The 60,543-nt window shown below is 48.7% G+C and overlaps 4 protein-coding genes across 4 annotated transcripts; 3 read left to right on the top strand and 1 right to left on the bottom strand.

The window, feature by feature from the left end:
- Positions 1–1,869: 1,869 nt before the first annotated feature.
- On the top strand, positions 1,870–4,511 carry LOC132003437 (C-C motif chemokine 2-like). The gene is made up of 3 exons (XM_059378903.1): positions 1,870–2,008; positions 2,745–2,862; positions 4,008–4,511. The coding sequence occupies exons 1-3, from the start codon at positions 1,933–1,935 to the stop codon at positions 4,111–4,113; spliced, it is 300 nt and encodes a 99-aa protein (XP_059234886.1). The 5' UTR covers positions 1,870–1,932; the 3' UTR covers positions 4,114–4,511.
- A 27,652-nt stretch (positions 4,512–32,163) lies between these two features.
- LOC132003284 (C-C motif chemokine 8-like) lies at positions 32,164–34,195 on the top strand. Its single transcript, XM_059378613.1, has 3 exons — positions 32,164–32,309; positions 33,095–33,212; positions 33,605–34,195. Exons 1-3 carry the CDS (start codon positions 32,234–32,236, stop codon positions 33,708–33,710), a joined length of 300 nt encoding a protein of 99 aa, XP_059234596.1. The 5' UTR covers positions 32,164–32,233; the 3' UTR covers positions 33,711–34,195.
- A 7,915-nt stretch (positions 34,196–42,110) lies between these two features.
- Positions 42,111–43,990, top strand: LOC132003331 (C-C motif chemokine 13-like). The gene is made up of 3 exons (XM_059378700.1): positions 42,111–42,340; positions 42,897–43,011; positions 43,398–43,990. Exons 1-3 carry the CDS (start codon positions 42,124–42,126, stop codon positions 43,501–43,503), a joined length of 438 nt encoding a protein of 145 aa, XP_059234683.1. The 5' UTR covers positions 42,111–42,123; the 3' UTR covers positions 43,504–43,990.
- A 1,808-nt stretch (positions 43,991–45,798) lies between these two features.
- CCL1 (C-C motif chemokine ligand 1) lies at positions 45,799–48,556 on the bottom strand. Its single transcript, XM_059380989.1, has 3 exons — positions 48,446–48,556; positions 47,116–47,227; positions 45,799–45,957 (listed from the first exon to the last, which is right to left on the bottom strand). Exons 1-3 carry the CDS (start codon positions 48,519–48,521, stop codon positions 45,855–45,857), a joined length of 291 nt encoding a protein of 96 aa, XP_059236972.1. The 5' UTR covers positions 48,522–48,556; the 3' UTR covers positions 45,799–45,854.
- Between the last annotated feature and the right edge of the window lie 11,987 nt (positions 48,557–60,543).

Here is a 60,543-nt window from a genome sequence, read left to right as displayed (position 1 = left end):
TATGCTTCCTATAGGAGACTCACTTCAACTTGAAGGACACATATAGGCTCAAAGTGAAGGGATGGAAAAGATATTCCATGGAAATGAAAACCAGAACAGAACAGGAGTGGGGCACCAGGGTGACTGAGTCATTTAAGCATCTGCCTTTGGCTCAGGTCAAGATCCCAGGGTCCTGGAATAGAGCCCCGCATTGGGCTCTCTGCTCAGCAGGGAGCCTGCTTCCCCCTCTCCCTCTGCCCCATAACCCCCAACCCCATCTCGTGCTCTCTCTTACACTCTCTCTCTCAAATAAATAAATAAAATCTTTTTAAAAAATAATACAAAACAAAACAAAAGAGAACAGGAGTAGCCGTACTTACAGTGGACAAAAGAGACTTTAAGCCAAAAGCTGTAAGAGACAAAGAAGAAAAAAGAAAGATCTCAAATAAAAAACCTAACTTTATACTTCAAAAAACCAGGGAAAGGGTAACCTTAGCCCAAAGTTAGCAGAGGGGAGGAAATAATGAAGATCAGAGCAGAAATAAAGACTAAAAAACAGTAGAAAAGATGGACAAAGCTAAGAGCTTCCCATCAAGCCCCTTCTTCATTGATATCATAAGCAATTGGCTGATGAGCTTGTAGTGTGTGTGTTTAGAGAGGGGCAGCTTGAGATGGGCAGTCAGACTACTGGTTTTCAAAATCCAGTCTTTGGATCCTTAAAATACATGTGGGGGAAAGGATGTGAAGACTCCTGTCTCTGCTTCAAACTGAGTAGGTATACTTTGATTGTGTTCATAAATTTGGCTTTCCCTCCCTTGCTTTACTTGGAAAGATATTTTCCTAGCTAATCACATATTTTAAAAACCAGGGCGTTCCATGATCTTATTATGTGCCTTGTAGCCTATGGAACAGGTAGTGGTTTAAAAACCTGCCTGCAAATTCTTGTATGTTCATTGAATTAAGAGATGTGGTCTGTGTTCTCTAACTCTGAACTTGGGAGACTTAAACCATCATGTAAAATATCCACATCCAGCTATGGAGAGGGGCCCCCGGAGAGATGGGGGTTGGAAGGGAGAGAAGATTCCTTTGGATTCAACCCTCAGCTGTTTAAGACCTGCCAGCTCAGACACCTGACATTGAGTGAAGGTCTTGAGACGACCCCAATCCCAGCCATCACCCAGCTGCAAAGATGTAAAAACAAAAAAAACAAAAAACAAAAAAAAAAAAAAAAAAAAAAAAAAAAAAAAAAAAAAAAAAAAAAAACAAAAAGGAGGAAGAACTGCCTTGGCTTATTCAAGAACAAAATCAATGATTGCTCTTGCTTTCAGTCACTGTTTTCTGATGGGTGGTTAGAGGGAAGTTGATTATGACAATAGATGCTACAATTTTAGGTATTATTCTAAGAATACTGAAACCTGCTTTTCTGCTTATGTTCTATTATTGTGTTTTTTGGATTTAAGAAAAGCCCGCAGGGTTTAAAGCAGGAAAGGATTTCTGGAACCAGGTGTCCTAGAGATGCTATCTGAAAAGGAAAATTTGGGGAAATCCCTTACATCTCTTTGATTTGGTAACCCTACTTCCTTTCATTTTCTACATGAAGTGTTTTATTTCAAAAAAGCAGAACCCTTAGTGAGAGTCATAGATCACACGCCGCCTGGGCATAGCCCACACCTTGCATACCAGCCCTGAATTCAGTGGAAGTCAGGCCAACATCAATCATGCCTTCTCTCTCGTTTTCTAGCATCTTTCCCAGGGCGGGGCAATGGGTCAGCACATGTACCATTCCATCTTATGATTCATTCCAAAATGAAATCCTGCCTATCACCCACTCACTTTCTTTCTATTCCTGTCTGCTCCTATAAAAGGAGAGCAGAACCACCAGAGGAGCAGAGAGGCTAAGACCAACCCAGAAACCTCCAGCTCTCACGCCCACGCTCCCTGCTCCCCGCCGACATGAAGGTCTCCGCCACACTTCTCTGCCTGCTGCTCATAGCTGCTGCCTTCTGCCTCCAGGTGCTTACCCAGCCAGGTAAGGCCCTCTCGCTTTCCCCCTGAAGCCCATCACCACACCTCTGGGTTCTCATGGGCCACCAGAGCAGGAGGACCACCCACCATCTCCCATCCATGACTGCTTTCCAAGATCAGGAGAGTCAGAGAAGGACAAGGAGTGAAACTGATCACTCGGTTGCTCCCGGGAATTCCAGCCGTGGACCCCAAATCCAGTCCTTCCAGGTCTCTAGCTCTACCATCATCCCCTCAGTGCCCCTGCTCCTTGTAGCCATGTTTGGGGGAACTGGGGTGATCAAAAAGAGGGGGACTCTAGTGGAGGGTGCGCAAGGTATTTCCAGAGGTGGTAGAGGGGAAAGGAGGAGACCCAGAATCTGGACTGTGCTTTGTTCAGTCCAGCATCCAGAGATAGGGCTCCACAGAGGCATCGGGGATCAGGGAAACTCACAACCAGGCCTAGATTGCTCAGAGACCAGAGGGGGACCCACAGCTGCGGTCCCCCATCCTAAGGAATTGGGCTTTCCTATGAGTCCCGCTAACAACACCCAGAGTTGTCGCCACTTCCTCTTCCCCTCTCAGTTTGCGATGGTATCCTTCCATTTCACAGTCCGTGCCGATGAGACTGAGAGGTTCAGACCAGAGACACAGCACTTAGAGTGGCCAGGATCCCTTTCCTTCAACTCTCCTCCTTACTGTTCCCTACCTTACAAATAGGAAGTCCCAGCACACACCCTAAATAACCCTTGTTGTTTCAACAGACGGGATTAATAGCTCAGCCACCTGTTGCTATAGATTTGCCACTAAGAAGATCCACATCCAGAAGCTGAAGAGCTACAGAAGAATCACCAGCAGCTACTGTCCCCGGGAAGCTGTGATGTGAGTGACCCCATGATCACCAGTGCTCAACCCTTGACCTTGAGTTCTGCTCCCAGACAGTGGATAGAGTTATTATAAGACGAGTTGGAATTTAACCCCCAGATGCTTAGATCAGCTCTAATCTAATCCCAGAAATTTTTTGTGGGAAAAGGGAATTGGAGAACATAGAGACTTATCATTCCCAGCTCCCTGTCTAGCTGTTAGTTCAGATGTTGGTTCCTTCATCCAGGACACAGGCTGGTTTCTCCCCTGGCAAGCAAAAGTAGCTGCTTCCCCTGAGTTCCTTCCATCATCCTGAAGGAGCAGGAGGCTGGCTGAGGACAAAGCAAAAGCTGGCGCCTTGCACCCCCCCCCTTCACCCACTCCCCTCCATATGTGTAGCATTCCTCAGGCACCCCTGACTGCCATAAAACTGCCATAGTTAACTTGCAGAGATCACCGTCCTGCAAGGTAGGAGTCTCCCTTGGTTTGCAAATATCCTTGAGATTTACAACAAAGAAGTTACCTTATCAATAGCCCTAATGTCACCCTCCCCTCCATAAAACACCGAGGGAGGCGGAGGTAGAAGAAAAAGTAAATAAAGTTAAATTTCTTCTAAACCTAAATCTCATTAACAAGGATGCTTTATAGCAGGAACGTAAGATTCCACCAGGAGACTCCCAATTGTCTTTACTTGATAAGTAACCAGGCCTTCAATATCCTGGTAGTGCTTTTTTCGCATGCGTGGGCTAACCGGCCAGTTCTGCTTCTGTAAGATTGCTTTGTCTGCTTTCGCACACGGGTCCCCTGACCCAATCCACTGACGCCAAGTATGCCTGTTCAAACTATCAATCAATCAGCTCAACCCCACCCAAAACTTGTTTGTATCTGTCTATAAAAATCCTGCACCGACCCAGCTCCGGACCTCTCGGCCTTATCGGCAACGAGCGGCGCAGAGGTCCAGGTTCGAACCTGCAATAAATGACCCTTGCTGATTGGCTTTGACTCATGTCTCTGGTGGTCTTTTAAGGTGGGGGTAATACTCTATTGGCATTTCAATCCTTCTGCATCACCCCAGGCTAATGGGACAGGCCAATTTCCCACAGAGTGAGTTACACTCCCAGGTTGAATCTTCAGTGCACTCTAACGGCCCTCTCTTCCCACAGCTTCAAGACCAAACTGGCCAGGGAGGTCTGTGCCGACCCCAAGCAGAAGTGGGTCCGGGATCTCATGGAGTACCTGGACAAGAAAACCCAAACCCGAAAGCCGTGAACATTCATGCCCACAGTGAAGCCAAGGCAGTACCCACGAAATGATTCGTTTATGTTCCTTATCTTTTCCAACATACCTTCTGAGATTGTTCTATTATAATTCTAAGGAATATGAGATTTGTGTAATAATGTGAATCATAGTTTTTCTTAAGTAATTCTTTATGTCTTCTAAGTTGTTAATATTTTAATTTAATGTGCTCTGGAATTGAATGTAATTTAAATGTAAGCCCTCGGACATATCCCATGACTTCAGCCCCCTAAAAACGGCCGGATGCTCCCTTCCTCTCTACCTCATTGTAACGTTGTGAAGATCTTTGCATGAATCAAAGCAAATACACATATACTTAATTTTTAAGAGGAGATGTCCCTATGAAACCATAAGATTATTCTAGAAATGAGTATTTTTATATGTATAACTCTTGAACTTTTACATAAAATATATTTTTGGATAAAACTTGACTTTAATGACTTTTTAAAGGACAAGATAAATCTGGTGGGAGTACCAGGGAGAGGAGGGCTGGTTTCAGAAGGTGGGACTAGTGTCCTGGGGGAATGAGCATAGGATGGACTCTGGGCTTATCCCCAGGCTGGGCTAACCTGCACAGAAAGGAGTCAGGTTGCCTAGGGCCAGATTTGGCCAACTCCACAGCTCTAACTGACAACAGCTTCAGCCATTCATTCAAATACCTTCTTCCTTTCTGAAATTATTTCCTTTCTCACCATCCCACATCCTTCCCAAGAGCCTCTCCCCTCAGCTGTTGCATTAGTCTTACAGCTGGCTGGTATTCTTTCTTCTAACCCTTGAATCTAGAATAATACAAGTATCACCTGCATTGAGGAACCAAGGAAGGACTCAACAGAGGGCCTCAGATGTTCCCTTCCACATCTGGGAACCACATGTCATAGAAAGATCTCTAACTCTATATGTTGAGGAAGAGCAAGGAGGGTCAGAGGGGTATGAGCAAGGAGGGCATGACTAGGCAACATGCTGAAAAACCCTTGATAACTTTAAGCTGAGCTTCTTGGAGAAAGAGGGTTGCTCAAATGTCCCATAGAAAGTTCAAGGTACCAGGAGAAATTGGACACTTTGGTGGCAAGCAGACAATTCATAGATGACTCGTGGATGCTCAGGCCAGGTCCAACAGCCCTTTCCTCCCTACCTTCCAATTGTCCTCAACCCCAAACATCTCAAATGCCAGTGGGGGACAACAGTAGCCCGACCAGGCAAAAGAAGGATACTCTAGTGCGATGAAACACAGCAAGCCCCGTGGTCCAGGCAAATATCAAGTAGTGTCAGGTTGTAGAATGAGCAAGAAGAGATGGGTTCCATGTGCCCAGGGCCTAAAGGAATCTGATTACACTCTCCCTGCCAAGACTGTCTTTTCATTTTCAAGGAATTCTGAACTCATTGTCCTCATTGGGCCTCTTTGGACACAGAGCGTTAAAGTGAAATTCCAAACCACAACCAGGAACAGAAGCTGATCCATAACTGGGCATGGAGTTTAATGGGACTCAAAAATCAGTCTGGGTGTAAAACCAATGTGCCTAGTAAATTAGGGCAAGTTATTTTTCGTGACAGGCCCCCCATCTGTGGAGATTTATGGCTCTCATATTGGCATCAACATCTCTTAGACATTAATGAAAACTCAGAATTCCAAGTACCATCACCAAAGATTCTAATACAGAGTGTTGGGTGGACAAAGTGCCCCTTCCAACTTTTTAACTGGTTTCCAGCCCTGTCTCCAGAAGAGTGAAGGGTACACCCTGATGTCCTCTTTCAGGTCAGTGCAGTCTCTGGGCCTGATCTGTGCCTCTGGCTTAGACATGAAGAGTGACTTTGGTCTGAACTTTCCTACCTCCTAGACTTGGCTATTGGACATGCACCAGCTTTGAAAGAGCTGAAATTGTAAATGCCCACCTAATGCTCATGTGCTCTTCAGCATTTTCCAGCCTACCTTGCATTTATTTAGGGCCATATGACTGGATTCCAACCAACCAAGTGAGGACCAAAATGATGTAAGCCACTTCCCCATAACAGCTCATACTTCTGGGCTTCTCTTCCTCTGTCATGCTGATCTTGGAGTCAATGTACTCCAAATTATCTCGGCCTTTGGATGGAGGCATCCCATGCCCTTAAGCCACTGGAGGAGAGCCACTTGGCCTACCCTATTCTGTGACAGACAAAATAAATAATCCTTTGTTATATTAAGTCATGAAGTTGGGAGCTTAGCTTAACCCCAATTAATAGAGGAATTGGTGTCATGACCGTGTGTAGCCAGTAGAAACCTAAAATGTGTAGCATTGACTTGACATTTGGCAGCCAACAGTGAGGAAACTATCTCAGGTTGAAACGATGGAGAATCTTATTACAAAGTGTCAGAGCTGTCGGGTCCTCTCTGCTGAAATTACAGCTCCAAGGAGAGAGTTTTTAAAATATACATTAGTAATGCATTGGTTGACTTTGTTTGTATTGGTCAGGGTGTTGAGAGAAAGAGATGAACTCAAGAAAGCATTGACTTGTTTTAAAGCAACAATGAAACAGAATCTTACATTGTTGGAAAAGCCATCTGTATTCATTTGTAGGTCCCAAACATTAAGAAAAGGCTTAATTTAAGGAGAAAAAAGTAAAAAGATTTCAGTAACAAAAATCCAGGAAAAAAAAACCTGAGTTGGATGAAGTAAATAAAGGCAAAAATCAGATTAAAGTTGTCACCCTGACATTTCAAGCCTCATTAAGAGGAAGGAGGAGAGAGGAAAAGGCAGAAAAATAATTTGAGAAATGTATCTAGAAATAAATGGGCTGTGACTACTGGCAGATAGATTTGGCTGGGTGGAAAGAGATCAGAAGCCTGCTAAGTTCTCAAGAGAACTAGACTATATTGCCAATAAAACCATGAAATCCTGCACTAAAAACACATAGCCATTGACCATTCAAAAGGAAAACAAACTTCAAGCAAGCCATCTTCCAAGGCTGCAGAGTCCTGTAGGAGAATATGCTCCTTCCATGCCCACTTCAGAGGTGGCCAGGAGAAATAATGTAGAAGGAAAAGACCTCACGAAAGCAATCAGGACCCAGGATCAAAAAGACAAAAGAGCTTCCCCAGATTGCAGAATCAAGACTAACCTAAGGTAAGGGACTTAGACAACATCTGCCTAAAGGACTGCAGGGTCTCTACAGAGCATTGGCCACTGATGTGCCATCTTGCCCTCCACCAATGAAGGTGTTGGTTGCAAGTACCTGTCCTCCTCAAACTTGATATATTATGTCAGGGGCAAATTCAGAGGTCACTGAACAAAGTAGATCCATGCCCTCACCTGACAGAGAGGACCACTTGCCATCCAGAGATCCCAGGCATTTATTTTGGTGCAATGACTTTATAGGACTTTGGGTTGGTCTCTCTTCTGGATTGGTTAATTTCATTAAGCTATTTTAAGAAGCAGTGAGCAAAGGACAGACTGCACAGAAACTATTAGTTCTTAGCAAGTCTTCATGTGTTCCTCTTCATTTCTCAGCCTTCCTTGCACTTGGAGCCATAGGATGACTTAGGACCACAAGGTGGAGACACATGTGGTAGAAGTTGCTTCCATGCCTGGTTCTTTAAAGCCCCCTGTACATTCTATCAGCCTTCTCTCCCTTGCCTCAGTGAACATGGGGCAACCCAGCTACTTGTAAATCACAGACAGCATCTGGAACATGAGCTTCCATGTCCCAGATGCTGGCTATCATTTATAAGAAGCTGGATCGTTGAGTTACTTCTTTGAAAAGAGTGCCTTGGGTAAGCTGCCTGACCAATGTCATGCGGTGAAATGAACAACAGAGAAATACCTTTTGCAGTGAGATGCTGAGATTTCCATGCTTGTTGTGGAAGCATAGGCTGGTGTTGTTGTGACTAACTGATGCCTGGAAGTACTTCCACCAACCTGTCCCATTTTAATCGTCGGGCAAAGGACTCAAGTTGGTTGCCCCAAGAGTATCATACAAGGTAATGTGATAAACAGTAAGAAAATTTTTAAAAAGAGAACTTTGGTTTTTCTCAGGGCAGCTCTGAAAAACAGGCTTCACTTTTATAAATGAGTTCATGAAAGAGGTAGTTGCTTACCTTCCCTAAGCCTTGCTGTCTCATCTTTAAAATGAACCTAATTAGAATTCCTACTTTGTAGGTTTGTTGGAGTATTTAAATAAGTGAACCCGCAGGAAATGAAGCAATGTACTGCTTGTGTACGTTGAGTAAGTTGGCATCATTACTGAGAACTTGCTAATTGCTAGACACATGGTTAGAATTTTTTTATTAACGTATAATGTACTAATTGTTTCAGGGGTACGGGTCTGTGAATCATCAGTCTTACACAATTCACAGAGCTCACCATAGCACATACCCTCCCCAGTGTCCATCACCCAGTCACCCCATCCCTCCTACCCCTCCCCTCCAACAACGCGCAGTTTGTTTCCCGAGATTTAGAGTCTCTTATGGCTTGTCTCCCTCTCTGGTTTCATCTTGTTTCATTCTTCCCTCCCTTCCCCTATGATCCTCTGCCTTGTTTCTCAAATTCCTCACATCAGTGAAAGCATATAATAATTGTCTTTCTCTGATTGACTTATTTCGCTCAGCATAATACCGTCTAGTTCCGTCCATGTCATTGCAAATGGCAAGATTTCTGGCGGGGGGCGGGTGTTGATGGCTACATAGTATTCCATTGTATATATATACACTACATCTTCATCTATTCATCTGTCGATGGACATCTAGGTTCTTTCCATATTTTGGGTATCGTGGACATTGCTGCTGTAAACATTGGGGTGCCTGTGCCCCTTCGGATCACTACATTTGTATCTTTAGGGTAAATACCCAGTAGTGCGATTGCTGGGTCATAGGGGAGCTCTAGTTTCAACTTTTTGAGGAACCTCCATACTGTTTTCCAGAGTGGCTGCACCAGCTTGCATTCCCACCAACAGTGTAGGAGGGCTCCTTTCTCCGCATCCTCTCCAAAATCTGTCGTTTCATGACTCATTGATTTTAGCCATTCTGACTGGTGTCAAGTGGTTTCTCACTGTGGTTTTGATTTGTATCTCCCTGATGCCGAGTGATGTGGAGCACTTTTTCAGGTGTCTATTGGCCATCTGGATGTCTTCTTTGCAGAAATGTCTGTTCAGACACAGGGTTAGAATTTTTATGCTAACATATATTTGGGGTAATCTTCCTCCCAAAGTAATAAGAAACTGCAGACGTGGTCTCAGTGACCCTTGAGAGGAAGAGAGGTAGCGCACCCTACTTGGTTCCGTTTTGCACAAGGGAAAAGGGGTCCAGGGGCTATGATGTGGTAAAAGTTTCACAACATGGGGAGTCACAAGACAGAGGTTCTAGAATCAGGCTCAGCACACCATGTTGCCTTAGGGATTATGTTGCTGGTCCCCAGGTCTCTCTCTTTTTTTTTTTTTTTTTTAGCATCGGGCTAAGTGGTACCTGGGTGGCTCAGTTAGTTGAGTTCCCTACTTCTGATTTCGACTCAGGCTGGGATCTCAGGATCCTAGGATCAAGCCCCATATTGGGCTCCATGCTCAGCTCAGTGTGTTTGAGATTCCCTGTGCTCACCCCTCTGCTGCTCTCTCTCTAAAAATAAATAAAAACTTTAAAAAATCAGATAGGGTTAGAATAAAGTTAAAATTAATATTTCTTCAATTCTGTGTGTAACTTCACATTATTAGAGGAAATCTAGAACACAGCTGCCAAAAAAAAAAAAAAGCCCGCTTCCTGGGATCCTTTTCCACTGATCATTCATCCTTCTTTGGAAAACACTCAGAAAGCTAAGATTCTGTTTTCACAATGAGGAACTCATTTCCTTCCCATCACTCAGTCATTCCCCCACCAACGCCCTACATATTTCAGACACCAGACCAGAGAAAGTAGTGGATCCAGCCTAGGTCACTTCTGGGTAAGAAGCCGCCCCCACTTATGGAGACAGCCAGGCAGCTGGACGGGGCAGTTACTGAACTTGGACATCTAAGTTTCAGTTTGTTTATTCCCGCTGAGGTATCTGTGGTCCATGTCAAATCCAAAGTTCAGGAAGGAAAACACAAAAATGGAAAGTCACTTGCTGATAAGGCCCTCTAATCACCCAGCAGTTGTGAAATTACATCTACCAAGGAAACATACTTGCTCAACCACAGCAGCCAAAAACCTGGAGACCCCGCATCTCCCACAAGTGCAACCCAGGCATTTCTGGAAACCCTCAGGAGCAGGGGTGAGATGAGGGGAATGAGGTCTCAGTAGAATCTCAGGGTGACATGTTTGATTCCGCTCAGGAATGTGGTCTAGGTATTTGTATCATGACTCATTTCTCCATCCTCTGATGACTTAGGTTTATTACACGTGTCAATCCAAGTGAGATAATGCATGTTGTGCTAGCAAACAATCTTAAATTACCAGTGGCTTAGAACAACAAAGGTTAGTACCAAATATCACTGTACCAAATATCTATCATGTATGGGCTAGAGCTTTAACCTCATAGACTCGGGATTCCTTTTTTTTTTTTTTTTAATTATTTTTAAAGATTTTTAGTTATTTGACAGACAGAGATCACAAGTAGGCAGAGAGGTAGGCAGAGAGAAAGAGTGTGTGTGGTAAGCAGGCTTACCACTGAGCAGAGAGTCCGGTGCAGGGCTCGATATGGGGCTTTAATCCACTGAGCCACCCAGGCGCCCCTAGACTTGGGATTCTTGATTGAGGAGCAGCTGTTCTTGGGAATAAAACTGCTTATTGTGATAAAGGAAAAGAATGTTCTTGGGAGGGGCGCCTGGGTGGCTCAGTGGGTTAAGCCGCTGCCTTCGGCTCAGGTCATGATCTCAGGGTCCTGGGATCGAGTCCCACATCGGGCTCTCCGTTCAGCAGGGAGCCTGCTTCCCTTCCTCACTCTCTGCCTGCCTCTCCGTCTACTTGTGATTTCTCTCTGTCAAATAAATAAATAAATCTTTAAAAAAATAATAATGTTCTTGGGATTTTTGCATGGGCAATTTCAAACTCTGGCTCAGAAATGAGGCTTGCCACTTTATCTCCTCACTTACTGGTCAAAACTAGTTAATGGTCCCAATCAACCAAAAGCGACCAAGAAATGAAAATCTACCAACTATCCAGAAAGCAGAGAATGGAGACTATTTGGTGAACAGTACTGGGACTATCACACAGCCACATAGCTCCTCATAGTGACAGAAATAGAGCTTGTTGCATTGACCAAGATCTTCCCATACCCTTGCTGGTGGGGATGGATCCCAGCTGGGGACATTGAGTCGAAGGCAGAGACACAGGACCTCAGAACAGATGGGTTTACCTGCACCTCTTACATTTCCTTACCGTCTCTGAAATACCCTTCTTTTCTTACAAGGTCATGCTTTTAAGTATTTACATATCATTAGTGGCTCATCCTTTCTATTAAGTTCTCCCCCAGATTCAGCTTCTAGCCCAACAATCTGCTGCTTTAAGGTGGCCAGTAGGAAGTCTTTCACTCATACAGAACTACAGAAGAATCACCAGCAGCAGAAAACTGTGATATAAGTCGAAAAAAACTCACCCTCTCTCAGTCCCAAATTTCGTCTCCCAGGGGCAGAGTCAGACATAGGATTGTGTCAGAGTTACTTGGGACCATGAACTCTGAGAGTTCGACGTCTGTAATCCAATCTATGAATTTCCACAACAGGAAATCTTCACTCCTAGTTCCTTGCCTGGAGACTTGTTCAGTTTACGCTAGTTTCTTTGAGTCATGAGCAAGGATGGTTTTACTGGGCCATCAGGAGGGACAGCTAACCCCCAGTTTTCCCTCCTTCCTCTGTCCCCTTCCTCCTCTCCCATGGCAACCCATTTACCCCATGGCAGGTGGTCCTGGAATTTTTAGGGTTAGATGGACACAACTTTTGAAGAGGATCCGACTCATTGTTTTCCCTCTTTCCCACCAAACAGGCCAAGGGAAATGGTCCCAGGGAGAAGTGTTTCTAGGATGCCATGAGGTACTTGGCCCAAGACCCCAATCAAAGTCATAAACATTTACCTTCTTGAAACCAAACCAGAGCCTGAGAAATGCCTGACTCATTTTCCCTGGTCTTCCTAAGATTCATTCTGAGATCATCTCATCATCATTCCAAGAGGAAAAGCTTTTGTTTAATCATTTTAATAAAATATACTGCATTTAAGTTACTGACATCTTAAAACTTCTTTGCCATGAGTATCAGTCATTTTTAAAATATCAAGCTTGGGTCAGGTCCCTTTTGCTCTGTGAGCCCCACCTCAACCCTTGCAAAGTATGAGTAATGTGACTTCTCATCTCCCTATCTCCCTAGAATTTTGCAGAAGTCCCGGCAAGGATCATCCCCATGAAGATGTTTTGTTTTTTTAAGAAAACACTGCTCTTATAAACCAAGGATATGATTCATAAAATTAAATGAAAGTAAATGTTATTTTAAGAATATATAAGAATAGATATTTTTCATCACGGTTCACACTTGTAATGTTTGTGGGGAATCTATATTGAGCTGGTGGGGGGAGAAAGACGGAAGGAGGGGTGAGTGGTATGGTTGTGGGGTGAGTGGAAGGGACTGTGTTCCTGATAAATGGCCTTTGGCCCTACTGGTCTTCAATGTGATTCAGGGTAAGTCTGAGAGGAGCAGACACACCTTTTCCATCCTTCTGATTGTGGCCCCCAAGAATGGTCTTCCAGACCCCAAGTACTTGAGCCACTCAACTCAGAAGGACCCCCATCACAAAGCCTTTCTTAGTCAACCTCATGCTTGTCCCAAGCCTCTCCACCAGCCTATTGCTACAACCTGCGGTGTTCTCCCTACGCCTGACCTTCCGCCCTGATTGCTCTCCAGTCGCAAATACTCAGACAATACAAACATTGGGAAATCAGAGGAAGTCTAGATGGCCCTTGACCAGAGGTTTACAGAGACTAAGGCTTTACAGGCACTGAGAGAGGCTACATCCTGGGATTCAGCCAGGTTTTGATGGATGGACAAGTGCAGGGGTTTTTTTAAAGGTATTTCTGGCTTGGTAGAAAGGACACAGATACAGCTTGAGCAAAGGCCTAGAATATGATGTGTTCATCAAATTGGGTGGAAGCCCACTGGGAAGGTGTTAGGGTCAGGGTCAAAGTGCGGCAGTGGGGGAATCTGGGAAGGAAGGCTGAGGTCAGTCAGTCTAGGAAGGTGAGGAGTTTGTGCTCCACTCTTATAGTAATAAGATGAACGTGTCATAGCAACATGTCATTTTAATCACCCCCAATTAAGACAGTTTTGATAATAAAATTAGTTATTTTTAATAATAAATTATAATTAATTTTATATAATATATAAATATTTAATGTATATTATATAACATATAGTCAAAATTATATTAATTAATTAATTAATTAATTAAAATTAATTAATAATTATGCTGGAACAAAATATGTAAATTAACACCTTCCCAAAGCATCTGGTCATCCTAGCAGGAAAGGGTCACAGGTGCCCTATTGGTGTAACCTCATATGGTCTGAGGCTACCAGTCTGGAGGCCCGATGGCCCCCTCCCTGCATTCCATCCAGCAGGCTCACTGCTTTCCATAGCTCCAAGGGCCACCACTCACACCGAAACCAACCTTGGATCACTATGTGTAGTGGCTGTGACACGAGGCGATGTAAATGGCGGCATGAGACACTCGGAAGAACACTGACCAGGGGGACAGGTGAATTCCATTTTATCCCTAGAGCCTGTGTCTCTCACTATGTTACCCTGGGCCTCGACTAACCCCGTCCATCATTTGAGAATCACGGAGTTTCAGGGAGGGAACTAAGAACTCTGACAAAGGACCTCACAAAATCTGCCCTGAGAGCGCTTTTCTTGGAACACATGACTATCTCCACCCACTGGAGCAGGGAAGGCTGCGCTCCCAAGTCAGGCAGGCCGAGGTCCCTGGCACGCCCACCCTCTTTCTGACTGAGCCTTTCTCAGAAGCTTCTCTTTGAGAGACTCAGGTAGAAGTACAGATGCCAGGAGCCAGCAGAGAAGTTCTAGGGAATGGCGCTTATTCAGAGAAATCACTGGAGTTCCTTTCAGGGGCAGCAAGCCTCCGGACCTCTCCTGCTACCTAGCGGACTTCAGCCCCGAAAGCGGATCAGGGAGTCACCTCCCAGCGTCTGGAGGCAGATGCCAACAGACCACCAGCAGGGTGACCACATGACAGTTCACTGGGGTCAGCAGCTCTGCTGGTCCCAGACAAGTCTTGAAGAGGGGAGCAAGACCCGAAAGCAGATGGGAAGGAAGGTACCTTCCATTTGCAAAAAACTAAATAGAATTTGCTCACATCCCTGATGCCAAACGCTTTATCTGTTCTTTCAAGGAATCCTAAACCTAACTCCCTTTTAAGTGGCACAGCATCACCTGCCCCTGGAGCACCGAAGTGTGGGCATGAAATATTGGCGGGGTGGGGGAGGAGCGGGTCTTAAAGTCTTCTGATAGCACACAGATGCCCAACCCAGAACCAGGGATATCATCAAAAGGTTTCTCTGGGGAGCAGACCCTTTGATGGCAATTGTCATGCAGAGACTACTGGAGGGTAAAGAAGCAAGACCCAACAGAGAGAAAGTGTGTTGTAGAAGTCACAATGCAGGTCTTGGCCAATCCCACAGGAAGCTTTAGAACTGGGCAGGAAGACCCAGGCTTTCATACTCCATATCGATCTGTCACTGGGGCTAGCTGCTCCCGGAAAAGGTCATGACTCCAGGCAATACAGCCCTCATCAGCCAAAGGCAGTTTGAACAGTTCAGAGCATTTGGCTGCCCACGCACACGCTCAGTAGATGGGGAAGGAGCACAGCGGTCCTGGGTGGGAGGATCTGGCTGCCCACCAGGGAATCCATCACGCCCCAGCCCTTGTGCTGGGTGCACACCCACTCAGTGATACAATAGGTCCTAGAAAACTCCTCTGGGAATCTGATGGGACACTTCTTCTCACGAAACTTGTAAGAGGAGGGCTAGTAGGGTGAACGAGGCCCCCTCCTCACTGCCGCAGCTGGTCTTGAGGCTGTAAATAATACTGGGATATTCTGATTTATAATAAGACATGTATGTTTGAGGTTCAACCTTATTTTTGGCACCGACCTCCTAAAACCCTCAGAGTTTCCTGTAATGAGAGCGTTAACGAGGCCTTTTCTTATGTTAATGTGATGGCTTTTGGAAAACACCCAAGAATGAGCTGGTTGCTAGAGGAGCCAACCTTGTGATTAGAGGGTTGGAAACTTCAGTCCCACACCCCCAACCTCCAAGGAGGGGAGAGGGACTCTGGAGACTGATGGAGGCATCACCAACGGCCAGTGGCTTCATCCATCACGGCTATGTAATGAAGCCTCCATAAAACCTCAGAAGGACACGGTTCAGCCAGCTTCTGGTTATTGAGTCCGTGGAAATTTGGGGAGAGTGGTGCCCTTCAAGACAGCATGGAGCCCCATGCCCTTTCCCCACACCCTGCCCTATGACTCTCTTCCATCTGTCTCTTCCTGAGTGAAATCTTTTACAATAAACCAGTAATCACATAAGTAAAAGTGTTTCTCTGAATTCCGTGAGCCGCTCTAGCACATCAATCAAACCCAAAGAGGTGGGTCGTGGGAACCTCCACGCTACAGCCAGTCCCTCAGAAGCACAGGGGACAAACCTCATCTTGCCCTAGGCGTGGGCAGTCTCATAGGAATGAGTCCTTGCCCCGTGAGGTCTGATGCTATCTCCAGGTAGATCTTGTCAGAAGTAAGTTGAATTGTAGAACACCCAGCATGTGTCAGAGAACCGCTTGGAACTCGCACACACATACACACTGAAACTAAGATCAGAATCATAGATACTTACTACTCCTTCCTCCATCACTCCTTCTAGATTTCCCTCCACCTTAGCTAATACCTCTCCTGGCCCAGGTGGCGTGACTTCAGGGCTGACTCCTCCTTCTTGAGGAGTTCAGTCCCTGGTCATCTGTTCTTCTCAGACATTCACCTGTCCATCAAAATTGGATGAAGGTGTATCAATAGGTATTCGGCCAAGTGGATCACATGGAAGCCAAGCAGGTCTCCTCTGCCCTCATCAGGTAAAACCAGCTCTACCTCCTCTTCCTGGCCTGGGGTAATTACCCCACCACGATGGTCACTCCTTCCTGTCCTTGCCTTTGGGTCTCTTAGCCAGCAAGTTGAATGAGACAGGGTATAGCTTGAGGTTTAATGAGACTCCTGCTGGAAAGCCTGGTTTTTCTTTAGGGAACCAGGACTTCTGAACCCACAGAGTAGGAATAGGGATAGGAAACACAATGTCCCCCAAGTGAGTCTTTGGGAGTGACGGTAAGTAGGGTCATTCCTATTGATACCTGGATCTGTGATTTTTAGCTATTGGGCATATACAGTACTAATGAGTTGATCGAGGGCATATATCTTCCCCCAAAGGCTCTAGTTCCATGGGCTAGGGTTGGGGCTGGGGAGACTTGGGGCCGCTATTGTACTCCCTGGACATGCTTTAGCTCTGGTTTGCCCCAGACTGGCTTAATTTTGCTGGTAAAGAAGAGACTGACATGCCCACCAGTATCATTTGAGATACTGGTGAGACAGCACTGTGACAAAGGCATGTGGGTGTGTGTTCAGCGTAGTTCAAAGTCATGTCTGCACAAAGAGGCAGCTCTCACTTTCAGGGAGTTCTGTCTCACATGAGGAAAGCATTTAGCTTCTCTAAGCCTCACTCTTTTATCCTTCTAATGAGCGGAGTCAGAGCCCTCATCTCAGAAGTTGATCTGGAGGATTAAATCAGAGAACACGCGCACACTACCCAGGCCTTGGCACGCGGAGCACGGATGTACCAGAAACAGCCACAATTGTTTATTATTTAACCCAAGGTGGCTGCAGGCTGAACTCTACAGGAAAATGAGTTTGTAGAATGTTCCTTCCAAGGACTTCAAGCAACTTCGGGAAAGGCTGGGAGCAAATGCCCGCTGGTTCTCTTCTGTAGAGGGAGAACGGAGGCCCTGGCATGGGAAGAACACATACTGCAGATGACACGGGCTCTGGGACCCGAGGCCTCGCCTACCCTGCGTGGCCTGAAGGATTTTGCTTCTGTCCTTGGGCCTTGGTTTTTCCATCTGAAAAGGAGAGGGTGGAAGACAGCTTGTTCTGAGGTCCTACTCAGTTTCTCTAGTTGTGTGGTCTCAGGGGAAATTGAAGTCAGAGCCCTAAAACAAAGGTGGGAGCCTGGATTCCCGGGGGACACAACCCACCTAATCATTCTTGCTCTTTAGGGACCAGGTAGGGAGCCAGGGGCTCTGTTTCCAAAGGGGACAGAGGACTCATCTCCCACCGGAGTCACTCCCGATCACAGACTTCCATCTGTCCACGCACCAGCAGCAATGCCAAGGACATCTGCCTTAGGTGAGTGCTGGCTGGGAGGTCACTGAGAGAGAACACAGAAGGAAGCCAGACAGCGCCTCCTTGCAGAAAGCAGCTGAACCAAACGGAACAGCTGCCGACCCCAGATGGTGGGAGAGATAGGGTTAATATTTCACGCAGAAGCTCCCCAGACAGCAGAGAGCTCAAGTCTGGGGGCAGGTGCCGCAAAATGCAAATAACCGCCCACCTGGCTGGCATCACTGAGTACTCACCCAGCTGTGACGCCGGGCATCACTCCATCCCCAGACTCCTCTAGGACTCCCCCGCCCCCCACCCCCTCTACCTGGCATTCCTCCTGGTTCCTTTTCCAAAGCACAGGTATTCCTGGAAAACCATGCCCAAGGCAACAGGTCTGATTTGAAACCCTGAGTCAGGTTAAGGGAGGAATATGAGAATTCCATTGTCTTACACTTTGAACCCCTTCCCAGCAACTTCTTCTGAGGTCCCTAAAAGTCATGACTGATACAATTATCAGGAACTTCCTTGGGGCCCCTGAGTGGCTCAGTGGGTTAAGTGCCGGACTCTTGATTTCAACTCAGGTCATGATCTCAGGGTCCTGGAATGGAGCCCTGCCTCAGGCTCCACACTCTGGGGAGTCAGCTGAGATTGTCTTTCCTCTCCCTCTGCCCCGCCCCTTTCTGCCTCTCTATCTCTCTCTCAAATAAATAAATAAATCTTAAAACAAAACAAAACTTATTCTCCCTCGTCGCCCACAAGACTCTGTAGAAGACCATCCTTCTGGACCAGGGGGGACCACAGCCCAGCCTGCCTTCTCCGAGCGGAGGATTGGCTCCCTCTAGTGGAAGGTCGGTGCAAGGCGCGGAGAATCGGGGATGACAGAAGTCCCTCTTCAGAACACATTTCAGGCATCAATCCATTTAACCCTCCCAACTTGTTAACCCCATTTCCAGAAAGGGAATCTGAGCTCAAGATCCTTACTCCACATCTTTTCCTACATCCCATGGTTGATGAGCACAGGCTTTCATCTAGTAGACAACAGTAGGCATTTCCTTTGGTCCCAGGACAGGAGTGTTCTGGGCCTTTACCCTGAGGACGCTCCTAGAGGGAAGGAGCTGCCTAATTTGAAGATCAAAGCCCTTGACCTATTGATGTGACATCCACAAGAGGTGTCTAGTCCCCCTGGGCAGAGCCCCTGTGCCATTCCCACCTCCATGTATTTACATAGATCCTCAACAAAGACTGTCTGCTGGAGCAGAGGGACCCTAGTCAAAAGCAGGGCTGAGCACAGAATGCGGAGGCATCTGGGCAAACGTCCCTAAAATGCATCCAAGCCAGTGTTTGCTGCAGTGGTCCATTCCCCCAGGAGCACAGGATTTCCATAGTCTGCAGCAACCGTCCACTAGAGGGAACCTATCTTCGGCACCTAGGAAGCACGTGGGGCCTGTCTGCACAGTGGGTCCTTGACTATGGCCTTCTAAACCCTGTCTTGATGTGTGTTCAGGGGAAGAAGACTTTAACTAGATCAGTGCCTCTCATGCCTGGCTGTTTGCTGGAACTCTGGCTATGGGGGGCAGCAGTCTCCAAGGGACAGGGGCCTCCAATGTCAGCATCATGCAGACCACTCCATTTGCCCTGGCTGACAGACAGCTTGGGATTCCCCCTGCAGTCTCACTTGGGGAAATGCTTTGTCAACTACAAGGAACTTGGAAAACCACATCACTCTGTCTGAAATCTTTATCTGCTACCCAGGTTGATAGCCTCTGATGCTGAGATCCAAGACCCTTATAACTAGGGTTCCGGAAATCCTTCATCCAGCCTAAGTTCTAACTTGTCACTGTCCTGGGTTCTAGCAGAGTCGGCCGGGTCTGTCTCACACCTCTGCTTGACACATCCAGGCACAGCGCTGAGCCCCTGGCAGGAGCGGCTCCCCTCTCTTGTGACCACTTTCCCTTCTTCTTCTTCTCTGGAGCACGGGCTTTTCAGTGAAGAGGAAGTGGAACCCTGAAGATGCGCCAACACCGAACATCTCCCGGTCTTAGATTGGGGCTGACTACACTCCCCTTTTCATCACCCATCCCTGCCCGGCACTGGGTGGAAAATGTGTGTCTTAGTCCCAGCCCACTGCTTCCCTTTCTTACATCCCAGAGGCCCTCCCGGGGCCCAGTGCCTACTTTGCGATTTCAGATCTCATTTCATCATTCCGCGACGGTGACCCTGCCGAGGGAAAGGCTTCCCCTATCTCCCCTTAACTCTCCACTTCCTTATAGAATAATGGATCGCAACTCTATAAAAGTTGGGCAGAGCCCCCAGAGGAGCAGAGAGGTTGAGACAAACCCAGACACCTTCATGGGTTTAGGAAATGGGGACCATGCTCTGATGAGTGGCTTTTTGTTGTGGCCAGTCTCCACACAAGGAGTGTGCAGGAGAGGCAGGAGAGGCAGGGCTGGTCTAACACCAAGCGCCAGCTCACACTCATCCCTTGCCTCAGCTGCCTGCCTCTTCTCCCTCCTGCCAGCCAGAGTCTCCCATTCAATTGCCTGCAATAGCCTTAGGAATGTGCTTCTTACCTCTAGTTGTCCCCTCCATCTATCTTTAGCCCCAGAGAAATGCTGATCCTCTGTGAACTGCGATCTCAGAGGAAGTCTAAGGGACGATGTATTTAATGAACAAGTGACACTTTTCACTGAAAAAGGCATAAGAGGGTCTGTCTTAAGGAGGGATGAGGGGAGAGGAGAATGCGCTTCAGCATTGGCTCAAGAGGGCCAACGAGAAGAGGAGGGGAGAGACAGAACTTGGCTGGGATTTGGTCCAGGATTGGAGAAAGCTCTAGAAAGTCTAGGATGCAAGCCTAGAGTCTTGTTTTAGAGGATCTTAGAGGAAAGTCAAGATGGACAGTTTAAGTGCAGTTCTGCAGGCGAGAGAAAGACACTGAGGGTGTTTGACCCACAGGGAAGGGAAATGCCCTTATCAGAAGTGTGTCTGAGCAGGAGAGAGCGGGGGCGGCTGTGGGCAGGAGGGGGTACGGAAGGGAGGGTCCAAGTGTGGGTCTCGGTCATGATTCAGGCAAGAAGTAATGGGGAGAGTGGAAGAGAGGAGGCAGTTTCAGGAAGGATGGGAAACGCTGAGACTTACTGAAGATACTCAGTAGGGGACAGAGAGGGAAGGCCAGGGAGTCAGGTATCCAGCTCCCCACTATCATAAAGTGGCCTGTAGGAACATACTCTGCCCTCACCATTGAGAAAACCCCAACTACAGAGGTTCAGGGACATTTTAGGCACAGCGTCTGCCCTTCTTGGGGGGCCCCCTAAGATTCCAACTTAGTCCATGAACTTTGCCAGCTCCTCTTTCCAAAACGGGACTGAGTTGTATGGAAACCAGGACCCTCCCCAAAGGTAGAGACCAACTAGCCAGGTTCATGCCCGCCAGTCTCGAGGAAAGATGGCTGCCACGGCACACTTAGCAGCCTGGGGCACTGGGAAAGTCCCAGCCCGGGCCACAGGAGACATCGGTGCTGATTACACAAGCCGCCCAGACTCCTCCATGCACTGAAGCCTGTCAAGGTCCCCTTCCAGGACTCAGTTTTCCTGTCCATTAAATGGACGATGATGCTGTGTCCCAGGCATGAAGTGAGGGAATGCGGCCCGTGACCTCACAATTCCCCTCCCCCAGCTCAAAATCCATGTCTCTGGGCAAAACATTGTCACATGCCTTGGCTGGGGAAGAGAGGGAAGGAAACGTGTTTCAAATTTACCCTCAGGGCCTGGGCTACCGTGAACCCATTCCTAATGCAGCCGTTGCCAGCCCGGACAGAGTTTTTATCAAAGCCCCCATGCCCACTCAAAGGCATCCAAAGTCCTGGGAGCACTCAGCAACCAGATTAACATCTTTCATCCTCCTGCCGAGTCCCATGGCTCTATGTGCCTGCTGCCACCAGGATCTCATCAGGAGAAACTGGAAACTCCAGCAAAGTGTAGAAGCGCACAGTGGTTTGGAGTACAAGTGACTAAGACGACACCACGTGTACTGATGCTCAGAAATCACTCCGGCCCAGGGCAGAACGGAGGGCACTGTAAGGGCGGGGAGGGGTGAGGTGGGCTCCACGTGCATGAGCACAGATAGAATTCACTTGCACCTGGTCTTATTCTGAGATACTGGGTCAGGACGTTGGCCTTTTGGAAATGTGCCTCTTTCAGGTTTTCCTGTTGTTTCCCTGGGGAGCTGCGGCACAGGCTGGTCTGGGACCGGGCACTGGAGGCTCCCTGAGATGCCTTCGTGCTCTCACCTTTCAGTCCTGCCTGCTCTGTGTTGAAATGGCACGGTAGTCTTTGCAAGGTCCTGTCTGAGTCATCTATTCACCACTGGTCATTGCTGCTCCTGACTCATCACGGACTAGCTTTGTAACCTTCCAAGAAGCACGTCACCTTTTTCTTTTACCGTCTCTCCCCATTGTTGCTCTGATGTTGCGATCTCTGGATAAATCTGGGGGAAAGCTATAAAAGGTAGCCAGGACCTTTAATTCCAGGACATTCTTCCACCTGACCTTGACCTTGACTTTCCCTGGGAAGCATTTACGAAGGTGGAGATGAGTGTCCACTGAAGGAGACTGCTTTCCTAGTTCACCAATGCCTGCCCACGACTGACCTATTGTCAAGACCGCAGTCTCATCGTCCAGCTCCTAGAGGAAAGCATGCCTTTGTGCTGGCTTCAGCTAACTACAAAGTAAGAGGACAGAGAGGGAGGGGGCAGGGTGACCACCTCCCTGGGGACAGAGCAGCAGCAGAAACTTGGACAATCCTGAGTTTCGTTTTAGCTTTTCACACTAAGATTTCCCAAATCCAATTTAAAACCAAAACCAAAGGAGGAAAATTGTGAAATCCAGGGAATTTGCTGGCTGCAGCCTTTGATCTCTCTGCAGAACGTGGCCGTGGTGCCTCCTGGTGTCTCTTCTCCCTGGCGATCTGTCTCCGAGTCCAAAGTATTTTGTGCCTCTGGTTCATTCGGGGACCCAGGGCCCCCACTCTTCCCTATATCCAGGAGACTTGTTATTCCCTCATGGACAGCACAGGTCTTGCTGGGGGTCCACCTCTGTCCCCTATCCTCATCTAGAAACATGAAAACAGCCGAGGGAACACTTCGGTCTGGTACCCACGCCGGGGGCCCCTCCTCTGATCATTGCACTCACTTGTTATGAACATGTTTAACAGCTAAATTATTAAATACCTACCATATGTCAACAACTCACTATTGGATGCCCTTTCCCTGGGTCAACTTGTTTCACTCACCTCATTTCACTGATAAGGAAACTGAGGCACAGAGGTGGAAATAAACATCCAAAACCTGGAGGTCTGGTTCCAGAGTTCATTACTGTGACCACCACCCTGCCTGTCCTAGAGCCAAGCAGCAAGGAACTCTTTCCAGCCAACTCCTGGATGTCCGAGTCTCAGACTGGGCCCATTGAAAGAAGATAATCACAGAAGAATAAAATAGAGGGGAATGTCGTTATCTCCTGGACTAGAAATGGACCACAATGTCCCCAAGCTGGGGTCATCCCTAACCCTGTGGCCAGGGAGGACTTCTGTAAAGACTCACATCACTATTCTCACAGAGCAAGGGGAGGCCTCACTGCATTTCCAACCACACTCTCAGGTTGACACTTGCACTGAGACCACTGAACTTCCCTGGTCTTGTTATCCCCACATTGTATAGGTGAGGAAGGGTGGACATCACCGCATCTAGTCTGGTCACATAGCTCTTTGGGAGACAGGTCAGGGTTAGGCTTGCATTTCCACAAACTCACTTGTCACCCTCATAATGGACTTCCGCAGCCGTCTCTCATTCTTGGCTTTTGTACCCAACCAGGTCTTTGGAGACTGAATACAGCTGGGACTTTTCAGCCAGTGGAGCGGTGGCCTTGCACCTCCTGTGTGGGTCAGTGCTGTGTGATGCAATCCACAGGGACAGTCCCAGAAGCATAAAAAAAAAAAAAAAAAGCTGCCATCCTGAAGTTCTCAAGTTCTGTTTTCTTCAAAAAGGAAATCCTGAGGTCAGGGATATGTATCCTGTTCTGTGACTGCTGTGTCGTTGAGAGGGATGCCGTGTTCTCAGCACATGGAATCTAAAAAAGGTAGAAGTACCATGCTTCGTATAAAGAAATAAGAAAAAGAATTGAACTCCTGAACTAAAGAGATGATCAGAGAATTCACGAGGTTAAAAATGAGTCACCGAGCGCACCCAGAAACATATCAACCAGCAATAAACACTTGAAGAGGCGGGTACTACAACGGCCTCCCTTCTTTCTTAATGAGGTCATACATCCCTACCATGAAGTTCAATGAAGTTAACTTCATTTTTGTTAACTTCAATTTTGTTAACTTCAATTTTGTACATGCAGACACTCCACATATCCACCTGCAGGTCAACATTTGTAGAACCTGTCCAAACCCCAGAGTCTTCGTGGTGCCCTTCTTCCCTGCCAGTTGATATCCAGTTGGTCGAAGGGAACCTCTAGGCTGAATCCTATCCCGATAGGTTAGTTTTGCTTGTACTTATGATAATAATTAACTAACAAAGCATCAGTCATTTTTAAAGGATAATGTGTTGCTTTTCTATTCTTGTTATAATCAATCAGCATAAAGGTAATGACTTTAGCAACATAAAATTATTATTTTACAGGGCTAGAGGTCAGAGGTCACCCATGGATCTCATCCCACCAAATCAAGCTGTGCTGCTTTCCAGAAGCTCTAGAGGAAGACCATTTTCCCGATCATTTGGGTGACTGGCAGAACTCAGTTCCTTTGGGTCATGGGACTGAGGTCCTTGTTTTCTGATGGCTGTCAGATAAGAGCTGTTTCTCAGCTTCTAGAAGCTACTGTAATCTTGGCTCAGAGCCCACTTCCTCCATCTTCAAAGCCAGAAGTCTGGGTCAAGTTCCCCTCGGTGTGAATCTCTTCTTCCTTTTCCCATCACTGAAGCAGCAGGAAAGTGATGTCCACACTTTTAAGGACTCTTGTGAGTAAATCTAGTCCACCTGGAAAATTCAGGGTGCTTCCCCACCTCCCAGGTCCACACCTTGACTCATATCTGCTAAGACCCCCTTGCCAAGTAAGGTGACATAATCCCAGGTTCTGGGGACTAGGAGTGGAGAATGGGGGTGGAGGGCGGTGCCCATCATTCTGCTTATTGCAAATAATAAATGTTGTCCAGGGTAAAACTTTCTAGAAAGCGATATGGCAATATGCAAATCTTCAGCATTTCATACCTTGTGATATATTAATTCTACAGCTACAGAAATAAATAAAGATGTGGGTCAAGATTTTTAAATTGGCTTTTTCATCCTTATCTTAATTAAAATTATTTTAAAAGCAAGAGCACATAATATATATATGTACCCAACTATAATGAAATGCTTTACTGTGTATATATCACACACACATACATAACACCAGTATGAAGCCTTTAAAAGTTAAGCAACTGAAGGATATCTAATGACTTGGAAGAATATATGATCAATGTTAAGTGAAAAGGAGACTATTACATTATGTCTGTATATGTGTACATGGAAAAGTGGATATATGGGTATATGATATATATGAATATGTGTACATATATATTATATATAATATGTATACATATGCTTATATAATGTGCATATAAATATGTATATACATATGTATATACACCCACAGTGAAAGGAAGAAAGGAATAAAATGAGCAAGTTCAATCTTAATATTTATTATTTTTTTTCAGTCTCAGCATTTAAAACATAAAGTGGGGGGATGCCTGCATGGCTCAGTCGGTTAAGGGTGGGTGGGACTCTTGACTTTGGTTCAGGTTATGATCTCATTCAGGGTCATGGGATCAAGCCCAGAGTCATATGGGACTCTATGCTCAGCCGGGAGTCTGCTTGAGATTCTTTCCCCTCTGCCCCTCACCCATGTGTACACACACACTCTCTCTCTCTCAAATAAACAAATAAATCCTAAAAAAAGAAAAGAAAAGAAAACCCGCACTAGGGTGACCAACTGTCCCTCCTGAGAGAGCACTGAGGGATTTCCAGGGACACTGGACTTGTAGTGCTAGAAAAGAGAAATTCTAGCCTGGTTTGGTCGATCAGGTTTGACCAGGACAAGCTGGTCACCCTAAATGCAAACACCATCCATCCTCTCTTTTAGGCACTTCTGTTTCTTTTTTTATTTTTATTTTTTCTGTTTCCTACAAAGAGTGGGCAACCACTGAAAACCATGAAAAGTCATTTGGTGTCGTCTTCTGAGTTGGGGAAGATGTCAGAGCTTGGGCCTGGGAAACATTCCAGAAGTCCTTCTTAGACAAGTCTTGGCAAGGCTAGAGACGAGAGAAAGAAGTGTGCTCCGCGAACATTAGACCCGAGACCTGCCAGGGCAGGAAGCACCGTATTCCCAAGGATGGCAGGAGTCCCAGGTAAGCAAACCACAGTTTCATCAGAACCCTGCCATTCTGGAGGGTGAGAGCAACTTCAGAGATTGGGGTGGGAAAAAAACAATTGAATTAGGGACGCCTGGGTGGCTCAGTTGGTTGGACGACTGCCTTCGGCTCAGGTCATGATCCCGGAGTCCCGGGATCGAGTCCCACATCGGGCTCCCAGCTACATGGGGAGTCTGCTTCGTTCTCTGACCTTCTCCTGGCTCATGCTCTCTCTCACTGTCTCTCTCTCAAATAAATAAATGAAATCTTTAAAAAAAAAAAAAAACAATTGAATTAAACCCCACAAAGCCAAACCTGAACACTTGGGAACTGTAAGTTGCGAGAACAATCTCTCATTGGCGATCCCTAGCGCGGAGGGAGGCCAGCCCTCCCGCTGCTGACAGGTATGAGCAGGTGCACTTCCGCTGATGCCAGGACCGCCCACTGCCTCCCACCTGTGTGGACGGATGCTTTGAGGAGGATGCTTCACATCTGCATGTGTACAATTCACACATTCGTGTGGCGGAATACAGTTGTGTGTATTATACTGACCTGAAGTTGCTACAGTGGACTTAAATACTCACATTCTTACCTTTAAAAAATAAAGACCAAAAATAAATAAATAAACAAATAAAATAAAATAAATTAAAAACCAGTAGTTTTTTAAAAAAGATTTTATTTATTTGACAGAGAAAGATCACAAGTAGGCAGAGAGGCAGCCAGAGAGAGAGAGAAACAGGGTCTCCGCTGAGTAAAGAGCCTGATGTGGCTCCATCCCAGGACCCTGAGATCATGACCCCAGCAGAAGGCAGTGGCTTAACCCACTGAGCCACCCAGGTGCCCCCAAACCAGTAGTTATTTTTGACATAACAATAATAAAGCCTGTTTGGTCCAGAACATTATTGATTATAGTATATAGTCTTAAATTAGGTAGACTACATGGTTCCACTTTTTTTTTTTTTTAAATTCTGCTATAAACAAAATAGTGACGATTTTGTATGTGACCTGGACCATTTTATGGCACAGTGACTCCTTCCCATTCCTCGATGATTACTAATGTAGCAGTTCTTGGGCTTTATAAATTTAATTATGATCTTCATAAATAATAAAATCAAAATATTGCCCTAAGGGCCTGTTAACACCTGTATCCATTAAGGGCTTTGTAATAAGTTCCCACTTTATAGAGTTGATGTGGATAATGTGGTAAGGTCATTAGTAAGTTCCCTGACATTTATATAAAAGTCAGTGATGGCGGGGACAAAAATAATACATCAGGCTTAATTTAGAATGTTAGGAGGTACACTAAAGATGATGGGACCCACCAATCTGTCTCAGGTTAAAACAAAAAAAAATTTTTTTAAGAATGGACTATTTGACTGAAGTAATAGAAATTGTTCAATCCAGGAGTATCTCACAGAACAGTCGCTTCTTTCCCAAGTTTGCCAGTTAATAAATTGAGGTGGATACCACGGAGTGTGTGGTGGTGACCAGAGAGAAATCCCCTAAAGTTTTCAGTTCTCATTCTTGTGTCGAACACTAGGATTAGACTTCCATGCCCTCTCAAAAGCAGGCAAGCTGTATGACCCGCTTTGATCAATAAAATGTCAGCAGAAATGACATGTGTCCCTCCAGGCAGAGCTGCTCTAAGAACCTCCGTGTCGCTGACCTGCCACGGCGACCAGGGTGTTCTTGGATAAAGGGTCCAACAGCCCGAGCGAGGAAAGCCTGGAGCAGTACCAGAGCCGTCAATCGGTGATTAGTGAAGAAGCTACTGGAAGCTGGGTAAGGGGCATCCCATGCAATGCTGTGCTGTACAACACTGGTCCTTGGTCCCCCCAGAGACAGAGTAGGGTGAGGCAGTACCTCAAATCCACCCCATCAAGTCAACCAGAAGCCCAGGGCCATAGCAAATTCCCCCCCACAAAACCAAGGAGCAGGCCCAGAGACTTCTATCCACATCCCAATGGCTCCCCACAAAGACCCAGGAGCAAGTGAAGAGCTCAGTATTATTAAGACAGTGTCCTCGTTCCCAAAAGAGCACAGTCTTGCCTTCACATTAAGTCCAATGACCCTGCTCACCTCTTTTCCTCAACCCAGCCCTTTTCCCCAAACACTGTTCAGGAGTTTATCCTAAAATTCTAGTCAGTTCCATGGAGTTTACTGGGTCTCAGAAGATCCTCTGTGCAAGGCAAATCTTCCACATCAAGTGGGAATGAAGAGGTCAAGGCCTTGGTGGGCTTATCCCACCAAGGTCCATGTCCTCAAGTCCAACAGAATCTGTTCGTGCCACTGTTGTTAAGACCTATCAAGTGATCCTTCTTGAAATCATTGACATTGCAGCTGGGCCCACAGGCCACTTCTCCCAGCGAAATGGACTTACAGATACAAAACATTGGAGATCCTGGGGACGTGGCTAGAATAAGAACCTGCCTGTACCAGGCATCAAGCAAAGGGGCTCAATGCATAATTAGGTGTGGTGACTGCCTCTCTGACTTCTGGTATTGGTTCTTTACCACATTGTCCAGGTGACTCTGGGCAAATCATGTTCCCACCTTGTGCCTCAGTGCACACATCTGTAAATGAGACATTTGGGTTATAACCTAATGGCTCCCGAACTGACTATGACTAAAATTCACTCTGAGTATTTCACTAACAGGATTCTAGACCTCATCTCCAAAGATTCCGAGTCATTATATTGAAGTGGTGAAGACACATCTTATTAACACTTGTCCAGAGAATCCTGATACTACAGGCAGACCGGGGGACCGGGACATTGCATGGTCCCTGGGCCTTCTGGGTACCTCTCTGTAGGTCTCTGCCTGATCCTTGACTTCTAACTTTGAATTGCATAATGGCTGACATCCAGACGTGCTGTACTCACTGGTCTTGGCTTGTCATGCAGCTGTACGACCCATGTCAAATCATTTCAGTTTTATAATCCTTTGTCTCATTGTAAGGACTCCATGTAACTGGACTACATTCGATGCAAATGTCTCTCCCAATGTATCCCGTAATTTTATGACCACTGGGGACACTTGGGACTGAGCTGGAAAAGGGAGGCAGCAATCCTGATTCCCAGGATGCTCTCTCATCCCATTGCGTCCCTTGAGAACTGCCCAAGAATTCAGATCTCTTTTCCATGGTGCTCATTTCCCCCCTGCTAGTCACAGGTAGAGGCTCCCCCTTCACAGACACGGAGCTGTAAGTGGGTTTCCAAAACTGCTTTAACACTATGCTTACCGGGAAAGCACGATGGGGAAAAGAAAGACTAGAGGCAGAATGACCACTTCCTCTAACCGTACAGCCAAGCTGCTGAATAGAACGGTTGCTGAGCTTGCATGGTCTAAAGTTTCGTTTTAACTGTTTATGTTGGGATTTCTCGAATTCGGTTTTAAAAAAAGAAAGGGAAATTGCATAATCGACATGACTTACTGGCTAAGATCTCTAAATTCCCTGTAGAATTAAGACCTCGGGGCCCTTTGCCATATCAACCTTGGGATGTGACCCCCAGCTCCTCCAAGGCCTCCACAACATTCCTTTCTCCTGGTTCATGCTGGGACCCTAGAACCCCACTTCTTTTCTGTATCCAGGAGACTCCTTTATTTCTTCATCTATAGCACAGGCATTCCCGGAGGCCTGTCCCAACACATAGCTTTGTTCGGAAGCAATTTAAGGGAGAACTTGTGCAAGAGACCAAGAACCACACTCTGAGTCCCTTCTTAGCTTGTTCTAGATACAATACTCATCTTATTTGACTACTGCTAACAGCTTGTTTATTGAACACTTACTATATATTAACTCTGCTGAGTGAGTTTTTGGTGTCGGATGATTCAAAATTCTCAGTAATCTCAATTTCCACATAAGAAAAACACAGCATAGGTGAGGAATTTAAACTATAAAGAAATTAGATTACTTGATTCTTCTCTGACACAGATATTAGCGATCCTAGTATCCAAATCCAGATTTTAACTACCAGGCTACTCTGCCTCTCCTAGGACTGAAAGTTGAAAACACCGCCCTGCCAGTTCCTGTCATACTAGCCACCCTCGTCTCTGATTGGATCCTTTGCATATAATCACAGACAAAATAAGTTACCGAAAAGCTGAAGTATTATTTAACCCAGGAATAGAAATTGTGCTACATAGGAAGTACCACTTCCTACAGCTGACATCAGTAATCAATTATGGCATTATATTCAGTAACCGAAATTAAGGCCTCATGGTTAGTTGGTTGGTTGGTTGGTTTTTCCAGAAAACCTTTCTAATTATCCATCATAACTCTAACAAGATAATACATGATTGAAAACTATTTGCCATCCCTGATCTTGTCAAAACCCCATATTTTATAGATGAGGACAGTGACTCTCAGAGTCAGTTTGCCCATGGTCACATTGAACAAGTCATTGGCTAGTTATTGACTAATCAGGGTTAGACTGAGGATATGACACTGGATTCCCTTCATTTGATGGATCCTTTTTGATTTCCAAGAACTATGACTTTGGGTTTGGTGATGACTTCATAGATACAACATGAAAAGCCCAATCCATGAAATTAATAATTGATAAATTGGACTTTTGATGAAAAACTACTATGTGAAAGACAACATTAAAAGAGTGAGAGGACAGGCCACACACTGGAAGAGAATCTTTGTGAAACACATATCCATTAAAGCACTTGTGTCCAAAATATACAAAAAATCAAAATTCAATAATAAGAAACTCAAAAATGAGTAAACAAACAGCATGATTTAAAAATAGGTAAAAGACCTTATCAAGGCACCTCCCTAAAGAAGATATGCAAATGGAAGATTAACATATAAAAATATGTTCAACATCCTATGTCTTTAGGGAATTGCAAATTAAAACACTAAGATATGACTAACCCAGTAAAGTGGCTAAAATCCAAAATACTGACAAAAACAAATGCTGATGAAGATGTCGAACAACAGAAACTCTCATTCATTGCAGGTGGGAATGCACAAGGGTACAGGCACTTTGAAAGACCCTTTGGCGGCTTCTTATAAAGCTAGCCATAGTCTTATCATACAATCTAGCCATCACACTCCCAAATGAGTTGAAAATTTATGTCCACACAAAAGCCTACACAAAAACGTTTATAGCAGACTTTATTCAGAATTACCCCAAACTGGAAGCAACCAAGACGTCCCTCAGTAGAGGAACAGATAAACAAAATAATACATACATACAGTGGAATATTACTCAGCAATAAAAAGAAATGAGCTACCAAACCATGAAAAGACACTAAGAACCTTAAATGCATATTTCTAAGTGAAAGCAGCCAATTTGAAAGTGCTACATACTGTATGATTCTGGCTACTTGATACTCTGGAAAGCAAACGTATAGAGAGAGTAAAAAGATTTGAGGGAAGAGCACAGGGGAGCGTCAGGGCAGTGTAATTTCTGCAGGATACTTTAATGGCAGACACAGGAGGGGAAGAGAGAGAGCGCAGGAGGTCAGTGGTTTGCAAGTCTAGCTCCTTCCTTTCCCTCCCCACCCCTGCTCGCACTGTGTGTCAACAAAGGGAACTGAAGGCCTTTCTCAAACAGACTCATTCTACCTAAATCTGCATGAACTATCAGGCTTCTCCAAATGAATTCACCTGGAAAGAAATTATAGCGTCTAAAGAAAACATTTGGAAACCACCACCCTACAAGGTCAGTACATGCTGTCCAGTCCTCATGCTCTGTAATATAAGATTGCAAGGCATCAAGACGAAGATTTTTCTGGATTCCAACGTTCCACCAGGGTTCTATCAGGCTGTGTGGCATTCTAAATGAGCCTGACTAGTTTAGGATGCCTGAGCCCTGAGTCTGATACAAAGTTCAGACAAAGACTTAAGGCCCCATCCTAGGCCTCCTGTGCCCCAGAGAGGGCCAGGCCTTTGATTGTCTTCACTCCACTCTGACCTCAGCTGTCATTCTTCCTTTCCAAAGGATCATTTTCCATTTCACAGAACTCATAGCCCTTCTCCGTCCCATGAGGTCACTTCCTATGTTTTGCTAGGCACAACACACTCCCTTTCTCCTCTGCTCCATAGAGTCTAAATGAACAACTGAAACTGTTCAGCTTCCTTCTTCCAGCGTTCGGAAATCACCCCCAGGAGCTGGTGCCTAGTCAGCTCATTCTAAGTCCTATGTCAAGGCCCCGCCCATGCTCTCTGCTCTCAATAAAAGGCAGTCAGGGTGGCCCAAGGAACTAGAGGAGCAGACAGGCTGAGACCAATCCAGAAACCTCCAGCGCTCACAACGCAAGCTCCCTGCTCCCCACCGACATGAAGGTCTCCGCCACACTTCTGTGCCTGTTGCTCACGGCCGCCGCCTTCAGCATCCAGGTGCTCGCCCAGCCAGGTAAGGCCCTCTCGTCCTAAGGCTTACCTTATAACTGTCATTACTCTCATCCCAGCATGAGTCATCCCATGCTTGCTGCCTAGCCTACACTACAGAAATGGAGAAAGTGAAACCAACAAGGGGGAGGAGAAGAGCTGTCATGGCACAGTTAGTCAGAGCCAGAACCAGATGCCTGGGTCACTGAGGCCAGTCCCCATGGTCCTTCCTGACACCAGCCTGGAGAAGAAACACTCAACGCAACCACTACCTCAATGATCCTTACATCGTTTGGGGATGTGGGGACCATTTCTGATTGAGGATGTGAAGGACATTTCAGGCAGTAGTGGAGGGAAAGGAAAAAAAGATCTATAGTTCGGGGCTTTAAAATTTGGATTATAGCCCATGTACCAGTGGCTACGTAAGGAAGAAAAGGACCCAGAGGCCTCTCAGCCTGTGACACTGGTTGGCTTTAGAGCCCGTGGGGACAGAACGCTGGGAAACAAGGTCTTAGAACTTATCTATTTGGCGTCAGAGGTTTGGGGTCAGTAGACCCTCCTAATGACACTAGAGGGTTATTGTCATTTCTTCATCCCCAGTCATCAGTGAAGACCCAGTAGTTCCATAGAGAAAATGGACTCCTCACTACCAATTTATCCATGCAATGTGGATTAAGGCACTGGACGTAGGACCATTCGGTCCTGGTTGGAAATTGTGTGTTTGCTTTGTCTTCTCCTACCTTCACCTGTACTTGCAAATGCATGTTTATGATGCCCTATAACTCTCATTCTTCGCAAAATGTTTTTCAGGTTCAGTTTCCATCCCAATTACCTGCTGCTTCAATGTGGTCAAAAGGAAGGTCCCCCTGCAGAAACTGGAGAGCTACACGAGGGTCACCAACAGCCAGTGTCCCCAGGAAGCTGTGATGTAAGTGGACCATGCTCTAGCACCCTCTGCCGAAAGTTCTGAGTTCTGTACAAGAGAAAGAGATCAGGATTCATGCCCAAACAAGTCAGATAAATATATCGTCTGATCCAAAGGGATTTTTACCCCAGGGAGAAACTGAGCCCACAGGAGGGATATCCATACTCCCTCCAGGCTCCCCTTCTAGGAGCTTGGTCAGATCATCCAGGTTCCTTCAGCCAGCAGCCCGAGGGTCTCCCCTGGGATAGCATGAGCAATTTTCTTTTGAGCCCTTCCTCCCATCCTTCTGCTCCCACCTGTCCCTATCTAGCCCCCTCACCCAAGAACTCCTCAAGTTTAGGAGCCAACAGGCACCTCAAGGGGCTCCATCTAACTGCCCTCTCTCCCCACAACAGCTTCAAGACCAAAGCTTCCAAGGAGATCTGTGCTGACCCCCAGCTGAAATGGGTCCAGGATAACATGAAGCACCTGGACCAAAAGTCCTCAACCCAGAAGCCTTGAACCTTTGCACCTGGACCAAGAGACGGAGCCTGAAGAAAATCTTATTTATTTTCCCCCAACCCTCCCCAAGGGCAGAGCGATCTTATTTTATTACAATGTACAACAAGAGGCATTTTGTATAATAATTTAAAGCACATTTCTCAAATAATATTTAATGATATTTAAGTTATTAACATTTTGACTTTATCTGCCATAAATCCTGGTGAACATAAAGCACAGAATCTGTGGCATGTTTTCCTTTCTGTGAGCTCAGTCAAGTTCATGGCAGGATATCGATGTTCTCCCTCCAATGTGTCCACAGTATTGTGAGGTCCTTTTGGGGATCATCAGAGTGAAACATTTCTGTATTCTTGTGAATCATCGCTCCTGTATGTCAAAGGCCTGCTGTGTAGTGTGGTTGAAGTTAATGTTATTTAATGACTATGGAATTTTCAAAAAAAAAAAAAAAGAAATATAGGACTCTAAGCTACTTGGTCTTATTTTTCATGGGGTCACATTTAGCTGGGCGGCAGAAAATGGCAGCAATGGCTGGCAATTTGGGGTCGAGGGGCCATCCTCTAAGAAGTGTTTCAGATGCAACTGAGAATTCAGGTGCTCCTGCCCTTTGGCTCCAGTCCCCAATGTCACCTGCCCATTTCTTTTCTTGTCACACCTCCCTTTGTCCAGTCTTCCTCTTGTCTCAAATTTTCTTTAATGCCGCAAGTGTTATCCATCTAATTAATCCTCAAATTTAGACTCTTAGCTTAAAACTAGAGGAACCTAGATGTCCACCACCTAGGAACTCTTTTAAGGATTGTCCCTGAAGCATCCTTAAAAGGACTGGTCTTGAAGGATGACATGCCTTGGGAAATGACAAGGTTCTTCCTAGCTGGTCCAGGAGGGGAAGCAAGAGCTGGGACAGAGGGAGGAGTTCCCATCTAGCTGGACACTGGAAAAGATAAGATGCATTAAAAGTTTTGAAATAGGAGAGAAGGAAAGTGTCATTCAAGGTGCACATGAGGAAAGATAACCTGGTGTCCAAGGACGGGGAGGAGTGTGGGAGGGAGAGCCTGAGGGCACGTCACTGTTAACGGTGCAGGGGAGGTGAAACAGGATGGTCATGGGGGTGATGTTGGGTTGAATGGGCAAGACGGAGTGCTGTGTCAAAGGTTAGAGAGGGAAAGCATTTGGCCCGGGACATAGGCCTTCTCTTACAATCTCACAAAGCAACTATTTAGAGGGCTGGTGTCCTTAAGACCCAGAATGAAGGTATCTCCAGCCCCAATCTCCCAAATCTGCAAGCATCTGTTTGAAGGCATGGGACCTCCTTTCCTTACTGGTCTCTTAAGGTCGAGATTCCCTTGGACTGGATGAACATAGCTGGCTCCATTTTCAGATATGAGGCCCACCATAGTAAAGCACCAACACCAGATCCCTCACAGAGGGTAAGAGGATAGTTTTCTCGACAACGCAGCTCTGTAGAGCCTGGCATGATTGATCATGTGGAGAGATGCCACGAGTTCAGTGCACCAGGAAGCATGACCCTTGGATTCTGGTCCCAGAACTGACCCTGACTCTGTGTCACTTAGGTCAAGTCAATGTTAATCTCTCTCTCTGGCATTAAGATGCCCCATATGAAAGGGAAGCCTATACTGTGTCACAGGCAGAAAGCGAGGGGACCTGGCAGGTGACCTCACAAGCTCTCTCCAGTTCTAGGAGCCACGTCTCTTGGAAAGTTGGCTGTGCCTGTTGGCTATGGTAGAATGGGGAAGGAAGGGACCTGGATTAAAATCATCGCACCAGCCAGGAGCCCAGCCTACTGGCAAACACCAGTCAGATATATCACCTGTCTGAAGACAAGCTTTCCACTAAAGTCCAAGGTAGCACACCCATGCCGCAGTAGCAATAAGGCAGCTGGGAGTCAGCTGGCCACAAGGGCCACATCCAGTTCCAATCTCTCTTCCACAGCCTCAAGGACAAGCTGGCTAATGAGGCCTGGACCCCTGGTTTCATGAAAGAGCTGCACCACGAATCCCCAACTAAGGGATGGAGACCCACCCTAAACTGACCCCCCAGGCCACAGTCAAGACACAGCCCGCTTGTTCTCCCCAAGCTTTGCCCAGCTAACTGTACTCTGCGACTGTGTCATTATATTTAACTCACAACAAACTTTGTTCACAACATTGAACATAATTATCCTAAATCATGCGTCATCTCATTTAAGTTGCCGATGCTTTCCATGGCCTGACTTGGACAGCAGTGCTTTGAAAAATCCACTTCCTCATGTTGAGTGTTTCATTTCTGTGAACCCATTTATTCCCCTGTCAAATGGGGGTGAAGACCGGGGAAGTCGCGGGAAGCTGGCATGCCTCCTCTTGGGCACACCTCTGATCTCACCCTCAGCTCAGGTCATGATTCACTTTGCTCTCTTGGCATCCGCTGCCACTGTCCTCCTCATGTCTTGCTTTCCACCCACAGGTTCCTCTTTGGGGTGTCTTCTCAGGTCAAGAGTTGGCTCAGCCTGCACATTTGCCTAAGGTTCAGAAGTGTGGGAGAGGAAACACTTTGGGTGACAACCTTCCACCAATGCAGGATGGAGGCAGATGTCCAAACACTTCTGCTACCCTTCTTCCCAGAGGTTGATTCTGGGAGCCATTCCATGGGCTTTTCAGGTAATCTCAGGAGAATCAGTCCCCATTGCCCTCTAGGCTGACCTGAATTATGCATACTTGGGTTGGCTTCTCTTCCTTCTTCATCTATGGTGCCTACTCAGTCCTGATGCCTGGGATCACTTCCAAAAGAACCATCGGCACACAGGTCCTTCTCTCAGGCTTTCCTTAATTAAGTCATGGTATCATAGAGTCAATATTTGTTCTCCTTCCCTTGGGTCGAAATCGGATCTCAACAGACAAGTTCACTGGGTCTGGGCCAGGAAATGAGCTAGGCATTTGGTTGGTGTGTTCACAAGGGCTGGGGCAAGACCATGGACTCAACTACATATTTTATAGGACTGGGTTCAAGAGGGTGACTCCCACATCAGGGCCAACAAGACTGGGACTAAGTTAGCTACATAAGTAGGAGAATGCTGACATAGGGATTTAGTAAATAAGTAAATGTATTGAAGATAATGGAAGTCAAGTCACTTACTACTGGAGAAGTTTCCATAGACTAAACATAAGAATGTCAGAAGGTTAGAGGAAAAAACCACAAAAAACACATGTTGTGTTGAACTTCAAATTGGAGGTACTGGTACAAACTCAAGAATTTACAGGTAGATGATAGAGAAATGATAGATCGATAGATAATAGATCAACAGAGAGTAAATGATAGATAGACGATAGGTGATTGGTAGAAATACACACACGGGTCATAGGATGTGTATCTTTTTAATCACCAAACCCGTTTTTCAAATACTACTAAATATTTTTCAAACCCATCACCTCAATTTACTTCCACACCCACCAGCAATGTTTGAGGGCTAGAGTTTTTCCACATTTGACATTGCAACACTTCTTTCTATCAATTGTTTTTAAGTTAGCCATTCTGCATGAGCATAATTCCCCATAATCCACATAGCTGTGGTTTAAATTTTCGCTTTACTGGTGACTAAGGAGGCTGAGCATCTATTCAAGTGTCTGTCAGATATCTTCTATCATGAAGTTTCAGGCCATGTCTTTTGTCCATTCTTTAGATTTTTAAGTTTAGACTTTGTCCATTTGTAGATTTTCTGTCTTTTTATTATGAATTAGTGGAGGTATTTTCTGTATTCTGAATAGAAAGTGTCAGGTGTGCAAACTTAAATGCCTTTTCATAACCTGTGGTTCTCCTTTCCACTCCACTCTTGCATGAAGAGCCTCCTGATTTTTAATATGTTCCATTTATCAGTATGTTCCTTTACAGTTTGTCCTTCGGTTTTCTGTTTAAGAAAACTTCTTTAAACCATCCATTTCAGAGCAATCTGAAATGTGAAGTCTGTGTGGGCTGGAAGCCTTCACAACCAGACACAGTTTTTTTTTTTTTTAAGAGTTTATTTATTTAGTTATCTGTCAGAGAGAAAGAGAGAGAGTGAGCACAAATGGGGAAACAGTGGGCAGAGGGAGAAGCAGGATCCCCACCGAGCAGGAAGCCTAATGCAGGACTCGATCCCAGAACCCTGGGATCATGACCTGAGCCAGCTGAAGGCAGACGCTTAACTGACTGAGGCACTCAGGCATCCCACAACCAGACATAATTTAAGGCCTCCAATGATTCCTGTTGAGGCCAGATGGGAAGAAGAACATCGTAGGTGGATGGGACGCTCTATTTGAATACAGAGATAAGAGAGCAGGTGGTGTGAAGGAAGGAGTAAAGAAGCAGTCTTGCACTGTTTCCAGGGGTGGCAGAGGGACCTCCCTCCTTCAGTGCCAGGAAGGTGGTATTCTCTTCCTCTGCAGGCTTGCCTTTCTCTGGAGAGAGCCAGCCTGGTGGGCAGAAAATGCCAGTCACTCCCTTCTCAGCAGCCACTCCAGCAGTAGGAGCTCTGTTCTGTAAAGTGGCAAGGTTGTACTATCTGAAAATTCCTTAGAGCTTTAAAAGAATGAAATGAGACTGACAGGGAGAAAAGTAAGTCCAGGGTGCCCCAGCCCTGCTTTCCTGAGCAGTTTTAGTTTTAAGCTGTGACAGAGGATGGTTTGCCAATAAGTAATTCCATGAGAATAGACCTCAGTGGGTAAGCAAACCTCTGAAAACCACAACATTGCGTAGTGAAGGCAATTCCAGGATGTTCTGATCTAAGAGGGCAGGGTGCTAAGACTTCCCAGAGCTCCTGGAGGCAGCTTGTAGGATGCTTGGAGGCCAGGATGCTGCAGCAACAAAAATGATCCTAAAATCACAGATTCTATAGTTCCGGGAGACTTCTATTGTGTAAAGATCATTGGGCTGGAAAAGAGCTAGCTGCAGGTCCACTCTTAACATAACCGACTCGAGTCCGATCTCCACCAGGTCCCACTGTGAGCAGAGGATACCATCATCCACCTGGAGGCCTCATCACATAATCCCAGAAGGGCTCAGGATTCCTTTCCCCAGTGTGGAATGGCCCTGGTTATATGGTGTCCAGCTCCTCTGGGGAAGACTTAGCGAAGCCTCTGAGCTTCCAGATTTAGCAAAAATATTGCCAAGGGCTAAGTTATGCTACAAAAATTACTCATTGTTTATCTGAAACTCAAATTTAACCAACTATCCTGTATTTCACCTGGCAACCTGGCATTGCGGGGCCCCTTCCTGGTCTTCCTGGTCAGGGGATTCCAAGTCTCTGCGCCAGTTTGGATCTGGTAATTAGGCAACAGGCCATGAATCTCTCCTATAAGAACTTATGTTAGGTTTCTGCCCATGAAATCTAGAATTTTCTGCCTGAAGTCAAGCAGCATCTTGTAAGCATCCCATCCATTTCATGCTTAGAGATCCCATAATCACTAAGGCGGATCCCTGCTGTTTACCCCTCCAGCCCTGTGGCTCTTTGGGGGTAATCATACCCACCTTGTCTCTACTGCTCATTAAGCAGCACTGCCCTGCTTCTCCCATCCTGGATCCCACTCTTCCCACCGAGATCCAAACCTAGATGACGGCATGGCTTCCCTAGCATGGGCCCTTTCCTGGTTAGAAATGGAGATTATTGCCATTGTGCTGAGCACTTTCCCTGCATTACCTTCCACTCCGACATCACAACGAGGTAACAGTTAACCATCAGCTTCCTCCTAGAGGCTCAGAGAGGTAAGCAATGTGCCCCAAGTCACATATATCCACCAGTACCATGGTGGATATAGGATTTGAAGCCTTCCTGGCTGACTTCAGATCCCAGGCTCCTAAACAGTCTCCTAATGAGATAGACCAGGTCCTGAAACAGAGGGAAGGACAGACAGACGTCCTGATAGCCAGGAGGGTTTGGATGTCCCTTCACCCGCTCAGTTTGGAGGAAAGTTCAGGGTGCATGTATAGGACTGGCTACAAGTGAGAATAACACTCAAGGCTAAGGTGGTCCCATTCATCGATCTAGGCGTCCTTGCTGAAAATTCGGGATTCGGTGCATTGGTACAAGTACCCATAAGCGAAGTTAACACTCGGTTAGATGGGCTGATCAGAGGCTAGGCATAAAAGGAAGACTGCAGCTAACAAGGCTCTAATGCTGGGACTTCCTGGGATGTTAGGAAGGAGTCCAAAGGCTCAAGCAGTTCAGCCATCCACTAACTGCACTGCCCAGGGAGTTCCGGCAGACACATCCCTTGTCAGGTTCTCTGGTGGCTTTGCTAGAGATCAGAGATGGCCACGGGTATGCTGTAACTCCGTGATTCTCAAACTTGGGTGCACAGCAGAATCACCAGCGGGCTTGTTAGAACATGGTCTGCCACACCCGTGATGATTTAAGTCACCATGCTGCCAACAGATGCTTTTATGATGCTTCCAAAATGTATGAGCAACCCAGTCCCAGAATCCCATGTGGAAGGACCATTTCCCAGAACCGGTTCTGGTCCTCGGTCCAAACCTATGCCAGTCAGGGTCCGAGTAAGGAACAGGTTACACTTAAATTTGTATGACCTGGGAATGGACTGATAAAGAGGTCATTTAGCAAGATGCAGGCTGAGTGTGGAGAAACCAAAGCGGTGTTTTAGTACCCTGAGGCTAGAAACAGCGGGGGCACTGCCCCTAGAACCAAGGACCAAAGTTCAGGCAATGCCCCCCCAGGAGAGAAATGAAAGCCATTGGATGAAGGCTGCATCCAAGCTGATGCCCAGGAGAGGCAGCAAAGAGATCGACTCCTCACCTTACTCTTCCCTCTCTCCCACACCCCGAGGGGCTCCCTAGTGCCCAAGCCCAGGCCGGACCCAAAAGATCCGCAGTCCCACTGGGATGTAATCCACACAGGTCGGCTTCCTGGGCCAGAGAAGAGCATGGACAAGAATGGAATGTATGTTCGGAGGGAAAGTCTTCCTTTCTCATGTTGCTCTTACCAAGTGTTTGTGTCAAAGTTACGTAAGACTCGTAACATGTGTTGGAGTGCACACTCTTTTGATTTTCTCGGGAACAAATTGTGTAAGACTGGAATTATTAGTTTTTGGAATGCTTGAAGGAACTAGCTATTAAAGCCTTTGGAGCTGGAGGATGTTTTATGAGAGGATTTTCAATGACTGATTCCATTTTTCAGTAGTTTTAGAATTACTCTTTTTATTTTTTTTTCCATTTTTCTTTGGCAGTCTGATAAGTTATATTTTTTTAGGAAACCGTCCATTTCATCTAAATTAAATTTATTGGCCTAAGGGTCTGATTTTCCCTCTGGTGTGTAGGGGATCTGTGGTAACACCTTCTTCCTTTGTCCTACTGTGGCGACCTGTGCTTTTTGCATTTTTCCAAGGTCAGTCTCTGGAGAGCATTGTCCTAGCTCTTTATTCCTGTGCTTTTACCCTCACTGGACTTGTTTTGTTAGAGGGGAAAGGCCTCTAGACTAGAAAGCCGAGGGGAAAGGATTGCAGGCAGGTGCAGAATGTAAGCAGAGTCTGGGAGCCAGGAGGAGGCATGGGGAAAGAACACTCAGGCCAAGTGGCTTTCCAGGCAGTGTCCTGCAGTCCAAGGCCGTTCCCCCTCCCACTGGGGCCATGGGGGATCCCCTCACCGAGCTCCAGCTCAGCAGTCCAAGGCCGTTCCCCCTCCCACTGGGGCCATGGGGGATCCCCTCACCGAGCTCCAGCTCAGCTACACGTTCCTTGCAGGGGGAGAGCAGGAGGCAGGCACAGAAGCAAAGAGCCCACTCTGCTCAACCCTGCGATTCCCTTCCCGGCAACAGCTCTAGAAACCCCATGGTCCTTCCAGAAAACAAGGAGCCTGGACACATCAGTGGGCTTCAAACCATAGCCCCCTGGGCCTGAGTGGCAGAAGGGGACACTAAGCCCTTGTCCTCAGAAGCTGGCTTTGATTCACCTCAAGTATGAGACCTCCACATAAAACCCCTCGGACAAAGCCTTCTGCGCTCAAGACAGTGGGGGAGGCCGTGGTGATCGTATGTAAACAGAGGAGCTTTCTCTTCTGGCACCATCACTCACTTCCCACAAGGCTCTGGGCTGGTGACTTCGGGTCCCCGCGCCTCAGCTTTTTTACTCGCGAATGGCCATGTGGGTAACGGGTTGCACCAGGTCCGGGCCGAACACATCACCTGTGTAAAACCCTCACGCCACACTTGCTCTCTGGTTGTGCAGAAAGCAAGGCCACAGAACGACTCCTCGGATCACACCCGCGGCGAGTGGTGGCCCATCTGTGCTCCTGCTTCCGCTCTGTGGCCGGGGCAGCTGGAAGGAAACAGGGCCTACACGGCTGCAGCCCACAGCTTCCTTCTTAAAATTCCTGGAAAACTCGGGTAGCCAACCTCCAGCTCAGCACATTCAGGAGCGCCCTGCATCTTAACTACACCATGACCCTGCCCAGGCAGACATCCCTCTGGGAGCTCCTACCCTCTCTGCTCCCTATAAAAGGCATGCAGAGCCTCCCGTGCTGCAAAGAAGCCGAGACCGGCCCAGACACTCCCAGCTCTCATTCCCTGCTTCCCGCCGACATGAAGGTCTCTGCTACGCTTCTGTGCCTGCTGCTCATGGCCGCCGCCTTCAGTCCCCAGGTGCCTGCCCAGCCAGGTAAGCCCCCCTTTTTTTGTTTGTTTTCTTCTCCTTCTAGCAAGCCCAAAGCTGAAATGCCCTCCTTCTGAGCCTCTCCGAGCAGTGGGAGTCGTCGGAACCTCACGTGAATGTCTAATTTTAAAAGATGGGAAGCCACAGGCCAAGTTGAGGGCAGGAGAGACCCCACCCACCCACCTCCAGCCATTACAGAGCCAGAGGGAAACCTAAGCTGCACACTCCAAACCCAGGGCCTTTTCTCTGAGCCTGGCTGAGCTGCCCAAACTCTGTACCTAGAGCACTAGAGCCTGGACCTGTCCCACCGGCCTGCCCCGGTCAGCAACGATGCGTTGCTACGATATTCCTGCTCTCCCCCTGTCTCAGCGCTCCGGGCAGGCATGAGGGACCTGAGGTGGATCAGATCCATGTCGACCCCTTTCCCTTCCTTTCTTCCCTTCCCTTCCTTCTCTCTCTCCTCCTTTCCTCTCTTCTCCTTTTCTTTCCTTTCCCTATAGGCGCTTCCTGCTGCATTCAAGCTGATAAAAAACTAGCTTTTTCTCTGTGACCTTATTTCTAGATTCCCTCAGCTCCCTATTCACTTGCTGTTTCACATTTAACAATAAGAAGATCCCCCTGCGGAAGCTGGAGGGCTATCGAATCACCAGCAGCCACTGTCCCCGGGAGGCTGTCATGTAAGTAGAAAAACCCAGCTCACCCCCTCCCTGACCGCACCCCACCCCATGCCCATGCCCCCTGATCTGAAGTTCCACCCCAGAAGACAGTCCCATTTGGGATCCCATACTCAGGGGTTAAGATTTTACCAAACCATGATTGCGTCATGAATGAGCCCAGAGAGGATGCACGTTGCTTTGGCCGAGGCCAGGCCAGCTTCTCCAGGGCCTCGGAGAAAAGGGATGACCTCCAGGATCCCCTTCTTTGCACACCGTGACTTCCTCCTGTCCCTGGGAGGATCCCTTTCCTGCAGCGGGTGGACCAGATGGGCTCAAGAGTTGAGTGAGGCATCTCTTGGGCAAAATCCTCATTTCCACCTAACTGTGAAGCCCTCCTTCGTCCACAGCTTCAGTACAAAACTGGCCAAGGCTATCTGTGCTGACCCAAAGGAGAAGTGGGTCCAGGATTATGTGAAACATCTCAATCAAAAATCTCATGCCCTGAGGACTTGAACTCTTCCAGTCACACTAAGACGCAGCCAAGTATGAGAAAACAGACGACTGTTTTTCCTCCTCCAGACTCCCCAGCTAGACCCTGGACTAATTTTACTATGGTTTCAAATAGGGTGCTTTCTGTTTTGTGATGCCAAGAAATGTACTATGCCTTAAGTAATATCTAATGTTATTTGAATTGTTGCTGGTTGGGGGTTTATTTTGAATATTGGGGATTTTTTTTTTTTATAAGCAAGGCCTTGAGCCAGTTGCTTCCTGTCCTAAGCCCTGGTTTTGTCCCTCGTAAGCTGCAGGCAGTGTGGCTGACTCCTGCCCAACTCCCCAGCCATCGCGTGTACCTACAAATCACGGAGATGAAGGGCTACTGCCATCCGGGGCGGGGAGGGCCTTGGGAATGTGAGGTTCAGCTAAATATGTTAGTACAGAAAGGAGAATGCCATTCCAAGGATTGTTGACTTTTTGCAGAAAATACATGGTGTTTAAAATCTCTTGTAGTGGTGTTTTCTTGGGGGTGGGGGGGTGGGGTAGCTTCCAACCAGTAGGGGGCGCTCCAAGGCGGGGTAGCAGGTGGCTGGCAGAGGGCGCTGGAGGAACAGGCTGTGGGACGGACCTTTTTGGTGGTTGGTGGCTGACCTGGGCTCATTTGCCTGCTGCAGAGGACCCAACCCTGCCACCCAACATGTTCTAGAACAATGACTCCAGCCCCTAACATCAGCTTCTAACTGGTCTCTGCCACCGTGTGTCCCCGCTCCAAGAGGTTCTTGAAGTGATCCAGACACCACACGTACCTGACCTTCAGGGGGAAAGTGAGATGACCCGGTCCTAGTTAGCATCCACCCGGGAGGATGGCAGGGCACGGTCATAACAGAGATTCTTCTAGAAAAGGTCCAGGATGGAAAGGCAGGAAAGAGGGCCTGGAGTGAATATGCCCTATGGTCAGAGTTTGGCTTCCAGAACAGAAAAGGTAGAGTCCTTTAGAGAGGAAACTGGAGGTGTGGTTGTAGAGGAATTGCAGCAGCAAGGTGCGGAGTTTGGAGTCAGTCCTGAGACCGTCGGAGGGTGGAGGGCAGCGGCAGGCCAGGCAGAGTGGTCTGGGGCCACGGGTCGGATGGAGTTAGCTAGGGGGAGCTGACCACAGCTCACTGCTCTACAGTGGTCCCAGCGAGAGGGAAGAGGAGGAAGCAGGGCGGTCGTGGGGCAGCGCAGAAGGCAAGAGGCAGCTGAAAAACAGACCAGACCTGTGACACGTGCAATGTGGGGAAAGGAGAGACACCTCTCCCAGTACAGTATATGGCAACTTCTCCTGCCGAAGCCACCAAGCTGGTCTTCTAAAGGGGGCCAATCCTGAGATTCTAGGCAATCAGCAAATCACATCTCCCGCTAGCTGTTCTCCCTGGGGGCACGTCGGAGTTTTTGGTTACCCCTTCATGAGGGAGGGGCCTCTGCTTCCCAGATGTTGGCAAACGGTTCTCCAGGTCTCCCCCGGGCTGCCTCCCTCCTGCATGTGAGCTGGGCTGGCATTTCTGTAAGACCTAGGATCCACTCAGGCCTGGACAAGAAGAGGTCAGCTGAACAACTTTGCAGGATCTGCCTGGTGGACAGAGTGTCCCCACCCCACCCCTGCACCCCTGATGCTGTGTCAGGCCATCACTGGGCAACTTGGGACACAAGAGAGCTTTCCGGTCCCAGAGACAGGAGTCCTGGGCTCTAACACCAGATCTGACTAGCTCTGTATCCTCAGGCCCATCTTTGTCCCTCACCAACTGTCAGGCACCTCATCTATGAAATAGGGCCAGCAACATCTTACAGATGGTTGACCTCACAAGATCCCCTCCAGCTACAGCAGCTGTGGCTTCTGGAACCCCAGCCCTGAGTTCCCACTTTCTGATTCACCGTGCCCTCTGCTGCTGTCAGGGGAAGCCGAGAATCTTTATCATGGCCCTGACCAAGCGTTCATTCCCACCCAGCCCGCAAAAGACAAAGCCAGTCAGCTGAGACATGTAAGCCATTTATTGGTTCTCGGGAACAAGAAGTCAGGGTTTTTTTTTTTTTTTGGCATCAGTACCAACATATCTCCCATCCCCCCCGGGGCCACCAGCCCCTTGGCCCCATCTTCTCACTGACAGTCAAGTTTATACCCTGAAATCCCTGTGGGATCCAAAAAGCCCAGGGAAACAGGGATTGAAGATTCTGGCATTTAAATATATAAAGTGCAACAACATAGCTTATCAGGACTGAGCAGACCCCCTGTGACCCGGCAAAGCTGGGCAGAAGAACCAGGGTTGGGTGTGGGGCTGGGGAGACAGGGGAAGTCATGCCATCTTCAGAGTCCAGGGTGGAAAGAAACCCTCTCACGTTCGCTTCACCCAGCACGATTTTGCAGTTTTTAAATAACGCTTAACCCATGCGGCTGAGTCTGAGACACAGGTCTCTCGGCCGCCCTTCAGCTTGATTCTGTGGGCAAAGAACAGAGGGGGAGCCGGGTCACATGATTTGCCCCTGGGCTGCCACACACATTCCCAACCCCGCCCCCGCCCCCCCCTCCCCCGGCCCTGAGGATGCCCCCAAGCTGCTTGTTCTGGGTCTGTAAAATGAAGGCACTGCAGGAGACTTGGGGGGCGCATGGGAGGGATAGGCTGGGAGGAACACCCAAGCTTCAGGGAGAGTTTATTAAATTGAATTTCTCCCTTTTCTGGAGAGTGTGATTCATTGTATTCGGGTAGGGTAAAGGCTGCAGACACTCAGGATTAGCTAGTATGGAAATTTCCCTCCTAGAATATCTCTGAGGGCCCTCCATCCATCTTTCCATGTGTCTGTGTCCATCTGGAACCCTCACTCGTTGCTTTAGATTCACTGTGAGTGTGCGTGCGCGCGTGTGTGTATTTATTTTCTGACCTGCCCACCCCTTTAACTTGGCGACTGTCCAACCAAACTATAGACCAATTCTAACTTTAATTATCTGGGTGACCGAAGACAAATCTATTTCCCTGAACTTCGGTGTTCATGATAATGTAAAAGGGTGCCCCCCGAGGGCTAACCAAGGTAATACACACGAATGCTTTATGGATACGGAACAGCAGGGGTAAGCCACCTCCCTCTAACTTTGTAATGACCCTGTGACCCAGCTTTCATCTTTACTCCACTTCACAGATAAGGAGTGTAGAGGAGTACCCAGATAATGAGGTGCTGAAGAATCACCTGCCCAAGGTCACCCAACACTCGGGGTTGGCAAATCTGGAAGCAGAAACTAATTGTGACCCCCTTCGTTTTCCCACTGCACAGTAATTCCTAGACCCTTTAAGCCATTTCTTCTTCTGGGCATGAAATATTAAGATATAATACTAAGCTCCCTGGGGTTCCGAGAAACTAAAGTTATTGCAGTAGCATGGGGCAGGGGAGACGGTAGGTATCTTTCCTGGCACCTGCTATGAGGCGCGGCGCCCCCCGCTAGCGCCCATGCTGGGCTCTGCACCCAGATTTTGGCAGCTTCTCTCCAGGTTTAGAAACCTGAACCTGGTGGAACAGCGCCATCTAGCGTCTGCCTTTCTAATTCCAGGAGGGTTGATTGCTCTCTGGAGGGGGGAGTCACGCTGACAAGGTAGGAGCACTCACATTAGACCCTTGTGGAAGCAGGAGGAGCTGGTGGGTTTGTAACACTGGATTATATGCTGGGGAATCCTTTTCTCCACAAAGACGAAGCAACAGGTGGAGGATGACACATGCACTGGAAGAGAAGCACAAAAATGGTTTGCGTCTGTTTCTTAATGTGGACTTCAGCCTCTCATCCCAGTGGTTTAAAAAAAAAAAAAAAAAATCCCTTTCAGGGACAGACCCAGGCTTGGGGACCACGCACCGCCCAGTGGCTGTGTTATCCATAACCTAGTTCTGTATGTAGGCAGAGGGTCAGAACACGGGTTCAGATCCTAGCTCCCCACAAACCAGTTGTGTGGTCTTCAACAGGATGAGCCCTCGCCCGGGCCCCAGACTTCCCGCCTGTCAAACAAAACTCTTTAAACTGATTTATAAAGGTGCTTCCAGTTCTGATGTCCCACTATGAGTGCATGGTTCTAGTCCGATATTTGGGTTCGAGAGCTCTGGACTCCACACTCTGCGGGGCCCAGTGAGTGTGGTGCATGTGGGAGCAACTGTGGTTGGTGGCTTTGGGTCCAGATTAGGAACTGCTCAAGGAGTTCCAACTGATGGAAGGACAAGGAAAGAGCTTCCAGGAACTAACAGGCTTCCTACCCTCTCTAGAATGGTCTCTACCCAGGCCTGTAGCTCTGTTCGGGTCTCCCACCCCCACTGTGCGGGTTTGCACTCTCTCCCCCACACCCCACCCCCAAGAGACTCGAATTTCAATCCTGATTCCTTCTTCCTAGTTTTATTGTTTGCACAATGTCTTACAGGTGCCTGGAATTAGGTCCGTCTTCTCTAGAGCGCCCTGAGGTCCAGCATCGTCAGTCCCATTTTACCAACAAGGGATGCCCAGTTGGAGAGGTAGTCACTGGCCCAACACTTGCCCGACAGTGATGAGCACACTGTTCCAGTCCCAGTCCTGACATGAGGCTCTCCTTGTTACATGCCACCGGGTAGAGGCAAGACCCAGTCCTTCCTGTGCACCTCTAGCCTCCCAAGTTGTCCTAAAGGGCCTCAGAGTTCCCTGGACGAGGCAGGGCCTCCTTTTGCTCCTGAGCTGAGCCAGCAGCTCAGACGTTATGCTCACCAGACACCTGCTCCCACCGGCCTCTGTCTGCACCCCATCCACATTCTCCATTCACCCTCTTTAGGAGAAATTCTTCCCAGAGGAGGAGAGACAAAGGCACTGAGTTCAGGGCAACCCCTGCTCAAAAGCCCAGAGTGCCTGCCTGGGTGTCTGTCCCCACCCCCCACCCTCCACCCCCCTCACCCCCAGGAGGAGCAAAGTGACTCCATCCACACTCACTGCTCCTGCCGTCCGCATCCGGAAGCCACAGCCCAGCCAACAGCAGGCACGCCAGGGCCATGGTGACCAGCTTCATCCTGCAGAGTGTGGGTCAGACCTCTTTGCAGTGGTCCCGATGTGTCTAGAGAAGCTAATACTGATCCCGTAGGGCCCGGAGCTTTTATTAGAAGACCTGAGTGGGGTTTCCCTGGTGCAGAGGTGGGGAAGTCACAGGGAGGAGAGATACTTACTCACGCCCAATGACCACATGGAACACTCCTTCCCCCACCTTTCCTGGGTGGTGTGAGAGAGATGGGGAAACTTCTCCGAGTGCAGGAGCAGATAAGGATCTTGAGAAAATGAGTAGGAGTTGTCCCAGCTGAGTGGGAAGCGGAGAGAGGTGAGGGACAGGAAGTCGCCTGTGGCTTCTCTGACCCCACGTGTTTCCCTCCTGGACTGGAGCTGCTGGCCCCGAGAGGAGAGGAAGGCAGGGCTGAGGCATACCTGTGTTGAATCCCAGGTCAGCCGATCGGCTGTTGTCCAAACTCACATATCCGCAGTCACATATACCCCGCAAGGTGGAAAGAGGGACACGTGTCCCGAGGAGATGCTGAAATGAGTTCACTGAGATTCGCGACGTCCAGGGCCCAGGCCAGATCATTGCTTTTTCTATTTGTTCAAGCAGTCAATGCCCCTTGGCACCGTGCACCAGGAAAGACAGCCACCATTCAGAGGCAGCACCTGACCTTGGGCCGCTGCCTTTGGATTCACAGAGTCACAAGTAAAAGCCACCCCGTGTAAGGTGAGTGGCGGATACGCCATCTGGAGGGGCCGGGGGAGGAGAGGGAGCGGCCTAGGAGCACCAGAGAGGCCTCCCAGGGGAACACACCCCCTCCCCGAGCAGAGCCTCCTGTGTTGGCTGGGTCGGGGCAGCCGGAGGAACGATAAAAATGGTGGCGGGCCGTCATCTTCCAGGCCGCCCTCTTCCTTTGCCCATGACTCTCCCGCCGGAAGGACGTATGCGGAGGACACGTCGCCGTAAGTCAACCAACACCTGTGTAGGAAACAGGAACATCAGGTCTCCCCCTATCCTTCAATCACAAATACCTTACCTTAGATGGCTGTGAACCTATGCCCTGTCTTAACCCAAATAAAAGACCCACTCGACCCCCTCCCAGGTGCCACTTCCCCGACTCTCCTCTCTTGAGTCCGGGAACCTCGCCAGAGGGCACCTTTAATAAACCTTGCCTTGGGCGCATCTCGCCTGGTGTCCTGTGTATCTCGCCTGTAAAACCTTACATCCTGCAGGTGGGCTGAAGGGGAAAGGGGCCTGCCACCAGAGGAGGGGGCTTGTGTACAGGCGGGGAGGCACGGAGGGAGCCCACTCCCTCGGAGATGCCAGGCAGAGCCGGATCCTGGGGTCAGGAGAGTGAGTTGGGTGGGGAGATGGCAGGAAAGGCCTGTGCCTCTATAGCTGTGAAGCGGGCAGGTCACCGAGACACTGTGAGCCGGGCTTGGCATGAAGATACGTCAGTAGGTGCTTCAGAAGGGGTGGCTGGGGCGAACGCAAGTATGAAATCATGAGGCAGGATGTAAACAGAGGGTTGGCGAGGCTGATCTCCTCCGATCATGCACTCCCCAGCTCAAGGGTGTGCACGGCTCCCCATTGCCAACAGGAGGGCACCCAAGTCCCTCACCTGGACGTTGGTGGCTCCTCATGCTGTGTCTGTCTCCATGTTGGAGTATTTCCGTCGCGCCCAACAGGCTGCTGGTTTTCCTACTGCTGGGATGCAGGGGGATGTGACCTTCCCCTGCAAGGCCCTCCTCACTGTCTCCCTCCCAGGGCTCTCTTCAACCCTTTCCAAATGCCACGGTGTCCATAGAGAGCCTCCTGCTGTCTCCAGCAGAAGCATACTCAGCCTCCTCTGAAGCCCCCTGTGCCGAGACCTCCCACCGGAAGGTCTAATATCCCTGCCACCAGCCCAAGCCGGCCCCAGAGTATTCTCCAGACTAACACCTGGGTGGGGTGAGGGGGCATCCCAACGTGTCAGAGCTGAACAGGTCCTCAAAGACCATAGGCAGCAGGGGCTTTTGAAGCTTCCTGGGAGAGCCTTCGAACAAACGCAAATGTCCTGGCCCCATTTCAGAATCAGAATCAAATCTTATGTGCCTACACATGTTCAGAGTTTAAAAAAAAAAAAAAACAAAAAAAAAAACACCTCCAGGAAATTCAAGCACAAGAAGAATCATGTATCCAGTATGGTCTCTCCATTTTACAGATGCAGAAAAAAGGAGCCTTGGAAAGAAGCAATGCGCCTGCCCAAGGGCACACAGAGAATTTGTAGTGGAGAAGGGACAGCGGACGCTGAAGCCATCTGACCATGTGAGCGCCACACGTGGCCGCCTCTGAGAACACACGTCCAGCAAGGACCACAGCTATGGGCTGCTCCAGGCCAGGTCCCACGCATCCCGCCAGCTGCTGCCCACCCCCATAAGGTACCTCAGTTCCTAGAAATCACTGACCCGCTGTTGCGGCTCCGTGAGTCTGCTTGTTCTTGCAAACGGGCACATTTGAATTCCTTTACCCTCGTTTTCTGCGGGTCTCGGGGGATTGGGAGATACACGCATCGACTGTGACTACATAAACCAAGGGTTTTCAGACTCACTTGGGACACCGAGAGAAGCAGCTAGTGCCCCAGGAAATTCCTCTCTTTTCCCTTCCTCGCAGGCATGCTGCCTGGCCCACTCACGAAGGGGACGGGGCTGCCCCTCCAGAAACTTACTTTTCTTCCTCTCCCTCACTGGGGCCACTGTGAGCCCAGGGGAACAGAGGAACAGACACAGTTAATCATTCCCTCCCCTTCCCCGCAGCCCTGGGAGGACAGGCTGGAGGCCCCAAAGGCATAGACACCTGGCACTCCACGGGGCCATCACCCACATCCCAGCTGGATATCTGCTGTAGGCCTGCACCAAGGCAAGCACCAAGGAATAACTCAATAAAGCATGCTTGTCCCTGCCTGGGATGGGGACTAGGGGTCAAGGGGGCTTTAATAGACAAGAAATACTGAGCACAAACACTGGACCAGTTACTCTAAGCCATGTGTAAACATTTCTAGAGAGAGGTTTGAAAACCATTGGAAGTGCCTGTAGGAAGGTTTTCTTATTAGTTACCTTTTTTTTTTAATTAATTACCTATTTATTTGACAGAGAGAGATCACAAGTAGGCAGAGAGAGAGGGGGAAGCAGGCTCCCCACTGAGCAGAGAGCCTGATGCAGGGCTCGATCCCAGGACCCTGGGATCATGACCTGAGCCAAAGGCAGAGGTTTTAACCCACTGAGCCACCCAGGCACCCCTCTTATTAGTTATCTTTTATGAATTAGCTGCCTGCTGACTGAGGACACTTAGAGACCAGACAGAGCTCAGCCCGTGTGGATCGTTTCCGCCAGGCTGTCCAGGAGTGGCCTTGACCGGACTGGAGCCTGGCCCTGCCTGCTTGTACACTTCAGCCTCATCCCCACTGACCAGGACACAGAAGCCCACGGGGACAAGTCCTTTGTCCAGCCCCGCGGCTGCAGAGATCCTGGCTCAGCATTGTCCCTCTTTGGGGCCAAGTCTACTCAGTTTCCTCACTTAGGAAGAAGCATGTTATGGATTCTAAGATAACTGGGTCAGATCTCAGCCCTGCCTTTTATTAGCTGTGTGACCTTGGGCAAGGAACTTAATGCTCCTGATCCTTATTTCCATGATTATGAAATGTGCTGCCAGCTGGACGGGTACAAACCGCCCCCATTATTTTGAAGACGAGCTCCCAACACCTTAACCTAACTTTGAGCTATTTGAAGGATTACATGAGATTTCTCCCCTGGTCTTGGAACAGGGGAGGAAGAAAGGAAGGGAGGGAGAAAAAGAAGGGAAGGGGAAGGAAGAGAGAGGAAAAGAAACGGAATTTGAATCATTCGAAATCATTGCGAGACACCTGCTGTGCGCGAGCTCCTGGCCATACGCGGACACAAGGCAGAGGCCGGCTCTGCCCTCGTGGGGCTTCCAGCTCGCTTGGGGAGACAGACACTGGAATTATGGTAGGTTGTAAATCCTGCAAAGGAGACATAGTGTCTGAGGCTTCATCCCATGTCCTTGGTGCTACCAACACCTCCCTGCCCCAAGCAGCTTCCTGGTCCCTTTCCCTTCCATCTGGTGCTGCCCGACACCCAGCCAAACTTTCTGGGGTCACCCACCTGAGCAGAACACCCTCTCTGGCCCCCAGCCCTGCACCAGCCCTAACTTGTCCTGCAAGCAGGAGGCCAGCCCACAGCATGGCCCCGCAGGACCCAAATGGAGTCCAAATGCTTTGTCCAAAGCATTGTCTGGTATTTTCTTTCCTTAAGATTTTATTTATTTAATTGACAGAAAGAGAGAGAGCACAAGCAGGGAGAGCAGCAGGCAGAGGGAGAGAGGAGGAAGCAGTCACCCCACTGAGCAGGGAGCCCGATATGGAGCCTGATCCTGGGACCCTGAGATCATGACCTGAGCCGAAGGCAGACACCTAACTGACTGAGCCACCCAGGCGCCTTCTTGTCTGGTGTTTTCCAGGACTTCTCTCCCTCTGTCAGGGTTCCCTCAACCCCTATTTCTCTCCAACATTCAACACTTCTGTTCTTTTCAGGGGGCCTGTCTTCTGGCTCTAGGGGACCACATGAAGGAGACATCAAACTTCTCTCACAGCTGCAGGCAAACCCAGGGTGCCCAAAGAATGTCACCACAGGGACCGTCACTGGCTTTTCAAGTGAGTCCACATTGGCTGAGCTACAGAGCTGACAAGAGCTCGCCCCGCTGTGCCAGGGTGAGGTGCAGGTGTCTCGGCATGGCTTACAAAGTCTTGCCTGATGTGGCCCCCAGAGTTCTAGCCACGGGACATGGCTACGGTTCTGCACATGTGCCGGGACTTCATTGCCCTGCTGCCTGGACCCCCCTGTTCCAGCCCACCGCAGTCCCAACCAAGCTCCCAGGGCCAGCCGAGCTCATTCCTCGTGGGGGGCAGCTTGCACTCCCGTCACTGCTTGTGGTCCCCACACCTGCCTGGTCTGGAAGCTCCCAGAGGGCAGGCGTCCCTCTGTTGTGGTCTCTGCATTTCATGCCCCAGTGCCCGAACCCAGGTTTGCTGAAGGAGGAAGGAGGGGTCTTATCACTGGGGTCATCCCCGTGCCACAGATGAGGCATGGAAGCCCTGGGCCTTACAAGGAGTCAGGCCGGTAGGGAGTGACATAGTGAGGATGGGGAGCTCTGACCCAAATCCTGTGCTCGTTGGTACAGCCCTGTGCTCGCTCTCCTGCCTCCCGCACGCGGACATCAGGCTGTGTGCAGTTTCTGAGTGTGGTCCTGGGCACCCCTCCTGGTACTGGGTCTGAGTTCCTTATGCATGCATTCATTCATTCACTCATTCACTTGGCAAGCATCTTCCAAGGGCCCGCGCTGTCAGTTCTCATGCAGACAGTCAGGTCTGAGAGATCTGACTGCAACAGCCAGAGTCCAGAGAGAGGGAAAGAGACACAAAACCCAGCAAGGGGCACAGACACACCAGGACCGTCACCACATGCAGCCCAGAGGCTGTGCACACCCAGTCTGGGGAGCGGGGGTGCAGGATGGTATTTGGACTGACCGGAGAGGGGAGGGCGAAAGCGGTATTTGCTGGGCGGGCGTGGACAGGGTGGAGTGAGCTCTGGAGGGACGCCTGGCTTCCAGCCTCCCCAGCTCCACTCTGTGCGCTGCTGGAATGGCTGACGTCTCCTGGTGGCCCCACCTAGAACCCGAATAATAATGACACCTGTGAGAGGCTTGTGTGAAAAGAAACACGACATACTTCTTCAGGACAAAGGAACAGTTGCTTCACAGCACGCTGGTAGCCAGTGTGGGCTGCTGGCTCCGGAGCGTGGGGGCAAGCGTGTAGGCTGCAGGAAATGGCCGGAAGTGAAGGCGGAAGGATCACGGGCCAGGGTTTCCCAATACCCTGTGTATGGGGCTCTACTGGCAGGAGAGTATCACAGGCCATCTTACGCTCAGGACAGGGCTACAGTCAGATTCGTGGTTTGGCCAGAGGGCTTTTGTTAGACACTGAAGGACAGAATGAGTGGGAAAAGGCAGGAGGACTGGAGGTTCGACCAGGTCCGGAAGGGGTGACAGGTGAGGAGTGGGCTTCCGTGTGAGAATCAGGATACGAGGTCTCGGGGCTCTTCTGCTCATTTTCTGTGGGACCTTGGGCAGGTCACTTCCTCTCTCTGGACCTCAGTTTCCTCACCTAGCAAGTGAGAGGGTGGACCTACCTCAGGGACTCTTTTCTCAGAGGTGGGCTTCGTAATGGATCATTTGGGAAGTTTTTATCAAAAGACGCATGCTAGTGGAGCGCCTGGGTGGCTCAGTGGGTTAAAGCCTCTTCCTTCAGCTCGGGTCATGATCTCAGGGTCCTGGGATCCAGCCCCACATTGGGCTCTCTGCTCAGCAGGGAGCCTGCTTCCCCCCCTCTCTCTGCCTGTCTCTCTGCCTACTTGTGATCATTCTCTCTGTCAAATAAATAAATAAAATCTTAAAAAAAAAAAAAAAAGACACAGGCTAGAATCCCACTCTGGGGGTTGGTGGAGGCTACTCTGAACCCAGGGAAGTTGGAGGGTCTTCAGATAATCCGGGCCCACCACATCACTCCATCCAAAGCCCGTAGCCTGGATGCCCACTGAGACCCTCTCTGGCTTGACAGTTAATGACTCTGAGTCTCCAAGTTCAGTCAAAGTCCTGCCCATGCCCCAAGGAGCCCCCTCACCCATCCCCAGTGGAACTCGTCCTTGGATCAGATCTATTATGCTGAAGGGGAGGGCTGGGGGGCCATCCTTCCCCTTCTGGTGTGGATCAAGGACCACAGAGCCTCAAAGGGCCAATGCTAGCCCCTGAGCCATTCCAGCCCCTCCTCCCATACTAGGAGACATGGGCCACATTTAAAACTTAGAAAGCACCCAGAAGGCAGAAACTCAAAGAAGCCTTGAAGGCGAGACCTGGGCTCAGACTCAGAACATGTTGTAGACTCGGTGTTGTGCTTCCTGAGCTGTTTGGCCCTGAATCAGAAATACCCACCTTGCAAAGTTCTGTTTGAGCATTCAAGGAATTGGCAGGGGTCAGACATGCTCCACAGACAGCTAGCACCCAGCACAACACCAGCCCTTCTCCCTTTGGTCCCCAACCCCCACAGATCAGGAAGAGCCTCTAAGAAGAATTGGGGCGGGTCATCTCCCATTATGGACAAGGATCTGGAGGTCCCTAAAGAAAGAGTGAGTCGTCACATGGGGACCCCAGTGACAGAGCCCTGAAGACAGTCCCTCCTTTTAACTCCCAGGTCAGGCTCTTGCTCTGTGCTCTTCTGGCTTTGTGCTCATGGTTCAGGGAGCTGTGCTGTGGCCAGAGAGAGAAGGTGGGCATGATTGGGGCCCCTCAGATGCTGGAAAGCCCACGGCTCACCTGGAGAACAGGGCATGGTGCCAACTTTGCAGGGAGTGGTGGAAAAAAAAATGCCCCAACCTTTCCACCCTGAAGAGGAAGGATGCAGGGACAGGAAGTGGCAGCAATATGACCCTCCAGTATGCCCACCGAAATCATCAATGGCACTATGATTCAAGTGACACGCCCACAGACTGCTGGGAAAGCCCCCTGGGGAGCCCTTCCCTTCCCTTGGTGGCCTGTGGACAGCCTGGGCCCCAGCACAGCCCACAGCCCAATTCCCAGGGCATCCCGTTCCTGTAGCCCTGTGAGGCCAGGTCATCCTAGGTAAAGATGCTCTTTGTCTGTGTCCCTCCAGCCTGGCTCCAGACATCCACTTGGACCTAGCCCTCCCCCAGGGATGTTTCCATCACCGGGGCTGGCCCCCCGGGCTCCGGAGGACTCCGAACCCACTACATACTGTGCCCCGAGCTCAGACCCCTCATCCCGCAGAACAGGAACCCTGCCTCAGATACACTAGCCAACAGAACTAGGACATCCAGGCCTCCCGGCCTCCAACTCAGTCCTCCAGTGTAGTGGAAGGAGCATAGGACACGGGGTCCAGACCTCTGCCTTTTGTCCAAGTTGCCATTTACTAGCACCAGGTCAATTCTAATCCTCTTCCTGAAGCTCTCAATCATCATAGCTGAAACTGGTTTCACGGTGCCTCTGTCTTAGGATGTTAATACGGACGCGTGTGCAAAGGCCCCCAGCTCAGAGCCCGACTCATCTCTCATGGTTTCTGAGAACGCACAGGGTTTCCTCCCTCCCCCACTTGCCTTGTCTTGGATGCCTTCACAGCTGCTCTGAAAAGTGCGTCTAAACTGGCCAAGTCCTATTTCTCAGCTCCCGCTGGCTCGCTAAGCTTTGTCAGGGGCCGGTGAATTTCAGGAGCCAAGTTCACATGGGGAGCATCTAAAGTCAGGGCTGCCGTCTGCCGGAGCCTGCCACAGTCTGCAGTCTCTGCCTGTCCCACCCACTGCCTATGCCCGTGGCCAGGATAGGTCACATCATTTGCAGGAACCAGTGCAAAATAAGGGATCCTTGTTCAAAAACTGAGCATGGCAAGATGGCCACAGGGAGAGGGCACAGGAAGGGGGCCATGAAGGCCGCCCTGCCCCTGCCCGTCCTCTGAGCGTGTTTCTGCTTCATGCTGGTTGGACATCTGTTGGTTTACTCCCTGGCATCTCCTCTAGCCCACTCTGGGTCTCCTCTACCCTGGCTTGCAAGGTGACTTTCCAAAACCACATTGTTATGGTTTTATTGTTCCAAAGTTCTCAACATAAAGACATTTCCTAAATGAGCCGGAAGCATCTACCTCAGTTTCCACCAGCATGCTCCAAGTGACATATCACCTTCAAGTCATGCCCCTCACCTCGCAGCAGGGCCAAAGACCAGAGCTGGGGCTGGCCTGCCTGATCTACCAGGGCAGAGAAGGGATTGTGGAGAAGGGGCCAATGGGAGAAATCGACCATGTTCCTTCTGCCCGTCTGAGGTCCACGCTGCCCATTCTTTCCAGCTGGAACTGGAAATCTCAACAAAGACTTCTCCTACCCAGATAGGAAGTGATTCAGTCAGATGGAACATGTTGGGCGCCCAGCATATATTAGGTGCTCATTAAAGGAAACTATCAGCACCGTCCTCTGCCCACCATCAGCAAATGGGCCCATTTGGAGCTCCAGGGTGAGAAAGCAGGTAGAGGACACTAAGTCGCCCCTGCCCTCTGGCCTCCTCTCTTGCATGCAATCTCACCAGCATCTCGAAAAGGAAGAGGAAATGAGTAGCCTGGCTCTTGTCCCAGCTCTGCCGCTCTTGATCTCTGCCGACATAAGTGTCTTTATTTAGAAGCTGTGAGTCCTAATCTTCCCCCTGCTTCGCTGACCAGAGGTTCATGAGCCTCACAGCAGACAACAGCGGGGTAGAATGGGGGTTTGGCAAAACAGAGGGCTACCGACCCTCCCGTGCTTTCACCACTGCTGCCTGTCTTCTGCACCCCTCCCCAGCCAAAGGGTTGAAATGCTTCATCCACCCCCTCCCCCCAGCTCGGCTTCCTCCCCACCTACATTTTCTTACACTGCACATTGGGCTCTGACCGTATGACATCACCAAAACCAAAGTGGCCAGAGACACCAGTAACCCACTTGTTGCTAAGTCCAAGGCACCCTTGGCTTTGCCTTGCCTGACCCATCGATACCCTTGAACCTGTTGACCCTTCTGGAAACTTCCTCTTGCCCTGGCTTCTAAGGCAGATAGCCCTCCTGGCAATCCTCCAAACTCTATGGCTCTTACTTCAGAGACTTGGTTAGAAGCTCCTTGCCCTCTGTTCCTGCCTTAATTCTGATGTCCCCTCGCCCTCCAAGGAATGACAGTAGTTGGTAGTTGTCTTCACTGTGTGCCAGGCACTACTCTAAGCACTCTGCTTATGTTAGCCCGTTTAATGTTCGTCAACGCCCTGGAAGTAGGGGGCAATGCCCCCTTTCACAGATAAGGAAACTAAGGCATAGAGGAGCTGCCCAGGAATACTCAGCTAGTCATCAGGCAGGTGGGTCCAAACACAGGCAGTGGGGCCCCAATTCTGAAGCAATACGTCGCACTGCCTCTTGGCAGAGACTCAGCCCTGCGTGCTATCCAAACAGCTTAGTTTACCCTGTGACATCCCTTCTAATCTGGCCACAACCTACACCGCCTATAGCCCCCTATAATCACTCTATGTCCCCAGCCTGGATTCCACATGCTGGTTTTTGCACCCGAGCCCCTCTCTCCCTGGTCAGTGTCCACTCTTATTCAAAAACACCTGTTCTGAGAGGCCTTCTCCTTTCCTCCCAGACCCCCCCATTGCTTTGGATCTCAGGCCCCTTGTGTCCCTCCCTGTGCTTTCATGTACTGCCTGACAGCGTTACTTGTCAATCCCGAAGCCTGCCTTCTTGTCTAGGCTCTGAGCGCCTGGCTCAACACGGGGCATGTGGTACTGCTGGAACAGTGGTGTAACACTGCTGCAGCAGTGGTACTGCTAGCAAACGTGGAGGTAACCCAGTGTGCTGACCCACGCGTCAACGGAGCCAGAGACTTGAGCCTTATGGAACCGAGCCGGAAACCTCAGTCTTGTCACTCAGGTCCACAGGGCTCTCATAGGCATACAAACATGTGCACACACGCACACTCACTCCCCAGCTCGGAGGCCCTCCCTGCAGCCCTAGTTCTCGTAGGCCGTGGTCCTGCTTCTTCAAGGACCTCCAGGCACCTGAAAACCTGCCTTTTCCACAATGCTTTACCCAGTCCCGAGACACCTGAGTTTTGCATTCTTCCATATTCCGGTCATTTCACGGAGCCAAACAGGGACAGCCTGACCGCTGAAACATGTCTCAGGTACATGGGACTGTCTCTAAGCAGGAAGAAGAGGCTACCAGTCACAAAGTCACAAGAGTCTTGATTTTTTTTTTCTTGAAGATTTTATTTATTTATTTGACAGAGAGAGACACGGTGAGAGAGGGAACACAAACAGGGAGAGTGTGAGAGGGGGAAACAGGCTTCCAGCCAAGCAGGGAGCCTGATGCGGGGCTCTATCCCAGGACCCCGGGATCATGACCGGAGCCAAAGGCAGAGGCTTTAATGACTGAGTCACCCGGGTGCCCCCTCACGATAGTCTTTATATGTTCACAGCAATTTGTGGCTTGCTTGGTCCCTTACACTATGTGTAACTTGGAGCCTCCCAACAAGGTATGGAATCATTACTATATATCTATTTAAAAAATTTTTTTAATTAACATATAACGTATTATTAGCCCCACGGGTACAGGTCTATGAATCACCATAGCACATACCTTCCCCAATGCACTATATGCATCTATTTTACAAGCAAGGAAATCAAGGCACATAGAGATTAATGACACACATAGGCTTGCCTCCCCCTGAAAGCCTTCAGCCAATAGCGGGGCACTGGGAGGCCCATGTCAAAGCAGCTTCATGCCAAGTGAACATGGGATGGGCCAAGGTACATAAGAAGATGAGTTTTCTCCAAAGGATGGCACACAGAGCATTCTTTGTGGCCCGCCACCTCTGTATGTCCGGGGCCAACCCCTGCGAACATCTGACCTGTGTCGTGAAGCAAAGCAGGTAAGTGTGGGCAGGGCTTTGCGAATTCAGGTGCATCCTGGGAGGCAAGTTGGATTTAAGACTTATTAAATAAATGTGGTTTCCTCCTTTGAGGCATACATAATTCCTTCTAACGGTATTATTGGACTGGAGGTGCTTAGAAGATATGCTTTAATGGAGAGTTTATGGGGATTTGTAATTAGCAGAGCAATTGTGAGCACTTTAAAGTAGCTGGAAGCAGATTAAGCCCACAAAAGAGAACCAGTCACTCACAAACACAATCGCAATATCCATTTACATGCCAGCAAGTGCTGGGTCAATTATAAATGCATACACTCAAAGGGCTACTATAAATCTTATTCCTGAGGCAGTAATTGGCATCCCTCCCAGCAAAAAACACTCATTAACCAAGTCAACAAATCTTTAAAGGAGGCCTACTATGTGCCAGATGCTCTCCTGTGTCCTGGGAACCAGGAGACACAACCAGGACACACAAGGCCCTTGTCCCTGT

The sequence above is a fragment of the Mustela nigripes genome, chromosome 16 (assembly GCF_022355385.1).
Source record: "Mustela nigripes isolate SB6536 chromosome 16, MUSNIG.SB6536, whole genome shotgun sequence".
NCBI lineage: Eukaryota > Metazoa > Chordata > Mammalia > Carnivora > Mustelidae > Mustela > Mustela nigripes.
The sequence above is the reverse complement of the archived record's forward strand: the minus strand, read 5'-3'. Positions and strand labels throughout refer to the sequence as shown.

What these genes read in the sequence shown, in the direction of transcription:
- LOC132003437 (XM_059378903.1), top strand. Translation starts at nt 1,933, where the DNA reads ATGAAGGTCTCCGCCACACTTCTCTGCCTGCTGCTCATAGCTGCTGCC. An exon ending in CCAGGTGCTTACCCAGCCAG is followed by an intron (nt 2,009 to 2,744) that starts GTAAGGCCCTCT and finishes TTGTTTCAACAG; the next exon opens with ACGGGATTAATAGCTCAGCC. An exon ending in TGTCCCCGGGAAGCTGTGAT is followed by an intron (nt 2,863 to 4,007) that starts GTGAGTGACCCC and finishes CTCTTCCCACAG; the next exon opens with CTTCAAGACCAAACTGGCCA.
- LOC132003284 (XM_059378613.1), top strand. Translation starts at nt 32,234, where the DNA reads ATGAAGGTCTCCGCCACACTTCTGTGCCTGTTGCTCACGGCCGCCGCC. An exon ending in CCAGGTGCTCGCCCAGCCAG is followed by an intron (nt 32,310 to 33,094) that starts GTAAGGCCCTCT and finishes AATGTTTTTCAG; the next exon opens with GTTCAGTTTCCATCCCAATT. An exon ending in TGTCCCCAGGAAGCTGTGAT is followed by an intron (nt 33,213 to 33,604) that starts GTAAGTGGACCA and finishes TCCCCACAACAG; the next exon opens with CTTCAAGACCAAAGCTTCCA.
- LOC132003331 (XM_059378700.1), top strand. Translation starts at nt 42,124, where the DNA reads ATGACCCTGCCCAGGCAGACATCCCTCTGGGAGCTCCTACCCTCTCTG. An exon ending in CCAGGTGCCTGCCCAGCCAG is followed by an intron (nt 42,341 to 42,896) that starts GTAAGCCCCCCT and finishes CCTTATTTCTAG; the next exon opens with ATTCCCTCAGCTCCCTATTC. An exon ending in TGTCCCCGGGAGGCTGTCAT is followed by an intron (nt 43,012 to 43,397) that starts GTAAGTAGAAAA and finishes CTTCGTCCACAG; the next exon opens with CTTCAGTACAAAACTGGCCA.
- CCL1 (XM_059380989.1), bottom strand. Translation starts at nt 48,521, where the DNA reads ATGAAGCTGGTCACCATGGCCCTGGCGTGCCTGCTGTTGGCTGGGCTG. An exon ending in GGATGCGGACGGCAGGAGCA is followed by an intron (nt 47,228 to 48,445) that starts GTGAGTGTGGAT and finishes CTTCTCTTCCAG; the next exon opens with TGCATGTGTCATCCTCCACC. An exon ending in TGCTTCCACAAGGGTCTAAT is followed by an intron (nt 45,958 to 47,115) that starts GTGAGTGCTCCT and finishes CTTTGCCCACAG; the next exon opens with AATCAAGCTGAAGGGCGGCC.